Here is a 60,948-nt window from a genome sequence, read left to right on the forward strand (position 1 = left end):
TAGCCAATGATTATAGCTGTGATTCTGATCCAATCATTAATTCATTCCATGTTGTGCCCTGGCCTGAGAGGATGGAAGTTCAATATGTACAGTTGAAGTCGGAAGTTTACATACACTTAGGTTGGAGTCATTAAAACCCGTTTTTCAACCACTCCACAAATTTCTTGTTAACAAACTATAGTTTTGACAAGTCGGTTAGGACATCTACTTTGTGCATGGCACAAATAATTTTTCCAACAATTGTTTACAGATTATTTCACTTATAATTCACTGTATCACAATTCCATTGGGTCAGAAGTTTACATACACTAAGTTGACTGTGCCTTTAAACAGCTTGGAAAATTCCAGAAAATTATGTCATGGCTTTAGAAGCTTCTGATGGGCTAATTGACATAATTTGAGTCAATTGGAGATGTACCTGTGGATGTATTTCAAGGCCTACCTTCAAACTCAGTGCCTCTTTGATTGGCATCATAGGAAAATCAAAAGAAATCAGCCAAGACCTCAGAAAAATTATTGTAGACCTCCACAAGTCTGGTTCATCCATTGGAGCAATTTCCAAACGCCTGAAGGTACCACTTTCATCTGTACAAACAATAGTACGCAAGTATAAACACCATGTGACCACGCAGCCGTCATACCGCTCAGGAAGGAGACGTGTTTTGTCTCCTAGAAATGAACGTACTTTGATGCGAAAAGTGCAAATCAGTCCCAGAACATCAGCAAAGGACCTTGTGAAGATGCTGATACAAAACAGGTACAAAAGTATCTATATTCACAGTAAAACGAGTCCTATATCGACCTAACCTGAAAGGCCGGTCAGCAAGGAAGAAGCCACTGCTCCAAAACCGCCATAAAAAAAACACTACGGTTTGCAACTGCACATGGGGACAAAGATCGTACTTTTTGGAGAAATGTCCAAATCAAATCAAATGTATTTATATAGCCCTTCGTACATCAGCTGATATCTCAAAGTGCTGTACAGAAACCCAGCCTAAAACCCCAAACAGCAAGCAATGCAGGTGTAGAAGCACGGTGGCTAGGAAAAACTCCCTAGAAAGGCCAAAACCTAGGAAGAAACCTAGAGAGGAACCAGGCTATGAGGGGTGGCCAGTCCTCTTCTGGCTGTGCCGGGTGGAGATTATAACAGAACATGGCCAAGATGTTCAAATGTTCATAAATGACCAGCATGGTCAAATAATAATAATCACAGTAGTTGTCGAGGGTGCAGCAAGTCAGCACCTCAGGAGAAAATGTCAGTTTACTTTTCATAGCCGATCATTAAGAGTATCACTACCACTCCTGCGGTCTCTAGAGAGTTGAAAACAGCAGGTCTGGGACAGGTAGCACGTCCGGTGAACAGGTCAGGGTTCCATAGCCGCAGGCAGAACAGTTGAAACTGGAGCAGCAGCACGGCCAGGTGGACTGGGGACAGCAAGGAGTCATCATGCCAGGTAGTCCTGAGGCATGGTCCTAGGGCTCAGGTCCTCCGAGAGAAAGAGAGAATTAGAGAGAGCATACTTAAATTCACACAGGACACCGGATAAGACAGAAGAAGTACTCCAGATATAACAAACTGACCCTAGCCCCCCGACACATAAACTACTGCAGCATAAATACTGGAGGCTGAGACAGGAGGGGTCAGGAGACACTGTGGCCCCATCCGATGATACCCCCGTACAGGGCCAAACAGGAAGGATATAACCCCACCCACTTTGCCAAAGCACAGCCCCCACACCACTAGAGGGATATCTTCAACCACCAACTTACCATCCTGAGACAAGGCCGAGTATAGCCCACAAAGAGCTCCGCCACGGCACAACCAAAGGGGGGCGCCAACCCAGACAGGAAGATCACGTCAGTGACTCAACCCACTCAAGTGACGCACCCCTCCTAGGGACGGCATGAAAGAGCACCAGTAAGCCAGTGATTCAGCTCCTGTAATAGGTTTAGAGGCAGAGAATCCCAGTGTCCTCTGGTCTGATGAAACAAAAATAGAACTGTTTGGCCATAATGACCATCGTTATGTTTGGAGGAAAAAGAGGGAGGCTTGTGTCATGACGTTGGCAGTGGGGGTAGGTTTATGACAGTCATAAATACCTCTTTCCCCCTTTTTCTCTTCCCTACTGATGTGACATAAGAAAACCCCTTGGTTAACATAGAGATTCTGGGGACATCAGAAAGTGGGGGGGAATGAACTATATTCTGGTAATCCGACCAACTGAACATATGCGGTGGTACTTAAGATATATTATGTCAGTTCGGTTGCCCTCTGACACATTCTCATCAATGATAGAATGACATAAACTCTACTGTGGAAAGTCTAAACGTCAGAGGTATCGGATTCACATGGAATTGTTGTTTAATTCAAATGTTTGAATATGAAATTATTTGTGAAGAGATTAAATGTAATTTTAGCTTCCAAATGAGAGATTTGTGTTTTCATAAGTTTGGGCTTCTGCTCAACTAGGGGCCCGCCCCTGTGAAGAGACACGGGTAATAGACTTTTCAGACACACCCCTCTCCCTCCACTATAAAAGCCATTGACAAAAATATAACTTTCTGTTCCCGGGACGCTAGGATGACGATCCGATGTCAGAATGGTTCAGACAATAACTACAGAACTAAGCCAACATCAGCATGGACTTTGGTTGCAAATGGTATGAACTTTGAACTCGTATTCACTACAGAAGGGATACCTCCTAGCCGTTGAGTTAGCAACAGCGGCTACAAACGTAGGTTAGGAAGGACAGTCAGAGTATCCCGTCTACTACACACGACGTTACTCCAACGTATCCAGTGATCACCAGAGACATTCTTCAAAGGACAGAGGACTCGGGTTGGCGACACGGTCCATCTACCACCAACCTACTGAAGCGCAGCTCAGAGTAAATATTTATTGCATTTTCCTTCTTCAAATGGGCGGTAATTTAGAATGCATAAGATACTGTATTTACGATAGCACAGCTTCGCCTCTGTTCCAGTCTCCCGCTCTTTCACTAAAATCCCGCCCCTTTTCTTTGTGTAACAAGCTGTCATATCTATTCCGCCCGCTAGGGACGTTTTTCTGTATGACGGCACTTTGTAATCAAGTTATGATTTAATTGTATATGTGTGATTCTGTGTGATTAGTTAGGTATTTAGTAAATAAATAATTAAACCCAATTTTGTATTGCTGATTCAACTTGTTAGCCAGGATTCTTGCAGATAATCAAGGATTTACCACTTTCAGATGAGACTGAATAAAATGACGATTAAGGTGACTGCTATGGATGTAAACTATTACTAAATCTTTAAGAGTTTATTCGAAAGATAACAGCTCTATAAATATTCTTTCGTGGTGTCCCTCTCTAGTTAATTAATATTTACATGATTAGTTCAATCAGGTAATATTAATTACGGAGAAATTATTTTATAGAATAGCATGTCATAGCAATTAATCTGGCATAGTCAAAGACACGACACTTGCAAGCCAAAGACCACCATCCCGACGTGAAGCACGGGGGTGGCAGCATCATGTTGTGGGGGTGCTTTGCTGCAGGAGGGACTGGTGCACTTCACAAAATAGATGGCATCATGAGGCTGGAAAATTATGTGGATATATTGAAGCAACAAGTTAAAGCTTGGTCGCAAATGGGTCTTCCAAATGGACAATGACCCCAAGCACACTTCCAAAGTTGTGGCAAAATGGCTTAAGGACAACAAAGTCAAGGTATTGGAGCTGTCAGAACCTCTAGGATTACTGGGTGGAGGAGTCAAGCGCAGAGAACAGGTTAGTTCAGAACGTGGATTTTTATTCCTGACGACAGTGAAAACGGTCATGCCCAACACACAGGCGCATGAAAAATACCAGTCCAAACACACAGGACTAAACTGTCCGGAAAAATAGCATCCACCTAAATTCCAACACCAACGAACAGAAAAACAAGCCCGCACAAAAGCCGGTGGGCCTACTGCCCTTAAATAGCCTACCCACAAAACTAAACTCAAAACAGGTGTACACAATCAGCCCAAACTAACAGAAACAAAAAGAAGGGAATCGATGGCAGCTAGTAGGCCGGTGACAACGACCGCCGAGCGCCGCCCGAACAGGAAGAGGCACCATCTTCGACGGGATTCGTGACAGGAGTGGCCATCACAAAGCCCTGACTTCAATCCTATAGGAAATTTGTGGGCAGAACTGAAAAAGCATGTGCGAGCAAGGAGGCCTACAAACCTGACTCTGTTACACCAGCTCTGTCAGGAGGAATGGCCCAAAATTCACCCAACTTATTGTGGGAAGCTTGTGGAAGGCTACCCGAAACGTTGGACCCAAGTTAAACAATTTAAAGGGAATGCTACAAAATACTAATTGAGTGCATGTTGTTGAAATCGGCTAAACTTTGAACATTGAGATATTAAATAAATGATAGAAACGAATCCACTGTCGCAGCTAAACGAATCCACTGATAGAAATGCATTCCACCCGGTGTCTATTCCACAAATTATCACTGGCTAAATCTAGGACGTTAAGAAGCAGTGCGGCTTGTGTAACAGTAGAACCAGGGACCCTCTGCACACATCAACAGTCACCCACGAAGCGTCGTTACCCATCGCTCCACAAAAGCTGCGGCCCTTGCAGAGCAAGGGGAACCACTACTTCAAGGTCTCAAAGCGAGTGACGTAACCGATTGAAACGCTATTAGCGCGCACCACCGCTAACTAGCTAGCCATTTCACATCCGTTACACTCACCCCCCTTTCGACCTCCTCCTTTTCCGCAGCAACCAGTGATCCGGGTCAACAGCATCAATGTAACAGTATAACTTTAGACCGTCCCCTCGCCCCGACACGGGCGCGAACCAGGGACCCTCTGCACACATCAACAACAGTCACGCACGAAGCATCGTTACCCATCGCTTCACAAAAGCCGAGGCCCTTGCAGAGCAAGGGGAACCACTACTTCAAGGTCTCAAAGCGAGTGACGTAACCGATTGAAACGCTATTAGCGCGCACCACCGCTAACTAGCTAGCCATTTCACATCCGTTACACTTGGTTGGGTTGTGTTTCGGAGGACGCATGGCTTTCGACCTTCGTCTCTCCCGAGCCCGTACGGGAGTTGTAGCGATGAGACAAGATAGTAATTACTAGCAATTGGATACCACGAAAATTGGGGAGAAAAGGGGGTAAAATTTAAAATAAATAAATGCCTATTTACTCTGTTCCATCTGACTGTGCAATCCACTGTCTCATCAGCCCAGCCAGGCAATTGATTAACTTGATCTCCATGATAAAAAGCATCTAGACATGATCTCACATTTCTTTTAGACTATCATTACGTTTTCAACAGCGGAGATTTGTATAAACCTAGCTGTCTGTCTCTCCGACTTTTGCAACATTGTTTCAATATTCAAATTTAATCTCCAGCTGTCCCATAGTAATGCACATGTCGGGAGACGGGATGAGCAAACAGGCAGGCAGCTTTTCTCAGCCAGTCGAAATCATGAATCAGAATCATTTTAATGGATATATACAAAGAAATATCAATAGAAAACAGGTCAAAGAAACAAAGTGCAACTAGTTTGCTGTCTTTCCAGCGTCATCTTGAAGTCATCGCGTTAGCTGTGTTGTTGGCTAGCTCCTCTGAACAACAGTGTCCTGACTAGAGAGCACATTTTCTACACCAGGCGAAATCGCGCATCATTAGCTCATTGTTATGGATGTGTCAAAATAAATGTCACTAGAAAACAGCTTAAACAAAAGCAAATGGAGCTAATTTGCTGTTATTCTGGCTGCACTGTTTGACGTGACTGTAATTTATCCGTAGTTGGCTAGCTAGCAAGCAAGTGCATGAGGCACGACATTCGCCCTACGGAGCGTGTCCTTGAGTTGATGTCACCTGAGTCAGCTCTCCATACTCGTCCTGAGGTGCGTGCTAGCCGTCTGGTGAAGACTGTGCCAGCCCCACGCACCAGGCCTCCTGTGCGCCTCCCCAGCCCTGCACGTCTTGTGCCAGCTTGGCGCTCCAGACCTCCAGTGCGCTTCCACAGCCCGGTGAGTCCTGCGCCGGCTCTAGGCACAGTTTCCCCAGTTCGCCAGGAGAACCCAGTGCGGCCTGTTCCAGCTCCCTGCACGTGCCGGGCTAAGGGGTGCATGCAGCCAAGAGGAGCGGTGCAAGTGCTAAGCTCCAGTGCTCCCCCACAGCCCGATTCGAGCTGTGCCTGCGCTCTGGAGGTGCCGGGCTAGAGTGGGCTTTCAGCCTGGAGGAGTGGTGCCAAGGCTACGCACCAGATCTCCAGTGCTCCCCCACAGCCCAGTGTATCCGGTGCCTCGGCCAAGGAAGAGGCCTCCTGTATGTCTCCCCAGCCTGGTGAGTCCTGTGCCTGTTCCCAGAACCAGGTCTCCTGTGTGTTTCCCCAGCCTGGTGAGTCTAGCGTCGCCCTCCAGTCCGGAGCCTCCAGCGTCGCCCTCCAGTCCGGAGCCTCCAGCGTCGGCCTCCAGCCCGAAGCCTCCAGAGACGACCTTCAGTCCGGAGCTTCCAGAGGCGCCCTTCAGTCCGGAGCTTCCAGAGGCGCCCTTCAGTCCGGAGCTTCCAGAGGCGCCCTTCAGTCCGGAGCTTCCAGAGGCGCCCTTCAGTCCGGAGCTTCCAGAGGCGCCCTTCAGTCCGGAGCTTCCAGAGGCGCCCTTCAGTCCGGAGCTTCCAGAGGCGCCCTTCAGTCCGGAGCTTCCAGAGGCGCCCTTCAGTCCGGAGCTTCCAGAGGCGCCCTTCAGTCCGGAGCTTCCAGAGGCGCCCTCCAGTCCGGAGCCTGCTACGAGGGTCCCCAGTCCGGGGCCCGCTACGAGGTATCCAGCTGACCTGCAGAAGCACGCCTGTGTCAATGAATAACTGTCCTGGCAGCACATGGGAATACGTATGCATGGCTCCAAGATGTATTGGCTCAGGGTAGGTGATGCTACTACAAGATCGAATGTAGAGTTGTTTTCACATTGTACTTTGATGAAGAACTTTGGACTTCATTCAGTAAACCCGGATAGCAATATTGACTCAGTAGCTTAAGCATACCTTTTTCCTGTGGTCAAATAGTCATGCACCAAGTTGATTCAGGTAATAACTTGCTCCTGAGTGGCACAGAGGTCTAAGGCACTGCATCTCAGTGCAAGAGGTGTCCCTGAAGTCCCTAGTTCAAATCCAGGCTGCATCACATCTGGCTGTGATTGGGAGTCCCATAGGGCGGCGCACAATTGGCCCAGCGTTGTCCGGATTTGTCTGGGGTCATTGTAAATAAGAATTTGTTCTTAACTGACTTGCCTAGTTAAATAAAGGTTAAATTATAATGGTATTATTTTAAACAGGTAAATGCTTCCAGTTTTCGATGTTAGATGTGTGTGCGCAGCCAGTAGTTAGATTGCAGCGTACACATTGCCAAAGCAGGTGTGATTGAATGTGGCTCTTCGATTTTCACAGGTTAGAAAATTGACATCCCACTCTTCTTCTGCATTGCAACAAGCAATGTTATAAGCATTTGATACAGAGCTGTTTTGTATCTCAGTGTCCAAGTATCTTGTTATGTTAGATTTTGAGAGAGGAGGTTGTCTGATCTCATGCCTTCTCGTTTTTCATGGCATAATATCATGTTTCCAATCCAACACATTTGGGTTGTACATGACAAAAGGCTGTCTTTGTGTTTCAGCTGTTGATACCTAAGATCATGGGTGTGGAAGTCCCCAAGGACAAGATGGATAGAGCCCTGGAGGACCTGGAGGGCTGGTCGAGAAAATGGACGGCAGCAAGACGCAGGTCTTCAAGCCCAAGATCTTGAGATTGTTCTTCTGAATTCTCCAGTGACAGTCCAGTGGAATTCAAATGAAGCTGGTCCTCTGTGAAATAATCAAGCTTGATCTGTTATTCAGCCACTATGCACCATGTAACATTATAAAAGTGAAACATAATAACAAAATAAAACATTCTCTATGGAAATTCAGACACTCCCTGTTAGTACCACGCATTTATATCCATTCTTTATTATTCTAATGTTCTAAAAGTGTCACATTGTTCGTAATAATGATGGTCGGACCAAGGCACAGCGTACTTCGAGTTCCACATACTTTTAATGAATAAAGTGAAACTTAAGCAAATACAAAACAAATAAAGAATAAACGAACCGTGACGACAATGCAGTGCGAACAGGCAACTAAACATAAACAATATCCCATAACCCACAGGTGGAAAAAAATGCTACTTAAGTATGATCCCCAATTAGAGACAACGATAGCCAGCTGCCTCTAATTTGGAATCATACCAAAACCCCAACATAGAAAAAACAACCTAGAACCCCACATAGAAAATATAAACTAGACTAACCCCCTAGTCACGCCCTGACCTACTCTACCATAGAAAATAAAGGCTTTCTATGGTCAGGACGTGACAAAAAGCTGTTTTTACCAAAAGTTTGAACCTTTTACTGTTTTTGATTGAATGAATATTAATAAAAAATAATAGCAAACAATATAGCATCTGTTTCAAAGTTGACTGGGTGTATCACACCCTGATCTGTTTCACCTGTCTTGTGATTGTCTCCACCCCCTCCAGGTGTCGTTTATTATCCCTGATGTATATATATCTCTGTGTTTCCTGTCTCTCTGTGCCAGTTCGTCTTGTATGCTTTTCAAGTCAACCAGCGGTTTTCCCATACTCCTGCGTCTATTCTCATTTGCTAGTCCTCCCGGTTTTTGACCCTTGCCTGTTTTCTGGATTCCGTACACGCCTGTCTGACCATTCTGCCTGCCCTGACCTCGAGCCTGCCTGCCACTCTGTACCTCCTGGACTCTGAACTGGTTTTGACCTTTTGCCTGTCCACGACCATTCTCTTGCCTACCCCTTTTGGATTGTTGAATAAATATCAAGATTCAAACCATCTGCCTCCCGTGTCTGCATCTGGGTCTCACCTTGTGCCCTTATAGGGTGTGTCCATTCTTTGCTTTCTACATTCATATGGATCTGTCTGAAACTTCCTCACACTGGCTCTTCTCCCAGAATAATATAACATGACTAGAGAAGTCTGGAACGCAGCAGTCCTTTCCTAGCTAGCACGCAATATAGTGCTTTGTTAGCTATTGCATAACACTACCTTTCCCTCCCTGTGTGGAATGCAATCAAAGTTCATGTGGTTTCCTGTAAGTTATGGTGTGTGGGCGATTCTGAAAAGTTGGCAGGGATTATTTTGTATGTCATGGGAGAGAGGAAAGGAATCAACAGTTGGTATTTTTCTTCTCCCAACCTCATGAAGTCATACTTGTGCAGGCCAGTCAAGTTCTTCCACACCGATCTCAACAAACCATTTCATGTCCCCACACATTCAGAAATTGCATTTGCAACTCTCGCAGCACGGGAGAGTTCAGCATAGTTCAAAGTGTATCTGTTGCACTTTTCACCAAGTTGTAAAAGCAAGCAGAGCAGAAACTGGCTTCTCTTTAGTTGACTGATGTAGCTGGCAAGGTAACTGCTGTTTAACTTAACAGAAAAAATCTAAACTAGTGTTTATTCACAGAGCTGAGTTAGTAGTGTAACTGACATGTAACGTTAGCTAATGTTTCATCCCCTCTCTAATGTTTCATCCCATCTCAACTGAGGTGAATGAATAAGCTACGCTAGCTAGTAGCTACCACAGCCAGATCAGCTCTAGCCTCTAGTTATCTGTCAGATAGTAATAATAGCCACATCATATCACTAACTAACAGCTGTTATTTGTATGGAAATGTTTTGTAGCCTTGGTTTTGTCCCGTTTCAGAAGTAAATGAACTTCGCTAGCTTTCACGAGTTGATGTAACGTTAGAGAGCTGGCCAAAAGTTGGCTAATGTTAGCTATTCTTTTTGCCTCAATCACACTAGACCTGAATCAAACGATGAAACCATTGATAGTCTGACGTTTTTTCAGTGCAATGTGAGTTTTATTAGTCCGTATGGCAATGTTACGTTATTGATCTGTCAGTTTCCCTAGCTAATTCCCTACTTTTCACACTGACACAGTAATAAACAGTTCTAACTTTACACGATTTCTTCATCCTGCTCCAGCCTTCACCCGTTGACTTTCTGTCTGACTCCCACCCCTGGTTCCTAACCCAACCGCAATGTGATGCAGCTCACTTGCCAGCCATGGTTCCAGCAATTTTGCACCCTATAGGCAATATGCGCAAAATAATAAGAAATAGGTTCAATTACCAGAGATTCTCACATGGCCCTTATAGCCCAGTAATACAATATATCAGCCACTATACTAGATGTAGTTTGAAGAGAGCAGAGTTGGAGAGACTTGCACTTTCTCTTGAGCTATTTTTATAGCCAACCTTTTAGGAGTGGGAAGATTTTCAGACGGAGAAATATGGGTGATCAATATTTAGGCCTATTTCTGGGCAATGTAGTGAACTATAGCCTAATCATAGGCCTATTTAGGAAGTACATTTCCTAAAAGATAAAAGAAAGATAACTGCCCCGTGCTTCTCCGCTCATGCATAGGCTATAGCCTACTCTATTTAATTGAGACCACATGCGCACCTGATCTACAGGTATGGCTACTGAACTGGATGCAGCAAAAATGATGACAGCGACATTTGCTACATTTGGCATAGTCCTATAGGATATAGCCTACCTTTTAGGGGGGTGATTTGCATGCAGAGAAATAAATGGGTAATCAATATTTATTGAAAATGAAAAGGCACTACGCTCGCTCACCATACTAAGGGAAAGGGGGAAACCTAGTCAGTTGTACAACTGAATGCATTCAACTGAAATGTGTCTTCTGAATTTAACACAACCCTTCTGAATCAGTGGCCGTTGTGCGCGTTGTGCCTTGTCCTTTTCAATGATGATTACATTTTTTGATTGCACTTCGACTCACGTTAGTTGAGCACCTTCCGTTTCTTTGTTATTTACTACAGTATCTGTAAATAAATAATAGTCTATTGGTATTTAAGTTAATTTCATATTCAAGTTAACTGCCACTTGATTCTCCGCCCATAAAGGCAGCCTATTCTATTTCAATGAGACCACACATACTGTACTAGGCACACCTGAGCTCTCACTCTCAACTAGGAGAAGAAAGGTATTGAAGTTGAAGCAGCAAATTCTGAGTGTGTGAATGATGTGAAATGCAGCCCTCTAGTGCAGTCAGTACACAATACTATGCTCATAATGTCTTAGCAGGGTCAGATGGTGACAGGGAAGACCAGTCTACAGAGCTCATGTGAATTTTGCAGTAGGCCTATATTAATAATATCAGTAAATGATACAAAGTTCCATCTTGAGTTGATGGGTATACCTACAGTAGCTACAGTACAGCAGTTTAAAGATACAGTCTGGGATTTGGGAATAATGGTCATTTCAATTATTGAACCATTGATCATTATTTTTCATGCCTCATTTTAGGAGGATCACAGGGGTCTCAGCAGGGCCAGGCAGTCAGGGAAGAGCAGTCTGTGATGAAGGTGAGGTGAATTTTTGCAAATACACTGTATTCTCTCTGCAGCAAACACTGGACAAGCCAGATGCTATTTTAAGGCCTCCAAAGTTGATTTCTAAACTGTATCTATGGTTGATAGAGGCTTTTCCTGATGACACAAAACATGTAAAACAAAAATGATGTGAGGAAGACCTAGTAGAAGCTATTGATGATAAATGGACACTGATATGTTTGAATGTCCAGTGTCATGACTGTCCACGAGAATCCAAATAGGTCAGATCAGATTTGGAATGTATAACTTCAATCAGACTCCCTCTCACCCTAGAGGGGGGGGGGGGGGGGGACTATGGGGTTAACAACTCACGCCCTGTTGTAAATCAGGGAGAGAAGATTCAGGTCTCCCTCTCCAATATTCACCAAAAGAATGTCCTTTGTTTCACTACATTTTTCCCGCTGAAACTCTAACACGTTCAAAAGCGAATACTGGAACAATATTTCTAACATAGAATGTGGGGAATGGTCATAGGCGATCTATAGAACACTAATGTCATGTTTGTTATTTTGTGATAAAAATGTTATAAAGGAAATACTGTAACTTGGAAAGTATACCCACTACAGGTATGAAATTTCAATACAATGCATTGTGCATGTAATATGAACAATTATGAAGGTGTTTTTGTTTATTGACAGATGTGATTTGAGAAGCCATAAGAGAGAGTTTGGGGCACAGTAAGTAGTAAGTAGTCACCACCCCTGACTGAGGTCAGAGAGCATGTCATCCTGCCGGAACCACCCCTTTCCTGCAAACTGTATAAATGATGGGTTAAGAAATGAACATGCCAGACCAGAAAGACATGAAGCTGCAGCTGCACGTTTAAAGTGGTTTGAACTTGTGGTTTGAATCTCAACACGGGGTAGAGACAATAAACTCACCTCCCGGACAATTACTAGTACGGCTGATTAGCTGTCCTAAGTAAAGTATTTTCGAAAGCCAATTTAAAATGGACCATTCTGTTACTCTTCTCAAACCATCACATTACACTACTCTCATCACCCCACTGGGAAACCATCTATACGGCTGGCTAGCCTATCTTCAAAGAAGCATCTTCAAGAGCGAATGGAAGGAAAGTTAACTCTGTAGTTCTGTTCAGGACTACACGACAAGTCACCTAATAACGGACAACTACAGAGAAGGACAACAATAGAAGATTCGTCTGAACCATTTCGGACAATCAGAGCCTTACAAGCGTGCTGCGAAAAAAGGTCCAACTCCCTTTCCAAGGCTGCCCTGTTCATCGAGAAACTCTGGCTAACCCAGGCATTTCACGTAAATACATTCATAATTTCTTACTCAAAAGCGTGGGCGGCGGTTCGTGTGCAAAGTATATGGTTACTGTAAGTGAGAGTAGTTTCTGAATGTAACAATGTTAAGTATCTCTGTCCCTCTCTCTCTCCCTCTCCATCTCTTTAACAAGCAGCCATGTTGTTGTCATTCCACTAGGGACCTGTTTTAGCGTATTAAGTCTCTAGTCAATAACCGATGCAAAGTGTGTATTTTTATTTTTCCCCATTTAATTAGTTAGTAAATAAATAATTAAACCAATTTGTGTAGTACTGAATCATAAGGCTCTGGTTTTTGCAGAAGCAAGGAGGTTACTACTGTTCAGAATGATGATATGATACGAGGTTATGATTAATAAGTTGACTCTTTATGGATGTGATAGGTAAAGACCTTTTAGGATTTAATTCGGGAGATGGTAACTCTAGAACCACTTTCATGGTGCCCCAGATCCTAATGAGTTAATTGTTACATGATTAATTTAATCGGGTAACAACTAAACATAGTTAGGTAATTAGATAAATAACAGTCTTCAAATGAATCTTAAAGTAAAGCCACGACACCAGTCAGGTTCATATCATCTCAGAAATAAATCACTGTAGTTTAAGGCCATCCATAGAACATACTATATGTCAGTGAAACTGAATTACATGCACTCAGAAATGTCCTTCCTCTACTGGAGGTGTAAAACACAAAATGTAACATATTTGCATATATTAATGTTCTTGTGAAAGCTGGCTGAATTCTGGCAAAGAGTATGTTATTTAATCTCAGCATGTCTACAGATTCTCCCTTCTCCCTGTTTCTGTTTGCTTGGAAATGTTGATACTGGAGACTATTATCTGAAGAAACTGTGTAACCAATTATTTATAGCCGCTAAGAAATGCATTGCCATTAGTTGGAAGGTTGGTTTTCCTCCCACAATGTCAAGTTATTTATTACTAGATTTGATTTATTACAAGATTACATTTATACCAGGCAACTTTCATAGGGTCTGGTTGCCTTAAATGGAATAAAAAGTCAGTCTTGAAAACATGCCCTCATCGGGGGAGATACCTATGTAGGCAATCCCTAGTGGCTTGGCTGCTCATTCTTGGCCTTGGGGGTCTGCTGTCCTGTGGGTTGACACTCTGGCCTTGGCCTAACACACCCGAAACCAATATTGAATGTTTCACTAAGATCCTAAAGCTGAGTGAGGTGTGTTGGGTTGAGGTGCTACAGGGTGGTGGACCCCTAGGGACAGGATGGGGCGACCCAGCAATATTGTGTGCAATTAAAAATGGCTCTACAGTACTATTATGAGATGAATTATATGGAGAATTTGATGTTTCTTTGTGATAATGTATATTTTGGGTGTATGGGGGTTTTTGCTTATTCTTTTGTTTCCAAACCTTTCCCTTGGGAATTAAAAACATTTAAGGTGTAAACTGGGAAGGAAATTGTGTTGGGAGAGAGTTGAGTTATTGACTAGACTGGTGGGGGTCGGGTCTGCAGGCAGCTCGGGCTGGCTGGTCGGTCTGGCTGAAATTTGATCTTAATAAAGACATGCAAAAGTATTTATATTTTTTTCAAGAGTTGTTAATTTGTTAGGCTATTGGTTAAAGGTGCAACACAACACAGCAACACATATTATTGAATTACCTTTGATCTAGTTCAGTCTTATTAACCACTTAAACATATTTAATAATAATCTCCTACCTAGCTTGATGACTGTGGGCATTTTTGCTTACTTTTTTTTCTAAATGGAGATGGCATATTAGCCTGTGTAAAAAGGCTGGAAATTAGCTTTAGATGGCCCCAAAAATTCGGTAGGAGGACCCTCGCCAGGTTATGTGCCCCCCACTTCTGAAACCAAAGGGGCGCCCCTGCCTACCGCCACCAACAGTTTGGCAAAGGGTACCGAAGGTCGGACTTTTCCCAGAGAGGATTAAAAGAAACAAATGAAATATCTTTGCTTTTACCGCTCTGTGAACTTATTTGACATTTGCCATACTAGATGGTAGGTCTAAATATGAAAAATGATGCGTCAGCTCAAAGTAGCTTGTTTCATTATTGGGAAATAAAAAGGGAACCGCTTCAATCTAAACGTGTGCGGAAGACAGGGAAATTACAGTGGGGTTAAAGTTCGGTTAGTGCTATCCGCGATCCTTGGGACTTCCCGACACTAAACCCTTACTTTAACCTTAAGCCCTTACCCTAACCACAACCCTTACCTAACCCTTAGGCTACCTAACCATAACCCTCAACCATTTTACATTTCAACTTCACTGGGGGTCGGGACGTCCCAAGGATCCCGGGTAGCACGGACCGTGAAAGTTAAACTGCCTGTTGTTTTTTTTCGAAAACCCGTGACATACAGGGAAGATATCCTTAAAACGGTCGGGCTATCTCGTTTTTTTATGAGGATACAAAATAGCGTTTTTAATCCCTTTTTTCGGAGGCAGAAAACATGATGAAAACGATGGGATGTTGTGCGTCCATATGTCAATGTTTTTTCGAATATTCAACACCGAAAATTCTTGTAATTAGGAGCTTCAAGGTTGGAACCCTCAACAGAATCACGCAGGCTTTAGTGATTGCATATGTGATCGGGTAAGTGTCGCATAAAGACCACATGACATTCTAACAATTTCATATTGACTTATGTTTACTAATCAAACAAAGTGGTTTCGTCAGTACCCCTTCCTATACTGCCATCATAGCCACAGCTGTCACAAGATTTTTTGGGCAATATTTAACTTGTTTTCATATATATTATATAAAAAATATACAACGATATCTCTGTGATTCACCCTATGTGATACTTTTAAGCCACATGGACCTGGGAATAAAGGTAAGCCCATAATGCATTGACCACCTCTTTGCATCCCCCCTTGCACACCTATGCAGGTATGTCTGTGTGCTGAACAAAGGCTACCAGGACACGGATGCAGTCCTCAGCTCTGTCACGACCAAGGTGAAGGGCATCGCCCTGACCAACACTTCCGACCTGGGCCTGCGAATCTGGGATGTGGCAGACTATGTCATCCCACCACAGGTATCACCCAGACGTATAGAAGATGAAGTATAGGCCTGGTCTATTGTAATCACCACCACCAAATACAGGTACCCTTTACTTCCCCCAGTCACCTGATGCCAGGCTGACTGACACCCATCATGGTGGGTGTGACCTCAACTTCACTGGCACAGTGGAGTTTTATGGTTCCTGCTTGTTTCACTTTAGCTTCGTGCACATTTTGGCTTTTGGGTCAGTTGGGGTGACCTTGTACTAAAATAGAAAATCCATTGGGAGTGGTATACCGCTGCTCAGACTAAAACATGGAATGTGTGTCAGAGATGAAACAACTGTGTCCTACTAACTTTATTTCAATCAAAAGCCATGTGAATAGGTCAAACCCATTGATGATTGTATGTTTGAGAGAAGTAATTTGAGTTTTTTGATTTGTGGCAGGAGGAGAGCTCTTTCTTTGTGCTGACGAACCTGCTCATCACTCTGAACCAAACTCAGTCGCACTGTCCAGAGGTAAGACATTTTTTAAAATGTAACCTTTATTTAACTAGGCAAGTCAGTTAAGAACAAATTCTTATTTACAATGACGGCCTATCTAACATACTGAATATCCCATCCACCTGAAGATATGTTCATGGAAAAGGCTCTACTTTCTACATTTTGATCTAAAACTTCAATTTTATTACAACATCTAGGATAACTTCTTATGGCTGCAGAGGCAGTATTGAGTAGCTTGGATGAAAGGTGCACAGAGTTGCCCAGAGTAAACGGCCTGCTCCTCAGTCATAGTTGCTAATATATGCATATTATGCATGAAGTTTCTAAAACTGTTTGAATTATGTCTGTGAGTATAACAGAACTCATATGGCAGGCAAAAACCTGAGAAAAAATCCAAACAGGAAGTGGAAATTCTGAGGCTGGTAGATTTTCAACCAAGCTCCCATTGAAATCACAGCGAGATATGGATGAGTTTTCACTTATAACGGCTTCCACTAGATGTCAACAGTCTGTAGAACTTTGTCTGATGACTCTACTGTGAAGGGGGGCCGGATGAGAGGAGAATTAGTCAGGTCTGCCATGAGGTGACCATTCTTTGACCATGTGTGTTCACATGAGATGGAGCTCCCTTCCATCGCTCATCTGAAGTCAATGTAATTCTCCAGTTGGAACGTTATTCAAGATTTATGTTAAAAACATTCTAAATATTCAATACATCGTTTCACATGTTTCTACGGACTGTTACGGAACTTTTGGACATTTCGTCAGGTTTTAGTGAACTCGCTTCCCTGACGTTGGATTTGTATACCAAACACGCAACAAAAATAGCTATTTGGACATAAATGATGGACATTACTGAAAAAATGAACATTTCTTCTGGAAGTGGGAGTCCTGGGAGTGCATTCCGACGAAGATCAGCAAAGGTAAGTGAAGATTTATAATGCTTTTTATGAGTTTTGTTGACTGCACAATTTGGGCGGGTAACAGTATGGCTTGCTTTTGTGGCTGAACACTGTTTTCAGAATATTGAATATTGTGTTTTGCCGTTAAACTTTTTGAAATCTGACACAGCGGTTGCATTAAGAACAAGTGTATCTTTAATTCTATGTAAAACATGTATCTTTCATCAAAGTTTATAATGAGTATTTTTGTTATTTGACGTGGCTCTGCAATTTCTCAGGATATTTTGGAGGCATTTCTGAACATGGTGTAACGGATGTGAAATGGCTAGCTAGTTAGCGGGTACGCGCTAGTAGCGTTTCAATCAGTTACGTCACTTGCTCTGAAACCTAGAAGTAGTGTTGCCCCTTGCTCTGCAAGGGCCGTGGCCTTTGTGGAGCGATGGGTAACGATGCTTCGTGGGCGACCGTTGTTGATGTGTGCAGAGGGTCCCTGGTTCGCGCCCGTGTCGGGGCGAGGGGACGGTTTAAAGTTATACTGTAACATTGATGCTGTTGACCTGGATCACTGGTTGCTGCGGAAAAAGGAGGAGGTTGAAAGGGGGGTGAGTGTAACGGATGTGAAATGGCTAGCTAGTTAGCGGGTACGCGCTAGTAGCGTTTCAATCAGTTACGTCACTTGCTCTGAAACCTAGAAGTAGTGTTGCCCCTTGCTCTGCAAGGGCCGCGGCCTTTGTGGAGCGATGGGTAACGATGCTTCGTGGGCGACCGTTGTTGATGTGTGCAGAGGGTCCCTGGTTCGCGCCCGGGTCGGGGCGAGGGGACATACTAAAGTTATACTGTTACAATGGCGCCAATGTAAACGGAGGTTTTTGGATATAAATATTAACTTAATCGAACAAGACATATATGCATTGTGTAATATGAAGTCCTATGAGTGTCATCTGATGAAGATCATCAAAGGTTAGTGATTAATTTTATCTCTATTTGTGCTTTTTGTGACTTCTCTCTTTGGCTGGAAAAATGGCAGAATTTTTCTTTGAGTTGGTGGTGACCTAACATAATCGTTTGTGGTGCTTTCGCTGAAAAGCCTATTTGAAATCGGACACTTTGGTGGGATTAACAACAAGATTACCTTTAAAATGGTATGAGATACATGTATGTTTGAGGAATTTTAATTATGAGATTTCTGTTTGAATTTGGCGCCCTGCACTTTCACTGGCTGTTGTCATATCGATCCCGTTAACGGGATTGCAGCCATAAGAAGATAAGTTGTACAATGACTTTGGGGAAGTGAGAATGTCTGAGTGCTTGTGCCTGTGTGCAGCCAGAATGGATATTTTCAAAGACAATGGCTGAAGCCTAAATGTTTGTGTGTGACTTGGATAACCGAAGGACTCTATTTGGCTAACAGTATGCATTCCTAAAGGATTTTATTGCAACTAGTCATTGCTCACTATTGTTTTATTGTCTTGTAATAGAGCTCGACAGCTTGTAGTCCTAATTTATTTATTTTTGGTTGCATTTTCTACCTCAGGTTTGTTGGTCGTTCCTATGGGGGAAATGAATGTGGAAAGAATGGGTTTTGGGATAAACAGAGAAAATAAGGTCTGAGGTTAACACAGGCTTAGTAGATCTTATATGTTTTGTTCTATGAGATAATATCAGTCAGTTAACATGACCTTTATGAATTTTGAAGCCTTTATGTGCTTTGTACTTATTTTGATTAAACGCTTCGAAATAAGCACAAAAAGCGATGTTAGCTGATTAAGATCATTTCATAGAACAAAACATATATAAGCTCTCCTAGCATGTGTTTACCATAGACCTTATTTTCGGTGTCTATCCCCAAATCCTACAAAAACCCATTCATTTCCCAATAGACTGGTTGGTGGTTTAGCAACTAAACCGACACGTGCACAACTATGGGGCAAAGCAGACAGGGTTGGCTTAGATCTTCGACAACATGTAAACTATATTTCATGTCCAAATGTTTATTGAAAACCTAAATACATTTGTACAATGAGCACTTGTTGTCTCTCAAATACTTAATTACAGTTGTTGGTTAGCTAGCTAGCCAATTTTAGCCATATTAGCATAGACATGACGTCAGTCAAAACGCCTCAAAACAAGACATGGTATCAATAACAAGATACAATGAGCTGAAATGAGCCACCTACGATTCCCCACATGGCAGCTTCTTGTCATTGTTGCTAGCTATGTGACCGTTCAGAATCATTACAATGCACGCCTTCCGGCCACATCGATGCGTGCCATCATTATCATGATGTTGTCAGCCAACTCGTCTATATACTTTGGTCAACAAGCCATAGCGGAGTAAGCCTTCGTTAGTGCCTACAAAAAGACGCCATTACTATTGCTCTCTATTGGATGGAGTCCAACCCTCAAGTCATGTGCATGATAGAGAAGTTAAAGATGCGCTATAAGAATGTAGTTTCTAATTGACTTTGGGGATCTAGGATAAGTTGTACAATGACTTTGGGGAAGTGAGAATGTCTGAGTGCTTGTGCCTGTGTGCAGCCAGAATGGATATTTTCAAGGACAATGGCTAAAGCCAAATTTTTTATGTGTTACTGTCACGCCCTGGCCATAGAGAGGTTTTTATTCTCTATTTTGGTTTGGTCAGGGTGTGACTAGGGTGGGCATTCTAGTTTCCTTATTTCTATGTTAGTGTGGTTCCCAATCAGAGGCAGCTGTCTATCGTTGTCTCTGATTGGGGAGCATATATAAGTTGTCATTTTCCGTTTGGGTTTTGTGGGATGTTGTTTTCTGTATAGTGTTTTTTTCCTGACAGAACTGTGCGCTTTCGTTTTCACCTTTTGTCATTTTGTTTGAGAGTTTTTTTTTTTTAACATTAAATCATGAACACTTTCCACGCTGCGCTTTGGTCTCATTCCAACGACAGCCGTTACAGTTACGGCTCTCATTTGTAGAAGGAAGAGTGGACCAAGGCGCAGCGTGGTAGGCGTACATAGTCTTTTTATTGATGACACCAAAACAAAATAACAAAGACAAAAAAACGAAAGCAAACAGTTCTGTCAGGCACAGACACTAAACAGAAAACAAGATCCCACAAAACCCACAAGGAAAATGACAACTGATATATGATCCCCAATCAGAGACAACGATAGACAGCTGCCTCTGATTGGGAACCACACTCGGCCAAAAACAAAGAAATAGAAAACATAGACTTTCCCACCTGAGTCACACCCTGACCTAACCAAACATAGACAATAATAAGGATCTCTACGGTCAGGGCGTGACAGTAACCCCCCCCAAAGGTGCGGACTCCGGCCGCAAACCTGAACCTATAGGGGAGGGTCCGGGTGGGCATCTACTCTTGGTGGAGGCTCTGGTGTGAGACGCAGACCCCGCTCCGCTTGAGGCTCCCCCCACTTCGGTGGCGCCTCTGGTGCAGGGATCGTCGCCGGGACCTCCGGACCGTAGATCGTCGTCGGGGACTCCAGGCTAGGAACCCCCCCTGTAAGCTCCGGACTGGAGACCATCGCTGCAGGCTCCGGACTGGGAACCTTCGCTGCAGGCTCCGGACTGGGGACCATCGCTGGAGGCTCCGGACTGGAGATCGTCGCTGAAGGCTCCGGACCGGGGACCGTCGCTGAAGGCTCCGGACCGGGGACCGTCGCTGAAGGCTCCGGACCGGGGACCGTCGCTGCAGGCTCCATGCCATGGGTCATTGCTACAGGCTCCGGGCCATGGATCATCACTGGAGGCTTCGTGCCATGGATTAACCCTACAGGCTCCGGGCCATGGATCATCACTGGAGGCGCCGGGCCATGGATTATCACTGGAGGCTTCGTGCCGTGGATCATCACTACAGGCTCCGGGCCATGGATCATCACTGGAGGCTTCGTACGTGGAGCCGGAACAGGTCTCACCGGACTGAGGAGACGTACTGGCAGCCTGGTGCGTGGAGCTGCCACAGGGCTTACCAGGCTGGGGAGACACACTGGAGGCCTGGTACGTGGAGCCGGAACAGGTCTCACCGGACTGGGGAGATGCACTGGAAGCCTGGTGCGTTGAGGTGGCACCGGATACACTGGGCCGTGGAGGCGCACTGGAGGTCTCGAGCGTAGAGCTGGCACAACCCGTCCTGGCTGGATGCTTACTTTCGCCCGGCAAATGCGGGGCGCTGGCACAGGACACACTGGGCTGTGAAGGCGCACCAGAGACACAGTGCACAGAGCCGGCGCAGGATATCCTGGGCCGAAGAGACGCACCGGAGACCAGGAGCGCCGAGCCGGCACAATCCGTCCCGGCTGAATGCCCACTCTAGCACGGCAAATGCGGGGCGCTGGCACAGAGAGCACCGGGCTGTGAATGCGCACTGGAGACACAGTGCGCATCACCGCATAACACGGTGCCTGACCGGTCACACGCTCCCCACGGTAAGCACGGGGAGTTGGCTCAGGTCTAAACCCTGACTCCGCCAATCTCCCCGTGTGCTCCCCCCAAAACAATTGGGGGCTGCCTCTCGTGCTTCCTTCGAGGTTGCGAACCCCGGTGTCGACGTTGTTCCTCCCTCGCTGCCTCCGTCTGCTCCCATGGAAGGCGATCCATTCCGGCCTGGATCTCCTCCCACGTCCAGGATCCTTTCCCGTCTAAGATGTCCTCCCATGTCCAGTCCTCCTGGCCACGCTGCTTGGTCCGTTTTTGGTGGGATCTTCTGTTACGGCTCTCGTTTGTAGAATGAAGAGTGGACCAAGGCGCAGCATGGTAGGCGGACATTGTCTTTTTATTGATGACACCAAAACAAAATAACAAAGACAAAAAAACGAAAGCGAACAGCTCTGTCAGGCACAGACACTAAACAGAAAACGAGATCCCACAAAACCCACAAGGAAAATGACAACTTATATATGATCCCCAATCAGAAACAACGATAGACAGCTGCCTCTGATTGGGAACCACACTCGGCCAAAAACAAAGAAATAGAAAACAGACTTTCCCACCCAAGTCACACCCTGACCTAACCAAACATAGAGAATAATAAGGATCTCTACGGTCAGGGCGTGACATTATGTGTGACTTGGATAACAGAAAGCCTCTATTTGGCTAACAGTATGCATTCCTAAAGGTTTTCATAGCAGCTAGTCATTACTCAATATTGTTTTATTGTCTTGTAATTTAGCTGGACAGCTTTTAGTCCTAGAAAACTGATTTTTTTTCATTTTCTACCTCTGGTTCGTTGGCCATTCTTATGGGAGAAATTAATGGGACAAGGTAGCATGTCCGGTTAACAGGTCAGGGTTCTATAGCCGCTGGCAGAACCGTTGAAACTGGAGCAGCAGCACGACCAGGTGGACTGGGCACAGCCAGGAGTCATCAGGCCATGTATTCCTGATGCGGCTGGCTTCCAGGTTAAGCGAGCAATGTGTCAAGAAGCAGTGCGGCTTGGCAGGGTCGTGTTTCGGAGGATGCATGGCTCTCGACTTTTGCCTCTCCCGAGTCCGTAAGGAAGTTGCAGTGATGGGACAAGACTGTAACTACCAATTGGATATCACAAAATTAGAGAGAAAAACAACAAAATATAAGGAAAGACTTAAAGGTCAAGACAGAGTCTGCGTCTCTCACATGCATCTCTCACATGGATAGGCAGACCATTCCATGAAAATTTAGCTATATAGGAGAAAGCCCTGCCTCCAGCTGTTTGCTTAGAAGTTCTAGGGACAATAAGGAGGCCTGCGTCTTGTGACAGTAGTCTAGACACCTTTAGGTATGTATGGCAGGACCAAATTGGAGAGATAGGTACTGTAGGCACAAGCCCATGTAATGCTTTGTAAGTTAGCAGTAAAACCTTGAAATCAGCCCTAGCCTTAACAGGAAGCCAGTGTAGAGAGGCTAGCACTGGAGTAATATGATCACATTTTTTGGACCTAGTCAAGATTCTAGCATCTGTGTTTAGCACTAACTGAAGTTTATTTAGTGCTTTATCCGGGTAACCGGACAGTAAGGCATATGATCATAAAAAGAGAGAGGTCCAAAGTAACGCCAAGGTTCTTCACAGTTTTTTTTATTTATCTGAGATGACTGTACAACCATCAAGATTCTTTTTCAGATCCGACAGCAGATATTTTTGTTTCTTGTGACCTAGAAATAGCATCTCTGTTTTGTCCGAGTTTAAAAGTAAAATATTTGCCGCCATCCACTTCTTTATGTCTGAAACACAGGCTTCCAGGGTAGGCAATTTTGGGGCTTCACCATGTTTCATCGAAATGTACAGCTGTGTCCTCCGCATAGCAGTGAAAGTTGACATTGTGTTTCTGAATGACATCACCAAGAGGTAGAATATATTATAAAAACAATAGTGGTTCTAAAACAGAACCTTGAGGAACACCGAAACTTACAATCAGGTTGTCAAAGTACAAACCATCCACAGTGACGAACTGACATCTTTCCTGACAGATAAGATCTAAGGATGGCTATTTGAAGAATCTCAAATGTATATTTTGATTTGTTTAACACTTTTTTTGGTTACTACATGATGTAGTATGTAGTATGTAGTAAATAATATATGTGTTATTTCATAGTTTTTATGTCTTCACTATTATTCTACAATGTAGAAAATAGTAAAAATAAAGAAATTCCCTTGAATGAGTAGGTGTTCTAAAACTTTTGACCTGTAGTGTAGGTCCGGAGACATGTTGGACAAAACCCACTGAGTCGATGATGGCCAAGACGTGCGCCAACAGAAAGACGCATCAATCTCAGTTAAAGCACCAAGTGATCAAAACAGCGCCTCTCTGTCTTGTTATGTGTAGAACATGTATCTGATGCTGTCTGGAACAAAAGAGTATGGCATGTCATACTATTTCTGTCCAGACAGCATCAGATTCATGGGCTAAATATAGGGGCCGCTGTTTCACTCGCTCTGATGCTTTCTCCAGTAATATAGTCTCAGCAGAGAGGAAGTGGCGAAGTGAGAGGGCTCACTCGTGCCAAAATCTGTCCTTTATAAGCTTAATGGGTTTCTATGGAAATAATATGCAGACCTAAGCTTGTCGCCTGCCTTCCCTCCTTTGGCACAAATGCCGGTGACATGAGCTTGTCATCATTATATACAGATCTCTGGTTTCAGCCTCTAGAAAAGAAAGTTGGCAGGTGCACAGTTAGGATGCTGGATTGCCCTGATGTAAAGTGATGTTTCACCAAACATATATAATTACTCTTGTCTAAGTAAAATCATTCAAAATACTTCACCAGGAAGCATGACTTAGCCACATTCTTTAAAAAAAGAAATAGCTGTGGATCATTTCAAATCACAAGTGTGTTTAGGAAGCCTCTATTTGGGGAATGCGCTTGGCAATAGGTCTAGCTGAATAGGTCTAGCTGATTTGAGTTGTGGCTGTTAGTGAAAAGCGTGTGAAGATAACGTGTCTTGAGAATAATTTAAAATATTACATCAAGAAGAAGAAGGGGGGGGGGGGGGGGGGGTGGCGAAGACATGGTGAGTCTCCAGAATGCATTGTATATGTAGGAATGTGCCCATCTTATTTCTCATTGTCTTAACTCACCACATACACCACACATTTTTTCTTCGCCTCACACAAGTCAACAAAGTCTGGTTTTTAACATCCATTGTGAATGATACTGTAGTTCATCAGTATTTAAAAAATCACCAAGCCTCAGTGTGAAAGAGCAAAATATCATTATCTGATGATCCCATATATCCAGTGGAAACGTCATTAAAAAAAAACATTTCTGTCCGGATCTCACTGGCACAGGAAACTTTGAGAGCCCGGAATAGGCTAGTGATATGTTGCAAGTTTGTTAGCGACACCTTCGGGCCAGACCTTGTAATAATTTGATACAATGTTGAACTTCACTAGCAATAGTTCAAGACAGATAGAAAAGGTGGCAGACAGGCAGAGAAGAGAGATGAATGTGATTGAAAGAACCAGAATTTTTGCCAGGATATTTTCTACTCTTTTATTTGTAGGCTTTAGGTCTATGTATTTTACTTAGTTCATGTTGGAAGTTATAGGCCTACTGTTGCATTAGCCTATAGGCTATCTTTTTAGTTCTATGCTCTCATTTCTTTAGCTGCCAATGGATCACAGTGTATCAATGTGTCCAGTGCACTCGTCAGTTTAATTTGAGATTTTTATAATTTTACTTCAGATTTTTATGATTAACCACGTGACAATGATTTTGAGAGAACTTTTTTTTTTTAATTGAAATTAAACTGTTCCACGGAAATATATAAATGCACATATAAATAGTCATAACTGGCACGCAGTGTGACTAGGGTGGGCATTCTAGTTTCTTTATTTCTATCTTTTCTTTGTGTTTGGCCGGGTGTGGTTCTCAACCAGAGGCAGCTGTCTATCGTTGTCTCTGATTGAGAAACATACTTAGGTAGCTATTTTTTCCACCCGTGTTTGTGGGAAGTTGACTTTGTTTAGGGCACATAGCCTTTGAGCTTCACGGTTTGTTTTTGGTAGTGTTTATTGTTTTGTTTGGCGTCATTTTGATTAATAAAGAAAATGTACGCTTACCACGCTGCACCGTGGTCCTCTTTTGTCGACAGCCGTGACACGCAGGTCGGTAGAAATGGTAGGATAAATTGTAAGCTTCCCCAAACTTGAAACCAATAAGCTTCTTCGAACTACCAAAAAATAAATAAATAAAAAGTCAAACAACTTTTCTGTTAAAAATAAATAAAACAGATCTGGTCCCTACACAGGCTCAAGGGGAACCTGGGAGGGTGGGTCTTCTGGCGCCAGTACCCATTGCAAGTCTTCCAATGTAAAATCCCTGAGTCCCAAAAACTTTTCTGCTGCAGCCACAATAATGTCTAGTTTTTTCGACTTCTTTGAGACTTGTGCTGTACAGTTTATAACTGTGGCAATGAACGCAACAAAATCCACCTTTTTAACACACAGGGTATCTTTTGTCTGGCAGCAAACATTTACTACAGGCTGTGGTGTATCCACTACCATCTCTTCACTGGCATCTCTTGTTTCCTTAATTATTTTGCCACCTCAATTTCCTTCACCCTTACAAGGCACTCCAGGAACTCAGGATGATGATCCCCACCACAATTGCAACACTGTCGTCCTTCTGCACACCGCTCTTCAGTATACTCTGTTCGTCTGCACACACTTCAAACATGGCCAAATCCTTTACGATACTTACGCCGTAAGAGCTTTTGTCCCCAAGCCACTGCAGTGTATCTTACATAACCAAGCTTCACATGCATAGGTATTTTCTCTTCATCAAAAAACAACAGGACCGACAGACTTCTTTTTCTCCATTCACCCAGCAGGTCAGACGCCGAGCACCAACCACGCCAGGAATTCTCTTCAGGTATTCAACCTGAACATTGTCGTGGAAATTTTAATCAATAATGAGGAGAGACAAGATCAATCCCAATCAGGATATTACTTTATTCAAAACGTATTAATAACATCGATTAATTATTGCAATAATGAAGCTGGTCGACGAATCACCCCTAGATGATTCGTTGAGAGCCCAATGAGTGGATTTGAGCCACAGCATTTTATAGCAAAGTACATCTTCCTGAATGTTCATGACAAACATCAGATGTATGGAATGGGTCACAAGGTTAGGATTTGTATGAAAGATACTAATAATTCACAGCAGACTGTAAAGACTGTTCTCATTGTGTAGAAACCAGGGTCTGGCCCCCAAAACAAAGTTCCTCTCATCAAATCAAATCTTATTTGTCACATGCGCCGAATACAACATTATTATCCATACCGGAGCCATCTCCACCCTGGTACCTCCCGGCACACAAACACTAACTCATTCTATGGAATGCGGGTTCTGAGAGAGGACAAGACAATCATAAATCAGTTGCTAGAGTTAAATCTCAGAAGCTCCTCTCAGTTCACACAGACACAGAGTTCTAAGAACCCTATTTTGTTGCATAAAACAACCATTTGATGCAATAACAGTATTATTAACATAATCTTGTAATTTCTCCACGATAACATCCGTCGTCATCCCTGAGATGAGTCCTTTGACGGGTGCTCTACTCCAAAGTTCAAAACACAAAACTTCTGTTGTCCGGATTCTTTTGAGACCCACTGCAATCTTCCTCTGCTCGTCAGAAATACAATGAATCAAAATAAGACCAATCCTGGTTACTCTAACAGACTCCACGTTTCCAAGCACATACTTCACCATTTATGACACCTCAAATGGGTTTCCCACATATGCATCCTTACTCAACAACCGCATCCCAACAAGAAGCGATTCATTATAATTTACACACTGTGGCAGACCAGGGGGCTTGGTCAAAACGTTTACACAGATCAGACACGGACAGAGTAGGATTAGCTCGGTTTCAAGGGTGTGTCACGCCCTGATCTTAGAGAGCCTTTTTATGTCTCTATTTGGTTTGGTCAGGGTGTGATTTGGGGTGGGCATTATATGTTTTTGTTTTCTATGATTTTGTATTTCTAGGTTTTGGCCGGGTATGGTTCTCAATCAGGGACAGCTGTCTATTGTTGTCTCTGATTGGGAACCATACTTAGCTAGACCTTTTCCCTCCTTTCAGTGGGGGAAGTTAACTTCGTTTGTGGCACATAGCCCTTAAGCTTCACGGTTGTTTTGTATTGTTAATTTTTGCCGGCGTCATTTCTAATAAAAATACGCTGACCACGCTGCGCTTTGGTCTAGTTCTTTCAACGGCCGTGACAGGGTGTTTATTTGAATAACAAACCAAAAGAAAAGAGTAGGTCTCCCCTATGAGACCCTCTCCGGGATACCGTCTTCTGGGCTCCGAGTCTTGCTGTATCCTGTGGAGAACAAAAACTGAGCTCTCTACTTTTATCTCTCGTACCGTCCCCAACTATACGTGAGTAACCTTTCTTCCCCCAGTCCCTTCTCCCGTGTGCTGCCCTTCTGGCAGCTTTATGGGACCCGTCCAGCTGGTGAGCAATCAGCCCTTGATTACTCACAAACCACAATCAGCCCCAATTAGTCCTGGCCGGAGAGCCCGTCGAGACCTGGCACGTCCAGCAGAGGGAGCCATCGCCTCGTGATGTAGACTCCGTCTGTCACCAGGCCTCGACGAATCTCTCCCTGGTGGCTGACCTGCTGTACGCCACCCCCCCTTAGCTCTGTCGGGGAGGGGGCTGTCATCAGTGTGACGTATGTCTCCCTTCTCAATAGGGCATTCACGTTTCCATGCTTCGCCCCTAACCTGTGCACAACAGAAAAAGAGAAGCGTTGAAGGGACAAGAACCACCTGGTGACCCGATCGTTTGTGCCCCTTCCCCTGGTCAGTAACCAGGGTGACGTGGGTACCTAGCAGGTAATACTTGAGGGTGTCTAGCGCTCACTTCACCGCTAGACACTCTTTCTCAACAATAGAGTACTTTTTCTCTCTGGGTATCAGCTTTCGGCTTATGTACATGAGGGTGTGCTCCTCCGCATCGTGTATCTGAATTGGATGGGAGCACAGCGCTTCCTTCAGGCGCCTGAACGCCGCTTCTGTCTCGCCCGTCCATTTCACTGTTTTCGGGAGGCGGGCCCCGGTTAGATCAGTGAGGGGGCAGGCTATAGCCACAAAGTTGGGGATAAACCGGCTATAGTATCCTGCCAGTCCCAGGAAGGACTTGACCTGTGACTTGGTGCGTGGAACGGGCCAGTCAAGTACTGCGTGAACCTTCCTCTCCTGGTGCTTCCCCCATCCGATCAAATACCCAAGGTACTCCACCTCCTCGAACCCTAGTTTGCATTTCTTGGGGTTCGCTGTCAACCCGGCTAGCCTGAGCGTGTCCAGCACCGCCTGGAGGCGTGTCAGGTGCTCTTCCCAACCTTGGCTGTGGATGATGACATCATCCAAATAGGCCACTGCTGGTGGGGTCGAAGTACTTTGTCCATCAGGCGCTGGAATGTGGGCGGGGCTCCGTGGAGACCGAACGGGAGCACCCAGTACTGATATAATCCGTCTGGTGTCAAACGCCGTCTTCTCCCGGGAGGAGGCTGCCAATGGTACCTGACAATATCCTTTGGTCAGGTCAAGGGTGCTGATGTACCAGGCCTTTCCCAATCGTTCGATGAGCTCGTCCACCCTAGGCATGGGGTAGGCGTCGAACAAGCTGATTTCGTTCACACCCCGGAAATCATGACAGAAGCGCAGGCTACCGTCCAGTTTGGGCAACAACACCATGGGGCTGTACCATGCACTGTGGGACTCTTCAACGACCCCCATCCTCAGCATAGCCTCCACTTCCTGCTTCACGGCCTTCCTTCGGGCCTCAGGAATCCGATATGGCCTCTTCCGTGTCGTTTCGCCGGGCCGGGTACCGATGTGGTGTTCATTGAGGGTCGTGCGGCCTGGCTTCTCAGAGAACACCACCGTGTTCCGATCGACGAGCTCCCTGAGCGCCTGCTTCTGGGCCGGGGTCCTTATTGCTCGGGACCACCACTGGTACCAATGGCGTCCTAGGTCCCTACCATAACACGGCCAAGGCTGTCCTCTCGTACCACTTCTTCAACAGGTTCACGTGGTAAAGCTGTTGGGGTTTCTGTCTCCCCGGCTGCCGTACGTGGTAATTGACGGGTCCCAGCTTCTCTATCACCTCGTATGGCCCGTGCCATGTTGCCAGGAACTTACTTTCGGCCGTGGGGATTAAGGCCAACACCTTGTCTCCCACCTGGAATTCTCGGGGCTGGGTTCCCCGATTGTAGACCTGGGCTTGGGCGCGTTGGGCCTTCTCCATATGTTCCCTTACCACTGGCCATATGGCTGTCATCCGCTCCCTCATCATCTCCTCGTGCTCTACCACGCTGCGTAAGGGGGTCGGTTGGGCTTCCCACACCACCTTGGCGAGGTCCAGTAGGCCGCGTGGCCTCCTCCCGTAGAGGAGTTCGATAGGGGGAAAACCAGTGGAGGACTGAGGTACTTCTCGGATTGAGAACATTAGGTAGGGTAGTAGCTGGTCCCAGTTCTTCCCGTCCTGCTCAATGACCTTCCACAGCATTTGTTTGAGCGTTTTATTGAACCGCTCGACGAGCCCATCCGTCTGTGGGTGAAAGACGGAGGTCTGGATCTGCCTGATCTGCAGGAGAGTACATACATCTTTCATTAGGCAGGATATAAACTCAGTACCTTGGTCTGTCAGGATCTCGTTCGGGATGCCCACCCGGCTAAAGAGGTAGAACAGTTCCCGGGCGATTCCCTTGGATACCTCCACCCGTAGGGGAATGGCCTCGGGATACCGGGTGGCATAATCTAGTATTATCAGGATGTACCGGTGATCTCGTGCTGTTTTTACCAGGGGTCCCACTATGTCCATGGTGAGGTGTTACAAAGGGCACCCCGATGATCGGTAGGGGGACCAGCGGGTTTCGGAAGTGTGCTTTTGGGGCAGTGATTTGACACTCCGGTGCGACAATAGTCTCCCATGGCCTTCCTCATCCCGGGCCAGTGGAACCGGGCGGCGGTCCGTTCCCGGGTCTTCTCCATTCCCAGGTGCGCCCCCAACAGTTGGGTGAGGGCCAGCTGAAGAACGGTTCCCACGTAGCGTCAGGGCAGCAACAATACCTCTCGAAGTTCCCCCTGTTGGTGCGACACCTGATACAAAAGGTTATTCTTGATTTGGAAATGGGGGTATCGCCAGTCACTCACCCCCAGAAGTAGCTGTCCATCGACCGCTATCACTTGGTTGCGGCGGCTTTCAAGTTCGGATCCTCTGAACCTCCGAATTGTCCCCTCAGTTGGCCCCCAGTGGCTGTCTCGACTGGCTCCTCGAAATCAAGGAGGAGGAGGCTGGGCTCCTTCTCCAGTGGTTCCCCAGGGGGTTCGGGTTCCGGCGTCCCGCCGACTCTGGACCCGTAGATACAGGTTAATGAAACATTTGCTTTCGGGCCGGACAGGCGATGATGGGTCGTCCTCGCTCTCGTCTTCGGATGGCTCTGACCTTTTTCCTCAGCTCGTGCCTCCACAGGGCCGCGAACAGCGGACAATCTCGTCCCACTAGGAGGAGAGGTACCGGCAACTCTGGTACTGCACCCACTATCATCTGGCAGTTCCCTTGTGGCGTCATGATATTGGCCCATACGGTTGAATACCGCTTTGTGTCACCGTGAACACAGGAAATAGACATCTCCATACCACGTTCGGTCCCCTGGTTCAGCAGGCTCATGGTTACGAGCGTAACCATACTTCCGGAGTCTAATAGAGCTTCTGTGTTGTGTCCGTCAACCTTCACCGGTACCATGGGTGCAGTTGATTCGTGGTGCGCCCAACAGGAGGTGACGTAGTTCACTGCGTGACCCACCTCGCGTCCGGGGCTTGCTGATGGCATCGACTTCTCTCAAGCCGGGCAATTCCAGGCAATGTGCCCCCAGGCGCCACACTCAAAACACCTCCTTTGGTCTCCATCTACCTGGGGTCGTCGGTGGCGGGTCGGCCCTGCCCCAGCCGTCTCTCCACGGGTTTGCGGTCATTTGGCCCTGCCGACTGTCGGTTCGGGGGACACAGCGGGGGGGCTGTCCTTCCGTACCCGACTCGGCCCAGCTCCCACTCAGCAGGGCCTGAGTGTTCTGATGCATCTCTACTGCTTCCAGGATGCCCTCCAAGGTCTGGGGCGCGCATAGACTCGTTGCCCTCTTCATGTCGTGGGGTAGCGCCTGTAAGAAGCGATCCAGGACCACTTTGTCTAGGATGGAGAGGGTGGATACCTCGGTTAAGAGCCATGCCCTGGTGACGCGCAGTAGGTCACTCATCTGGGCTCGGGAGGATGCGTCGGCTACGAACCTCCAGTTGTGGAACAGTTGAGCCCGATGGGCCAGGCTGTACCCGTAGAGGCTGAGTATCTCCCATTTGAGTCCGTCGTAGTTAGGTCCCAATACTGTTCGTCGTTCAGGTCCCAATACGCCTTTTGGGCATTCCCAGAGAGGAACGGGGCCAGCAGACTTGCCCACTTCGGCCTTGGCCATCCTTCCCATAGTGCTGTCCGTTCAAATGTACAGAGGTATGTTTCAATGTCGTCGTCTTCCGTTAGCTTGATTAAAAACTGCTTTGGATGTGATTCAGTAGACACTCCTTGTAGCTTCCTGATTTCCTCAACGAGGCGGACATTTTGTAGCCGCTGTTCCGCCTGTTGGGCCCGGACGAACTGAGCTATCAACTCGTCCATGCTGATGCTGCGTAAACGTCAACCCTGATCTGACCACGTTATCAGAATGCCCGCATTCTCCACCACTTGTGGCAGACCTGGGGGTTTGGTCAAAACGTTTACACAGATCAGACATGGACAGAGTAGGATTAGCTCGGTTTCAAGGGTGTTTATTTGAATAACAAACCAAAATAAAATAATAGGTCTCCCCTATAAGACCCTCTCCGGGATACCGTCTTCTGGGCTCCGGGTCTTGCTGTATCCTGTGGGGAACAAAAACTGAGCTCCCTACTTTTATCTCTCGTACCGTCCCCAACTATACGGGAGTAACCTTTCTTCCCCCAGTCCCTTCTCCCGTGTGCTGCCCTTCTGGCAGCTTTATGGGGCTCATCCAGCTGGTGAGCAATCAGCCCTTGATTACTCACAAACCACAATCAGCCCCAATTAGTCCTGGCCGGAGAGCCCATCGAGACCTGGCACGTCCAGCAGAGGGAGCCATCGCCTCGTGATGTAGACTCCGTCTGTCACCAGGCCTCGACAAGTCTCTCCCTGGTGGCTGACCTGCTGTACGCCACAACACGTATCCTCCACTGCAATTTTAGACAATTAACTTTTTGTTCCAGTTTCCGACACTACTGTTGTCCATTCAGAACATTCGTCTTCACCAAATTTACTCAACACGCTGCTTAATTCGAACTCATCAACCACTTCCACCATCTACCCAAAACTCATGAGCTGCCTACGGGCTTTACTATAACACTCATGAGCTGCCTACGGGCTTTACTATAACACTCATGAGCTGCCTACAGGCTTTACTATAACACTCATAAGCTGCCTATGGGCTTTACTACAACACTCATGTAAAAAGTGTGTGCACACATAGGAGGTCCCGTGAAATGGAAACGGGCCCGCCTTTGGAAATCAAATGCCTGTCCAACTGATTTTGTTCTGACACCGGGTCTAGACATAAATCAAAACACCTCAAAACAACACATGGTATTAATAACAAGATACCCACGAGCTGAAACGAGCCACCTACGATTCCCCAGCTTCTTGTCATTGTTGTTCGCTATCTGACCGGTCAGAATCTATAGGTTTTGGCCAATGAGTAAGCCTCCATTAGTGCCTACAAAAAGACACCATTACTAATGCTTTCTATTGGATGAAGTCCAGCCCTCGAGTCATGTGCATGATAGAAAAGTTAAAGATGCACTATTAGAATGTATTTGCAAATGTTTTACGTCAAATTTTTCTTAGAAAATTGGCTGTATGATTTATATACATAAGCAATGTATTATTAGCTTTATATTGTCTCTCATTAAATCACACATCCTGTTTTAGGAAAACATGCTTCTGTTCTTGGGTGTAGGGAGGTGTACCCCTTTCTGTCCATTGAGGTCATTTCTGGACAACATTTTTAGGGGACCCGTTTTTGGTACTCATAGAGGTTCAAGTTCTGTATAGCGTCTAAGTCTAAGATATATTTTTAAGCTTTAAAAAATTACACTCATGCTGTCATGCGTTCAGGTCCCAAAAACTGGTTTTGACTGCACCTCAGACAGGGACTGCAAGGCTGGCTCACGTGATACCCGAGGCAATGGTAAGGATATTAAGATTTTGACATTGGGGAAATCGTCATTGATCCATTTCTATATCTGAGTTATCATATATTATGATCTAATCCTTGTTCTATGTTTGAGATGTAGATTATAAGGCTTTCTGTAAAAGAAAAAGGCCTTGTATTGTCACTAGATGGTAGCATTACATTTTACATTTTACATTTTAGTCATTTAGCAGACGCTCTTATCCAGAGCGACTTACAGTAGTGACTGCATACATTTTCATACTTTTTTCATACTGGTCCCGTGGGAATCGAACCCACAACCCTGGCATTGCAAGTGCCATGATCTACCAACTGAGCATTACCATTCAATAATCATTACAGTACCATGTCATATGTTGAGAGCTTGGCACTACAGTGCCTTCAGAAAGTATTCATACCCCTTGACTTATTCCACATTTTGTTGTGTTACAGCTTGAATTCAAAATGGATTAAATAACTTTAAAAATCACCCATCTACACACAATACCCCATAATGACAAAGTGAGAACATATTTTAGTCGTTTTTGCAAATGTATAGAAAATTAAATACAGAAATATCTCATTTACATAAGTATTCACACCCCTGAGTCAATAAATGTTAGAATCACCTTTGGCAGTGATTACAACTGTAAGTCTTCCTGGGTAAGTCTCTCTAAGAGCTTTGCACACATTCTTTAAGCTCTGTCAAGTTGGCTGTTGATCATTGCTCGACAGCCAGTTTCAAGTATTGTCATACATTTTCAAGCTGATTTAAGTCAACACTGTAACTAGGCCACACATTCAATGTAGTCTTGGTAAGCAACTCCAGTGTACAGTTGGCCTTGTGTTTTAGGGCTACAACAAAACTGTGTACTGTTGGGGGTACTCGAGGACCATTGTTGGGGAAACACTGTTTTAGGTTATTGTCCTGCTGAAATGAATTTGTCTCCCAGTGTCTGTTAGAAAGCAGACAGAACCAGGTTTTCCTCTAGGATTTAGCCTGTGCTTAGTAAAACTCCCTCGTCCTTGCCCATGACAAGCATACCCATAACATGATGCATCCACCACCATACTTGAAAATATGAAGAGTGGTACTCATTGATGTGTTGTGTTAGATTTGTCCCAAACATAATGCTTTCTTTTCAGAACATAAAGTTAATTTCTTTGCCACATTTTTTTGCAGTTTTACCTTAGTGCCAGTTTTCTTCTATCACAGCCATAAAACTCTGTAACTGTTAGGAAGGACGCCTGTATCTTTGTAGTGATTGGATGTATTGATACACCTTACAAAGGGTAATTAATACCTTCACCATGCTCAAAGGGATATTCAATGTATGCTTTTTTTTTTACCCGCCAATATGTGCCCTTCTTTGCGAGGCATTGGAAAACCTCCCTGGTCTTTGTGGTTGAATCTGTGTTTGAAATTCGCTGCTCGACTGAGGGACCTTACAGATAATTGTATGTGTGGGGTACCGAGATGAGATAGTCATTCAAAAATCATTATTAAACACTATTATTGCACACAGAGTCCATGCAAATTATTCTGTGACTTTTTAAGCAAATTTTTCTCTTGAACTTATTTAGACTTGCCATAACAAAGGGGTTGAATACTTTTTGACTCAATATATTTCAGCTTTTCATTTTTAATTACATTTCTAAAAACATAATTCCACTTTGCCAGTATGGGGTATTGTGTGTAGGCCAGTGACACCAAATCTCAATTTAATCCATTTTAAATTCAGTCTATCACAACAAAATGTGGAAAAAGTAAAGGGGTGTGAATACCTTCTGAAGGCACTGTATAAGGTTCTATCTGCATTTTAATAAAAACAATTTTGGGGGGACCTAGCCTTGTTCTGTTCAATGTTCTCTACCTACAGTTAAAGTCGGAAGTTTACATACACTTAGGTTGGAGTCATTAAAACTCGTTTTTCAACCACTCCACAAATTTCTTGTTAACAAACTATAGTTGGCAAGTTGGTTAGGACATCTACTTTGTGCATGACACAAGTCATTTTTCCAAAAGTTGTTACCAGACAGATTATTTCACTTATAATTTACTGTATCACAGTTCCAGTGGGTCAGAAATGTACATACACTAAGTTGACTGTGCCTTTAAACAGCTTGGAAAATTCCAGAAAATTATGTCATGGCTTTAGAAGCTTCTGATAGGCTAATTGACATCATTTTGAGTCAATTGGAGGTGTACCTGTGGATGTATTTCAAGGCCTACCTTCAAACATATGTGGATATATTGAAGCAACATCTCAAGACATCAGTCAGGAAGTTAAAGCTTGGTCGCAAATAGGTCTTCCAAATGGACAATGACCCCAAGCATACTTCCAAAGGCAAAATGGCCTAAGGAAAACAAAGTCAAGGCATTGGAGTGACCTTCACAAAGCCCTGACCTCAATCCCATAGAAAATTTGTGGGTAGAACTGAAAAGCGTGTGCAAGCAAGGAGGCCTACAAACCTGACTCAAATGAAACACAATACCATGCTCTTGTTAAAGCTTTTGGAATTGATTTGTTTTAAGATTTGTTTTAAAACAAATCAATTCTAAAAGCTTTAACAAGAGCAAGGTATTGTGTTTCATTTGAAAACAGCATCACATTTTGTAAAAGCAGAATATTTCAGGTCATCCCACCCACCTGTCAGGAGGAATGGGCCAAAATTCACCCAACTTACTGTGGGAAGCTTGTGGAAGGCTACCCGAAACGCTTGACCCAAGTTAAATAATTTAAAGGCAATGCTACCAAATACTAATTGAGTGTATGTAAACTTCTGACCCACTGGGAATGTGATGAAAGAAATAAAAGCTGAAATAAATCATTCTCTCTACTATTATTCTGACATTTCACATTCTTAAAATAAAGTGGTGATCCTAACTGACCTAAGACAGGGAGTTTTTACTAGGATTGAATGTCAGGAATTGTGAAAAACTGAATTTAAATGTATTTGGCTAACGTGTATGTAAACTTCCGACTTCAACTGTATATAGTACTCTAAATACCCCAATTCATGTTAAGTTCAAAAGAATACATTATACAAATTGCTGACAACATTGGAAATGTAAAGCCAATTATCTCAGAGTCATATTTTTGCAGATAGAACCTTATAGTCCCAAGCTCTCAATGTGTCAATTAGATTTAAAGACAGTCTACCACTTACTTGTAGAATGAGAGTCACATTATTGTTTTTCACTGACGTTCTCCTTTAAAGTGACTATCTCCCCTCAGGTGTTCAGACTGGGAAATGTGTGAAGTACTCAGCTGTGGATAAGACATGTGAGGTTCTGGCTTGGTGCCCGCTGGAGTTAGATAAGGAACCGCCCAAGTAAGAACTATTGAGTACCAAGGTGGAAAAGGTTGTATTTGCTTTTATTTTACATAATCCATCTAGAATGTTTTAATAATTTCACAATATAATTGTCTTTAGTCCTCCAATGTTGGCAGATGCAGAGAACTTCACAGTGCTTATAAAGAACAGCATCCGGTACCCCAAATTCAACTTCAATAAGTAAGTCAAGTTTTTACATTTTTGTGACTTGATAAATATGTTACGAGCTAAATTCCATTTAAGATTTGGGTCACACTTTATTTGCACAGTCTGGATAAGCAACTGCTTGCTAAGGTTATGGTTCGGTTTAGAATACGTGTGAGGGTTAAAGTTAGGATAAGGGTTAAGTTTAGGGTAAGGATAAGTAGATGCACTACATGACCAAAGGTATGTGGACACCTGCTCGTCAAACATCTCATTCCAAAATCCTGGGCATGAATATGGAGTTGGTCCCCCAGACGTTCCAATTCACCCCAAAGGTTTTTAATGGGGTTGAGGCCAGGGCTCTGTGCAGGCCAGTCAAGTTCTTCCACACCAATCTTGACAAATCACTTCTGTATGGACCTCGCTATGTGCATGCTGAAACAGGAAAGGGCCTTCCCCGTACTGTTGCCACAAAGTAGGAACACAGAATCGTCAAGAATGTCATTGTATGCTGTAGCGTTAAGAATTCCCTTCACTGGAACAAAGGGGCCGAGCCTGAACCATGAAAAAAAAAAAACAGACCATCATTCCTCCTCCACCCAACTGTACAGTTGCCACTATGCATTGGGGCAGGTAGCGTTCTCCTGGCATCCGCCACACCCAGATTCGTCTGTCGGACTGCCAGATGGTTTGCAATGCGCCAGAGTCCAATGGTGGCGAGCTTTACGTCACTCCAGCTGATGCTTGGCATTGCGCTTGTGTGCGGCTGTTCGGCCATGGAAGCCCACTTCATGAAGCTCCCTACGAACAGTTCTTCCTGACGCAGTTTGGTAGAGAGTGTTGCAATCGAGGACAGACTATTTTAACGCACTGCGTGCTTCAGCACTCGGCGGTCCCGTTCTGTGAGCTTGTGTAGCCTACCACATCACGGCTGAGTCCTTGTTGCTCCTAGACATTTCCACTTCACAATAACAGCACTTACAGCTCTAGCAGGGCAGAAATTTGCCGAACTGACTTGTTGGAAAGGTGGCATCCTATGACTGTGCCACATTGAAAGTCACTGAGCTCTTCAGTAAGGCCATTCTACTGCCAACGGAGATTGTATGGCTGTGCACTCGATTTTATACACCTGTCATCAAAGAGTGTGGCTGAAATAGCCGAATCCACTAATTTGAAGGGGTGTGCACATAATTTTGTATATATAGTGTAGTTGAAATGTTACTGATAGTCCATCTGTAGATCCTCTACAGACTATCCAAATAAAGCGATACCAAGATTTGTTGCATTGGACACAGTGATAAACAATGTGGAATTGCAGTCAGGGCAACTGCATGCAACACTATAACTATGATATTTTTGTCTGTTCTGCAGAAGGAATATCTTGCCCTATGTCAACAAGACCTACTTGGAACAATGTGTATTCAATCGCATCACTGATCCAGACTGCCCGATCTTCAGACTCAAAGACATGGTCACAGAGGCCAATGAGGACTTTCAGACCATGGCTGTCCATGTAAGTGCCTGCTTCTTTTTAAAAACTCCCAAGTTATTTAACATTTGGTAAGATGGGGATATACACTGAGTATACAAAACTTTAAGAACATTGTTACTTACTGTCTTTCAGCCTAAAAAACGGCTTCCCATAACATGTACAATACAAGTGTTTGCTTACGCCCACACCTATCAGGTCATACATAGATTTAGACACTGATATGTCATGACCTTATTCTCTTGATGGGATGAGGGTTAACCACATTGGCAACTTTGACAAATATTGTTCACCAGAATATTTTTCTGCAAACTACCCTAAAGGCATGGTCTACACTGAGTGTACAAAACATTATGAACACCTGCTCTTTCCATGACATAGACTGACCAGGTGAATCCAGGTGAAAGCTATGATCCCTTATTGATGTCACTTGTTATATCCGCTTCAATCGGTGTAGATGAAGAGGAGACAGGTTAAAGAAAGGTTTTTAAGCCTTGAGACAATTGAAGGAGGATTGTGTATGTGTGCCATTCATAGGATGAATGGACAAGACAAAATATTGAAGTGCCTTTGAATGGGGTATGGTAGTAGGTGCCTGGCGCACCGGCTTGTATAAAAAAAACTGCAACCGTGCTGGGTTTTTCACACTCAACAGTTTCCCGTGTGTATCAAGAATGGTCCACCACCCAAAGGACATCAAGCCAACTTGGCACAACTGTGGGAAGCATTGGAGTCAACACGGGCCAACATCCCTGCGGAATGCTTTCGACATGCTTTTTGTAGAGTCCATGCCCCGACGAATTGAGGCTATGTTGAGGGAAAAAAGGGGGGTTGCAAATCAGTATTAGGAAGGTGTACCTAATGTTTGGTATACTCCCTGTATATTAGTCAAAATGTCATGATATATCTTATGGCATTTTGATTCATGTCGAGTAATCTAACATGCAGCATAGCATCTTTTATGTCTCAGCTGGTTTTCATTTGTAAAATCCATGTAAACTGCATCCTTATCTACGTTGATTGTCTTTGTCTAGGGTGGGGTTATGGGTGTCCAGATCCGTTGGGAATGTGATCTGGACATGCCAAGCAGCTGGTGTGTGCCTAGGTACACCTTCCGTCGCCTGGACAACAAGGACCCAGTGAACAATGTGGCGCCTGGATACAACTTCAGGTATAGGCCTGATGACAGGCCTGATGGAAACGGAAAATGTTTTTGTAAACGTTACAAATGTTGCCAAAACAAAATACGCTAGACAAAGTGGGATCTTTTTGTGTCTGTAAAATTAATTATGCGAGAAACATCTGTGAAAACGCCTTAATGCTCAAATATTTATATAATAACCATCATATAAAAGTGAACTTGGAGTCACACGATTACATGTTGTGTGGCCCTCCCACTACGACTCATTGGGAAAGCATGCAGTTTATTAGGCTACAGATGAAATAAGTTATGTTGAACTTTTGTTTTTAGACTACAACCACATCGATAGATAGATTTATCAGATTTATCTCTGACCCCAAATTATTACAACCATAGGTAGTGTAAATATAAAATATTGATGTCCTTTTGTTTTTTTAAGACGATTTTTGGCAACACTCTTTGTGCTTTTCTTTTCCCACAGATTTGCCAAATATTACAAAAATGGTAACAATGAAGAGACAAGGACATTAATCAAAGGATTCGGAATACGTTTCGATGTCATGGTTTTTGGTCAGGTGAGCTTTCACAGAAACAATCTAAGCCATTTTAACTTTGATATGATTATTTTAATGTCATAAAATAATGAATGAAATGGCGTTGTAGTTATAAAATCCTGGTGTTCTAGTTAAACTGGTTAAATGTCTCTGCTTCAGGCTGGAAAATTTAACATAGTGCCAACACTGCTGAATGTTGGTGCTGGTCTTGCCCTCCTTGGCTTGGTAAATATAGTACTTCTATCACATGCTGTATGTGTTGTCGTTATGGAAACTGTATACATATATTAAATGGGTAAAATCTTATCCTTTATAAAGGGTTTATAGATGGTATCACTAGAACATGGTCCGTTGCATACGATTGTTTATTTATATTAATTGCAAGTTTCTACTCTTTGAAGGTGACTGTTGTTTGTGATTGGATTGTGCTGACATGCATGACGAAAAAAAACATCTATAACGAACAGAAATATTCTTATGTTGATGACTTTCAATTGGTGAGTAATAGTTTTTCTAATTTAAGAATGACCTGTTCAATACTGATAATGCAAAGAATTGTACCTATTAAGCCCTTTTGGCCAAAAGTGATCATACTTGATTTTAGTCCTGTTTTTTCAATCCCCTTATAATAGACATTTTCTGTTTTAAAGCTTTCAAATGAAACACCATAAAGCCACAACAAATCATGTCGAGCAGAAACAACTGTGTATACAGCATATCAAGATGGAAATGTGAAACTGCATTTTTCTGGATTGAATCCCAGCACTCTTTTCATGATCCACATACTACAATCTTCCACAGGCTTGCAGCTTGCTAACGATCCTGAAAATGTCTTGTTTCGGCTAACCATTCAGAGCTGTAGGGACGGAACATTTGGTGTGTCATTCTATTTTATTAAATCAACTCGGATTAGAGCCGAGAATCATTCACATTCACTCATTAACTAGGTCTCCATCCAACCTTTTTAAGCATAAATTACATGTTTGAAAAAAAACATAATGACAGGCCTGATGGAAACGGAAAATGTTTTTGTAAACGTTACAAATGTCGCCAAAACAAAATACGCTAGACAAAGTGGGATCTTTTTGTGTCTGTAAAATTAATTATGCGAGAAACATCTGTGAAAACGCCTTAATGCTCAAATATTTATATAATAACCATCATATAAAAGTAAACTTGGAGTCACACGATTACATGTTGTGTGGTCCTCCCACTACGACTCATTGGGAAAGCATGCAGTTTATTAGGCTACAGATGAAATAAGTTATGATGAACTTTACAAGGTGGTGAAAGTACAAGGTGATGAGCTTGATGTTTCTTTCCAATAAATATCAAGGGTATTTTTCTGGTGACATGATCATCGATGCTTGGCTGCCATTTGAAAAATATATTTTTTTGCTCTTTTGTCCATAATAATGTCATCATGTAGGCTAAATGTGAGCTCTAGCCAACAGCGTGCATATGGTGGACACACTCTCTATATAAGGCCAAAATGTTTGTGAGAAAACCATCAGTAGAGTTGAAAATGTGATGGAAACCCATTTAACTTATTTTTTTATTCGGTACATGGAAATATATCCACAAAAGGTATTATGTGTACTCCGTTATCACACACAGCCTTTTATCTGCAACAAGTCCATTTGATGAAAACACCTCCGGTGGGAAAATGCGCATATTGTTTTTGTGGATTTTAGAATTTTCGCATAAATCTGTCGCCAATTGGATGGAAACCTAGCTAATGAGAAATGTTTCACTGCTTGCTGTGAAGGCCCAGTGCTAATAACAATCCTCTTTATTTGAGGACATTCAGGTTCACCTGTGTTGTACTTTAATAAACATTGTAAATTTTTCTATAACTCTTGTTTCTGTCTTGGTGTAGCCTATAGTATTCTTTCAGTCATTGAGTGGTTATGTGTTATACAGTGCCTTCGGAAAGTATTCAGACCCCTTGACTTTTCACACATTTTGTTACGTTACAGCCTTGTGTGTCTACAGAATCTACACACAATACCGTATAATGACGAGGCGAAAACAGGTTTTTAGAAATGTTTGCACATTTATTTAACAAAAACATATACCTTATTTATATAACTATTCAGACCTTTTGCTATGAGACTGGAAATTGAACTAAAGTCTATCCTGTTTTCATTGATCATCCTTGAGATGTTTCTACAACTTCATTGGAGTCCACCTGTGGTAAATTCAATTGATTGGACATGATTTGGAAAGGCACACACCTGTCTATACAAGGTCCCACAATTGACAGTGCAAAAACCAAGCCATGAGGTCGAAGGAATTGTCCGTAGAGCTCCGAGACAGGATTGTGTCGAGGCACAGATCTGGGGAAGATCTGGGGAAAGCCACCCCTCAGTAAAAGGCACATGACAGCCCGCTTGGAGTTTGCCAAAAGGCACCTAAAGCCTCTCAGACAATGAGAAACAAGATTCTCTTGTCTGATGAAACCAAGATTGAACTCTTTGGCCTGAATGCCAAGCGTCCATCCCTACGGTGAAGCATGGTGGTGGCAGCATCATCATGCTGTGGGATGTTTTTCAGTGGCAGTGACTGGGAAACTAGTCAGGATCAAGGCAAAGATGTACAGAGATCCTTGATGAAAACCTTATCCAGAGCGCTCAGGACCTCAGACTAGGGCGAAGGTTCACCTTTCAACAGGACAACGACCCTAAGCACACAGCCAAGACAATGCAGGAGTGGCTTCAGGACAGGTCTCTGAATGTCCTTAAGTGGCCCAGCCAGAGCCTGGAATAGAAACCTGACCGAACATCTCTGGAGAGACCTGAAAATAGCTGTGCAGCAACGCTCCCCATCCAACCTGACAGAGCTTGAGAGGATCTACAGATAGGAATGGGAGAAACTCCCCAAATACAGGTGTGCCAAGCTTGTAGCGTCATACTCAAGAAGACTCAATGCTGTAATCACTGCCAAAGGTGCTTCAACATAGTACTGAATAAAGGGTCTGAATACTTATGTAAATGTCATATTTCAGTTTTTAATTTTTAATAAATTAGCAAACATTTCTCAAAACCAGTTTTTGCTTGTCATTATGGGCTATTGTGTAGATTGATGAGGGGAAAAAACAACTTAATCCATTTTAGAATAAGGCTGTAACGTAACAAAATGTGGAAAAAGTCAAGGGATCTGAATACTTTCCGAAGGCACTGTATGTGTAAATGCATTTCACCCCAATATCTTATTTCCTGGCAAAGCCCACCCATCTACTGTTTTGTGTGGTTAGAGCCTCATAACCACTAAGTAACTTCCTGCATGTTATAAATTCATGTTTAAAAAAAAAAAAAAAAAAAATCACAGGAACGCGCTTATTGACGTCACTACTGTTATAGAGTACTTAAGGAAAAAGCAAGTGGAAAACCACGATGGGTTACTTAAAGGGCTTAGTTGGTGGGTTACTTTTTATAGATTCCCTCCAGAGGGGAAAGTTGACATGGTTGTTGTGATCAATATGAGTCACTTCATTGTGACGGTCTTCCAACCATAACATGTACAATACAAGTGTTTGCTTACGCCCACACCTATCAGGTCATACATAGATTTAGACACTGATATGTCATGACCTTATTCTGTTGATGGGATGAGGGTTAACCACATTGGCAACTTTAACAAATATTGTTCACCAGAAATGTTTTCCACTTACAACCCTGAAGGCATGGTCTACACTGAGTGTACAAAACATTAAGAACACCTGCTCTTTCCATGACATAGACTGACCAGGTGAAAGCTATGATCCCTTATTGATTTCACTTGTTGAATCCACTTCAATCAGTGTAGATGAAGGGGAGGAGACAGGTTAAAGAAGGATTTTTAAGCCTTGAGACAATTGAGACATGGATTGTGTATGTATACCATTCAGGGGGTGATTGGGCAAGATAAAATATTTAAGTGTCTTTGAACGGGGGATGGTAGTAGGTGCCAGGCACACTGATTTGTGTGAAGAACAGCAACACTGCTGGGTTTTTCACGCTGAACAGTTTCCTGTGTGTATCAACAATGGTCCACCACCCAAAGGACATCAAGCCAACTTAGATGTGGGAAGCATTGGAGTCAACCAGGGGCATAGGCCTGGGTGGACACAGACCCTGCCAGGCCCACCCAATCAGATTGAGCAAGACCAAAAAATAATACATTATTATTAAAAAAATACTAGTTAGCCCCCCCCATGCATTTGACATGATCACACTTGCAACACGCCCCCCTCATGCGTCAGTTCTCTCTCTTACTGGAATCCCCAACACAGAATAGGAAATCCTATAGCAGCTTAAAGTCAGAGACCTGATCACAACTGGTTCATTTCCAGTCACATCAACAGTTCTGCAAGAGCCTGGCTGGAGGGGATGGCACATGACACTTGTCTCACAGGCTTTCGACTTGCCGGGGTTGTCCTTGCAGCATTGATTGTCAATGCAGCGTGTTTGATCTGGATTTATTCTGCTAAGGTAAATGATATGCTGAGTAATGCTGTACAGACCATATACTTCCAGCATGGAACGGATATTTATTTGAATTCATTTTCAATTAGAGGACAGTGGGTTATAAATCTTACAGTATCTACTCTATGTAGTTACTTCTCTAGTGCTGGATAGTTTACTGTTTTTGCTCAGTCTGAAAAGAAAATAGCTTTGTTACTGCATGTCTTAAGCCTGACTGGGCTTTGAGATGAGAACAATTTTTAACATCTCAAAGCGCAGAGTCAGACTCAAGACATACAAAGCTGCATTTGAGCACAGATCTGTTAAAACGATTAGGGTTCTATACAGCCTATTTGCCAAAACACAGCAAAATCAAAAGATTAGTTTGATTCAAACTTTACACTTAAAATAAATAATGGAAAACATTGAGAATTGTTGGTGCAATATATTCCATCAACATGTTTTCCTATTTCGGTTATAATTGTTATATTATTTGAGGTGTAACAGTACATGAGAGGATGTTAAATTGGTTCTCCTGTTCTTAATTTTAGCCGGTTGAATCACCGTCAGGAGCTGGTGGAGGTCTAATTCATGGTAAGCTTCATTCTGTGGATGGAAATGAAAGTTAGACATATATCCAGCCATTTAAAAAGACAACCATCATTTTGTTTGAAGGCACAGATATTTTCTTGTTAAAATAATGCTACAGCATTCCTCTCTTGACACTTAACATTTATTACTGAGCCTGGAGTTACAGGAAACTGCACCCCCACACTAAGGCAGGAAGTGCTTGTGTGTGCGTGCTTGCGTATATTTACATCATACTGTGGGGGTGTGACAATTGATGACTGTGTGAGATTTTGTGAATGCACCTGTTTGCAGTATTCAAGTTTAGGGAATGACCCATACTTTGGAAGCTTGATGAAGCCTCATTGGCATTAGAAGAACAATATATTTTGAGTGAGCATGTTTGTGTCTTTTGTTGTTGTGAAAAATGTAAACAAAAACCGTCTTCCATGTCCCACAGACTTGGGGAAATTTCTCAGAAGTCCCTCCTCCAATTCCAGTTTGTTCCTTAAAGGTGACCCAGCCATTACTTTGCATTGTTGATAGGCCTACTGCGTCAGTTCATAAGTAACTAAAAAAGGAAAATATAAATAGAGATTTTCTTTACTTACCTTTTTCTATTTACCTTGGATGTTGTTGTTTGACCCAGACCGTTTGATTGTTTTAGTGTTTTTTTAACTTCCGTTTGTTGACCTTGCTGTCTCTATTGTTTGGTTCCCAACAGCCTCTCACCCCACCAAACAGACCAAACAGATCTTTGGTGAGCTGGAGTGGGAGGAGGAGGGGAAGGAGATGGGCAGCATGTTCCTGACCAAGAACAGGACCCACATCCAGGTGACCGTGGCAGGCTGGTATGTGGTCTTTGTCCAAGCCACCTTTAAGCTGCCAGCAGGGAATGACACCAGGGACCTAAGGCTACAGCTGGATTTCACCTACCAGGAGCGTACGGACCAGTTTGCCAGTGCCTTCGACACGCGGCAGTTGCTGGAAGAGGAGCAAGACGCCCCATTGAGTTTCTCTGTCCTTGTGCGGATGGAGCCGGAGAATAGACTGTCTGTGATGGCAAGCCACAGGCAGCGGGTTGATTATGAGAGAAAACCAGTCTCTACCTTCATTACTATCATTAGATGCTCTGACTAGCCAAACTGGAGCCTGAGGAGAGGGCCAATGTCTAATACCTTTTGAGTTAGTGTCTGTATGCCACACGTATCCATTAAGGTGGTATGTACAGGTAACTGCCAAAATAAAGGAAACGCCAACATAAAGTGTCTTATTTGGGGTGTTGGGCCAGAACAGTTTCAATGCACCTTGGCATATATTCTACACGTGTCTGGACCTATTGGAGAGATGCCATATGAAATTCCATAATTTGTTTTTTTGTTGATGGTGGTGGAAAACGCTATCTCACGCAACGCTCCAGAATCTCTCAAGTGTTAAATTGGGTTGAGATTTGGTACATGAGATGGCCATTGCATATGGTTTACATCGTTTTCATGGTCATCAAACCATTTAGTGACCACTTGTGCCCCGTGGATGGGGGGCATTGTCATCCTATTGGGGCTTAGACATAGTAGCCAAAATAATGGACAAATTATGTCCTGCCCAGCATTTTTATACATGACCCTAAACATGATGCGATGTTAATTGCTTATTTAACTCTGGAACCACACCTGTGTGGAAGCACCTGCTTTCAAAATGCTTTGTATCCCTCATTTACTCAAGTGTTTCCTTTATTTTTGGCAATTACCTGTATGAAACCAGAGACCTAGGGAAGGTCTCCATTGTATACTCCTCAGGTCCCCTGCTCAAAACTAATTGGATGAGAAAACAGAGGTCCCTACCCTCTGACCTCCAATGGGTTTTGAGAAAGAGACGAGGAGAGAGGACGTGACGTGTATCCTTCCATAAGAGATTAGAGAATCTTAAAACAACAAACCCTGTGATTTTATGAGCTGTCTGCACATCACTGCTGGCTTGTTTATATGCCTTTGTAGGAGACGGAGAAACTGTAGGTAGGCTCAGTGGTGACAGTCATGGACATGGTTACTGACAAGAGAAGAGGGCAAGCAGGATGTACACCAGCCAATTACCTAATTTCATCTTCTTAATTTGGCTGACTATTTTGTCTTCACAATATCTGAATGTCTGGATTGAAGACAAAAGAGTTATACTGTTAAGGGTTCTAGCATGGTGGATCTCAATAGCAGGACTACAGTTAAAAAAAAAAAAAAAAGCATTTTATTTGGCCTAAAAAATCTGACTACGCCTTTTATATATTATATCAGGTAACGTTTTTATATACTCAACAAATTAATGTTGCAGAAAAAATGTGACTGACCACACTACACAACTTCTGTTGACACCCATCTTTTACCAATTTTTATAATGTTGTGTAGTAGTGATTGACATATAATAAATGTGAGAGAGAGAGTGCTATGGGCTCTGGCTGGGCCACTCCTGCGTTGTCTTGGCTGTGTGCTTATGGTCGTTGTCCTGTTGGAAGGTGAACCACCCAACCCCAGTCTGAGGTCCTAAGCGCTCTGGATCAGGTTTTCATCAAGGATCTCTCTGTACTTTGCTTCGTTCATCTTTCCCTCGATCCTGACTAGTCTCCCAGTCCCTGCCGCTGATTAACCTCCCCACAGCATGATGCTGCCACCACCATGCTTCACCGTAGGGATGGTGCCAGGTTTCCTTCAGATGTGACACTTGGCATTCAGGCCAAAGAGTTCAATCTTGGTTTCATCAAACCAGAGAATCTTGTTTCTCATGATCTGAGAGTCTTTAGGTGCCTTTTGGCAAACTCCATACGGGTTGTCGTGCCTTTTACTGAGGAGTGGCTTCCGTCTGGCCACTTACTGTACCATAAAGGCCTGATTGATGGAGTGGTGTAGAGATGGTTTTCCTTCTGGAAGGTTCTCCATCAGGTTCTTGGTCACCTCCCTGACCAAGGCCTGCCTTCTCCGATTGCTCAGTTTGGCCGGGCGGCCAGCTCTAGGAAGGGTCTTGGTGGTTCCAAACTTCTTTGTTCAGTGTGTATATACACTACCGTTCAAAAGTTTGGGGTCACTTAGAAATGTCCTTGTTTTTGAAAGAAAAGCACAATTTGTGTCCATTAAAATAACATCAATTTGATCAGAAATACAGTGTAGTCATTGTTAATGTTGTAAATGACTATTGTAGCTGGAAACGGCTGATTTTTAATTGAATATCTACATGAGCCTGTAATCGAACCCACAAATGCTGATGCTCCAGATACTCAACTAGTCTAAAGAAGGCCAGTTTTATTGCTTCTTTAATCAGAACCACAGTTTTCAGCTGTGCTAACATGATTGCAGAAGGGTTTTCTAATGATCAATTAGCCTTTTAAAATGATAAACTTGGATTAGCTGACACAACGTGCCATTGGAACACAGGAGTGATGGTTGCTGATAATGTGCCTCTGTACGCCTATGTAGATATTCCATTAAAAATCAGCCGTTTCCAGCTACAATAGTAATTTACAACATTAACAATGTCTGTACACTGTATTTCTGATCAATTTGATGTTATTTTAATGGGCAATTTCTTTTGCTTTTCTTTCAAAAACAAGGACATTTCTAAGTGACCCCAAACTTAGTGTAGTGTATATATATTTGCATGTATTAAAACGTATCATACACCCTATATGATGGGTTGAGTTGGAAATGTTGCCAGGACACCCTTTTTGCAACAAGTGCCATGGATCTGACCACAGAACGTCATCATAGCACCATCATAGCACCTTCACAGGTTATGCTGCTTTTTGACTGTAACACCAGTTTTACACTTAAGCAATAAGGTCCGAGGGGGTGTGGTATATGGCCAATATACCGCCGCTAAGTGCTGTTCTTACCATGGTATATTGGCCATATACCACAAGCCCCCGAGGTGCCTTGTTACTATTATAAACTGGTTACCAACTTAATTAGAGCAGTAAAAATACATGTTTTGTCATACCTGTGGTATACTTAAGCAATAAGGCCCGAGGGGGTGTGGTATATGGCAAATATACCACGGCTAAGGGCTGTATCCAGGCACTCCGCGTTGCGTTGTGCATAAGAACAGCCCTTAGCCATGGTATATTGGCCATATATCACACCCCCTCGGGCCTTATTGCTTAATATATCACGGCTGTCAGCCAATCAGCATTCACGGCTCAAACCACCCAGGTTATAATAGTGTATATGTAATAGAGTAAGAAAATATATCCTGTTTTATTTGTGAATTTTGCCAAAATTTGTTTCATCAGCATTGAATTCATGTTATTGAGTTCAGATTTCAATGTCTTTGACAGGTTTCATTTATGGTACTTGACTGACATCGTCTGGTTGGTTGATGGTATTGCATTCTAGCTGTTTTATTTTTGCACACCATTATCAAATCAAATTTTATTAGTCACATGCCCCGAATACAGTGAAATGCTTACTTATGAGCCCCTAACCAACAGTGCAGTTTCAAAAAATAAGAATAAGAGATAAGAGTAACACGTAATTAAAAAGCAGCAGTAAAAAATAACAATATATACAGGGGGGTGCCGGTACAGAGTCAATGTGTGGGGGCACCGGTTAGTTGAGGTAGTTTGTACATGTAGGTAGAGTTAATTAAAGTGACTATGCATAGATGACAAAAGAGAGTGGCAGTGGTGTGGAGAGGGGAGGGGTGGTCAGTGCAAATAGTCTGGGTAGCCATTTGACTAGATGTTCAGGAGTCTTATTGCTTGGGTGTACACGCTGTTTAGTGGCCTCTTGGACCTAGACTTGGCGCTCTGGTACCGCTTAGTGTGTGGTAGCAGAGGGAACAGTCTATGACTAGGTTGGCTGGAGTCTTTGACAATTTTTAGGGCCTTCCTCTGACACCGCCTGGTATAAAGGTCCTGGATGGCAGGAAGCTTGGCCCCAGTGATGTACTGGGCCGTTTGCACTATCCTCTGTAGTGCCTTGTGGTCAGAGGCCGAGCAGTTGCCATACCAGGCAGTGATACAACCAGTCAGGATGCTCTCGATGGTGCAGCTGTAGAACCTTTTGAGGATCTGAGGACCCATGCCAAATCTTTTCAGTCTCCTGAGGGGGAATAGGTTTTGTTGTGCCCGCTTCACAACTGTCATTGTGGGCTTGGACCATGTTAGTTTGTTAGTGATGTGAACACCAAGGAACTTGAAGCTCTCAACCTGCTCCACTGCAGCCCCGTCGAGGAGAATGGGGGCGTGCTCGGTCCTCTTTTTCCTGTAGTCCACAATCATCTCCTTTGTCTTGATCACGTTGAGGGAGAGGTTGTTGGCCTGGCACCACACGGCCAGGTCTCTGACCTCTTCCCTATAGGCTGTCTCGTTGTTGTCGGTGATCAGATTTACCACTGTTGGTGTTTAGTCCCAGGGTCCTTAGCTTATTGATGAGCTTTGGGGGCACTATGGTGTTGAACGCTGAGCTGTAGTCAATGAATAGCATTCTCACATAGGTGTTCCTTTTGTCCAGGTGGGGAAGGGCAGTGTGGAGTACAATAGAGACTTCATCATCTGTGGATCTGTTGGGGCGGTATGGAAATTGGAGTGGGTCTCGGGTTTCTGGGATGATGGTGTTGAAGTGAGCCATGACCAGCCTTTCAAAGCACTTCATGGCTACAGACGTGAGTGCTACGGGTCGGTAGTCATTTAGGCAGGTTACCTTAGTGTTCTTTGGCACAGGCACTATGATGGTCTGCTTAAAACATGTTGGTATTACAGACTCAGACAGGGAGAGGTTGAAAATGTCAGTGAAGACACTTGCTAGTTGGTCAGCGCTTGCTTGCAGTACACGTCCTGGTAATCCATCTGGACCTGCGGCCTTGTGAATGTTGACCTGTCTGAAGGTCTTACTCACATCGTCTGCGGAGAGCGTGATCACACAGTCTTCCGGTGTAGCTGGTGCTCTCATGCATGTTTCAGTGTTATTTGCCTCGAAGCGAGCATAGAAGTAGTTTAGATCGTCTGGTAGCCTCGCGTCACTGGGCAGCTCTCGGCTGTGCTTCCCTTTATAGTCTGTAATGGTTTGCAAGCCCTGCCACATCCGACGAGCATTGGCTCCGGTGTAGTATGATTCAATATTAGTCCTGTATTGACGCTTTGCCTGTTTGATTGTTCCGTCGGAGGGCATAGCGGGATTTCTTATAAGCTTCCGGGTTAGAGTCCTGCTCCTTGAAAGCGGTGGCTCTAGCCTTTAGTTCAGTGCGGATACTGCCTGTAATCCATGGCTTCTGGTTGGGGCATGTACGTACGGTCACTGTGGGGATGACATCATCGATGCACTTATTGATGAAGCCAATGACAGATGTGGCGTACTCCTCAATACCATCAGAGGAATCCCGGAACATATTCCAGTCTGTGCTAGCAAAACAGTCCTGTAGCTTAGCATCTGCTTCATCTGACCACTTTTTTATTGATCGAGTCACTGGTGCTTCCTGCTTTAATTTTTGTAAGCAGGAATCAGGAGGATGGAATTATGGTCAGATTTGCCAAATGGAGGGCTAGGGAGAGCTTTGTATGCATCTCTGTGTGTGGAGTATAGGTGGTCCAGAGTTATTTTCTCTCTGGTTGCACATTTAACATGCTGATAGAAATTTGGTAAAACTGATTTAAGTTTCCCTGCATTAAAGTCGATGGCTACTAGGAAGTCTGGTGAGTGTTTTCGTGTTTGCTTATGGTGGAATACAGGTCATTCAATGCTATCTTAGTGCCAGCCTCTGACTGGTGGTATGTAAACAGCTGTAAGGAATATAGATGAAAACTCTCTAGGTAGGTAGTGTGGTCTGCAGCTTATCATGAGAAACTCTACCTCAGGCGAGCAATAGCTCGAGACTTCCTTAGATATCGTGCACCAGCAGTTGTTTACAAAAATACATAGACTGCCGCCCCGTGTCTTACCAAACATCGCTATTCTATCCTGCCGGTACATCGTATAACCAGCCAGCTGTATGTTGATATTGTCGTCGTTCAGCCACGACTCCGTGAATCATAATGTGTTACAGTTGTTAATGTCCCGTTGGTAGTTTAATCTTCCCAGTAACTGGTCCATTTTATTGTCCAAAGATTGCATGTTTGCGAGCAGAATTGAGGAAAGTGGGGGTTTATTTGATCGCCTCCGACTCCTCAGAAGGCAGCCCGCACTCCAGCCTCTCTTTCTCCGCCTCCTCTTCACGCAGATCACTGGGGTCAGGGCCTGTTCCCGAGGGAGCTGTATATCCTCCACCTCGGGCTCGTTAGAGTCGTGAAAGAAGAAAAAGGATTCTGCTAGTCCGTGGTGAGTAATCACAGTCCTGATGTCTAGGAAGTTATTTTCGTTCATAAGAGACGGTAGCGGCAACATTATGTACAAAAAGAGTAAAAAAATAAGTTACAAACAACGCAGATAAACGGAGAAAAAAACACAATCGGTTGGGGGCACGTCTGCCTTCTGCTCTGGCGCCATCTTTTCCTCTTACATTTTAATGCTGATGGAATTTATGGTTGTTGCTTCTCCACTCCTTTCCCAGTTAAAGGCACTTTCTTTTCATATAATTACGTCCAAACTGTCACAAAGCTGTTGTCTGAACAATGTACAATGTAATGACATGTAGTTTGTCATAATGTGAAGTATATTTTGGTTATTTTAACTGGGTTTATGCTAACTTGTTAGCTATGCTAGCTCTCTTCCTGTTATGTACACTGCTAGCTAGTTTATTATCAAAATGTACGCACCATCCAAACCTAAAAGGTTCAACATTTTTGTAGGTTTTTAAAAATCCTTTTATGTTGTAGTTGTGTGAAAGAAGCCATAAGTCAACTAACACAGCGGTGTGTGTTATTGTCTGTCCCATGTATGTGAATGAATGTGTTTTCTATGGATAATTTGTATTTGTTCTATTTAATTGTTATTGTACATTTGTATTTGCTAATTTTATATGGAGCTGGTATGCATTATGAAAGAAAAAATACTATACGATCCAAACAAGAATAATATAACAGGCTGTTTCTTGCTGATTGAATGAATAGTGTGAGAGAAGCCATAAGTCAACTAAAACTGTGGTGTGTGCAATTGTCTGTCCAAGAAAAATAAAAATAAATGTAAGATTGCATGAGCTCCAGTACGATATGTCCATGCCTGCTGATTGTTTGCCTTGGAGAGGAGTTGAACTCGCTGATGCGTGGGACCGGTACAGGTGGCACCGGGCTGATGACACACACCTCAGGGCGAGTGCGGGGAAGAGGCACAGGACGTACTGGACTGTGGAGGTGCACTGGAGGCCTGATGCGTGAAACAGGTGCACATGACACCGGACTGGTGTCACGCTCCTCAGCACGCCCGCTCTGCAGCGCTCTCAACGCAAGAACCTCTCTCCGGAATCTTGCGTTGAGCTCCTCACTCGACTCCCTGACTGGCTCTGGTTCACCCTTCGGCTCCGCCAACCACTCTGTGTGCCCCCCCCCCCAAAAAAAAATTGGGGGACTGCCTCTCGGGCCTCCGTCGTGTTTGCGACTCCCAGAGTCGTCGTTGATCCTCCTTCGCTGCCTCCGCCACAATGATAAACAGCTGTCTCTGGGATAGGAGCTGTGCTCTCTCAGCGCTCGGGCACGCCACCGAAGCTCCGCCCCTGTGCTTTCTTCTCGAAGAAGCTCAGCCCGGCGGAGCGGAACTATGATGTGGGGGACCGGGAACTGTTGGCTGTGGTTAAGGCTTTGAAGGTGTGGAGACATTGGCTTGAGGGGGCTAAACACCCTTTCCTCATCTGGACTGACCACCGCAACCTGGAGTACATCCGGGCAGCTAGGAGACTGAGTCCTCGTCAGGCAAGGTGGGCCATGTTCTTTACCCGTGTTGTGTTTACCCTGTCCTACAGACCAGGTTCCCAGAATGTGAAGGCAGACGCACTGTCCCGGCTGTATGACACAGAGGAGCGGCCCATGGATCAGACTCCCATTCTCCCGGCCTCCTGCCTGGTAGCGCCGGTCGTGTGGGAGCTGGACGCGGACATTGAGCAGGCATTACGTACAGAGCCCGCTTCACTCTAGTGTCCCGTCGGGCATCGGTACGTTCCGTCTGCTGTCCGTGACCAGTTGATCTATTGGGCCCACACATCACCCTCCTCTGGTCATCCGGGGATCGGTCGGACGGTGCGCTGTCTGACTGGGAAGTACTGGTGGCCCACCTTGGCTAAGGACGTAAGGGTTTATGTTTCCTCCTGCTCGGTGTGCGCCCAGTGTAAGGCTCCTAGACACCTGCCTAGAGGTAAGCTACATCCCTTACCCGTTCCACAACGGCCTTGGTCACACCTGTCGGTAGATTTTCTGACGGATCTTCCTCTCTCACAGGGCAACACCACGATCCTGGTCGTTGTGGATCGTTACTCTAAGTCCTGTCGTCTCCTCCCTCTGCCCGGTCTCCCTACTGCCCTACAAACTGCGGAGGCCCTGTTTACACACGTCTTCCAGCATTACGGGATGCCTGAGGATATAGTGTCTGATCGAGGTCCCCAGTTCACTTCGAGAGTCTGGAAGGCGTTCATGGAACGTCTGGGGGTCTCGATCAGCCTCACCTCAGGTTTCCACCCCGAGAGTAATGGGCAGGTAGAAAGAGTGAACCAGGATGTGGGCAGGTTTCTGCGGTCCTATTGCCAGGACCGGCCGGGGGAGTGGGCGGCGTTCGTGCCCTGGGCAGAGATGGCGCAGAACTCGCTCCGCCACTCCTCCGCTAACCTCTCCCCCTTTCATTGTGTATTGGGGTACCAGCCGGTTCTGGCACCGTGGCATCAGAGTCAGACCGAGGCTCCTGCGGTGGACGATTGGTTCAGGCGCGCGGAGGAGACATGGGAAGCTGCCCATGGACACCTCCAGCAGGCCGCGCTGCGCCAAAAGACCAGCGCGGACCGTCACCGCAGTGAGGCCCCGGTGTTTGCACCGGGAGACCGGGTCTGGCTCTCGACCCGAAACCTGCCCCTCCGCCTGCCCTGCCGGAAGCTGGGCCCGCGGTTTGTGGGGCCATTTAAAGTCCCGAGGAGAGTGAACGAGGTATGTTACAGGTTACAGCTTCCCCCCGATTACCATATTAACCCCTCGTTCCATGTGTCTCTCCTCAGGCCGGTGGTGGCTGGCCCGCTCCAGGAGTCATCGAGGGGGCCCCGGCGTACTCCGTCCATTCCATCCGTTCCATTCCATCCTCTCCTTGTTCGGGCGGCGTTCAGCGGTCGACGTCACCAGCTATCTAGCCATCGCCGCTCCATTTTTCATTTATCCATTTGTTTTGTCTTGTTCCCTGCACACCTGGTTTTCATTCCCCAATCACACTACATGTATTTATTCCTCTGTTCCCCCTCATGTCTTTGTGTGAGATTGTTTTGTGTTACGTGTCTATGTTGAGGCGCTTTACTGGTATGCGTTTATTCCGTGTTTTATTTTCATGAGGTATGTTATTGTGTTTATACAATATTATTGTGACTGTTTGCGCGTTTGCACTTTTGCATTGGCTGGAGGTTTCGACGCAGTGGCGTCCGTCTGTTGGTTTCTCCTGACCCATTTGCGACCAAGCTTTAAGACTGATGTCTTGAGATGTTGCTTCAATATATCCACATAATTTTCCTGCCTCATGATGCCATCTATTTTGTGAAGTGCACCAGTCCCTCCTGCAGCAAAGCACCCCCACAACATGATGCTGCCACCCCCGTGCTTCACGGTTGGGATGGTGTTCTTCGGCTTGCAAGCCTCCCCCTTTTTCCTCCAAACATAACAATGGTCATTATGGCCAAACAGTTCTATTTTTGTTTCATCAAACCAGAGGAAATTTCTCCAAAGAGTACGATCTTTGTCCCCATGTGCAGTTGCAAACCGTAGTCTGACTTTTTATGGCGGTTTTGGGGCAGTGGTTTCTTCCTTGCTGAGCGGCCTTTCAGGTTATGTCGATATAGGACTCGTTTTACTGTGGATATAGATACTTTTGTACCCATTTCCTCCAGCATCTTCACAAGGTCCTTTGCTGTTGTTCTGGGATTGATTTGGACTTTTCGCACCAAAGTACGTTCATCTCTGGGAGACAGAACGCGTCTCCTTCCTGAGCGGTATGACGGCTGCGTGGTCCCATGGTGTTTATACTTGCGTATGATTGTTTGTACAGATGAACGTGGTACCTTCAGGCGTTTGGAAATTGCTCCCAAGGATGAACCAGACTTGTGGAGGTCTACAAATGTTTTTCTGAGGTCTTCTTGATTTCTTCTGATTTTCCCATGATGTCAAGCAAAGAGGCACTGAGTTTGAAGGTAGGCCTTGAAATACATCCACAGGTACACCTCCAATTGACTCAAAGGATGTCAATTAGCCTATCAGAAGCTTCTAAAGCCATGACATCATTTTCTGGAATTTGGTTCACTTTCATAGCACCCACATTGTATTCCTTCTCACATCTATGCGCTCTCCTCTCACATTTTCCCTTCGCTTGTGGACATCAATGCACAACAGCTGTATGTGACCAGGCAAAAATAACTTTCCAAACCATATCATAACCGCTACACAGCCTACATCGTTGTCACAATATTAGCTAAAGTAACGTCAAAGTAATCATAGCTAATAGAACTAACGCATTAGTAAACCCGCTACAATCATGCAGCAACGTTACAGTGTACAGTCAGTAAGCAGTTTAGCACTTACACCGGCAGGCCCCGGTGGCAATAAATTCGTAAAACCAAAAGCTTACCTTGACTTGGAAGAGTTCCAGTTTGTGTTGGATAGTCATACCAGCTAGCTAACATAGCATCCCTCTGAGTAGGCTAAATTAGCTAGCTGAATTTGCTAGCTAAGTAAGTGAAAAAAAAGAAAAAAGACCAAATATCTCTCTCGCTCTTGCTTCTCCTTAATTTTTGAAGAAATTAATTTGTTCAAAACTGTTCAACTATTGTCTTTCTCTCTCTTTGAGTCAACTACTCACCACATTTTATGCACTGCGGTGCTAGCTAGCTAGCAGCTTAGGATTTCAGTACTAGATTCAGTCTCTGATCCTTTTTTTGGGGTGGACAACATGTCAGATCATGCTACAAGAGCTCTGATAGGTTGGAGGACGTCCTCCAGAAGTTGTCATAATTACTGTGTAAGTCTATGGAAAGGGGTGAGAACCATGAGCCTCCTAGGTTTTTTATTGAAGTCAATGTACCCAGGGGAGGACAGAAGCTAGCTGTCGAACCATGGACATTTGTCTTGTTAGCTTGATGTTGCTAGCTAATTTGTCCAGGAATATAAACATTGGATTGTTATTTTACCTGAAATGCACAAGGTCCTCTACTCCGACAATTAATCCACAGATAAAAGGGTAAACCGAGTTAGTTTCTAGTAATCTCTCCTCCTTCAGTCTTCTTCTTCAGACTTTATATGGCGGCTGTCAACCAACTTTAAGGTGCATTACCACCACCAATAGGACTGGAATGTAGACCTCAGTTCAGCTTTCAATCACCCATATGGGTATATGCTCCTAAAAACCAATGAGGAGATGTGGCTGCAAGTTCCGCCTCTCCCATCAAGCGTCAAAAATAGAACCAAGTTATATTTTAGTGCTTGGCTACGCATATGCTTGTTGACGCGCGTGAGCAGTTTAGATTAAATGATTGAATAGTATGTGTAAATTTATTTTGCAAAGCGAGCGGTGTGGTCAGCATGTTAGGCCAATGGTGACGTTAAAACAGTTAGAGTTTAATGGCTGTGATAGGAGAAAACTGAGGATGGATCAACAACATTACAGTTACTCCACAATACTAACCCAAATGACAGAGTGAAAAGGAAGCATGTACAGAATAAAAATATTCTAAAACATGCTTACTGTTTGCAATAAGGCACTAAAATAAAATTTCTAAAAATGTGGCAAAGAAATTAACTTTAAGTCCTTAATACAAAGCGTTATGTTTGTGGCAAAACCAACACATCACTGAGTACTAGTCTTCATATTTTCAAGCATGGTGGTGGCTGCATCATGTTATGGGTATGCTTGTCATCAGCAAGGACTAGGGAGTTTGTTAGGATAAAAATAAATGGACTATTGCTATGGACAGGCAAAATCCTAGAGGAAAACCTGGTTGTCTGGTTGTCTGCTTTTCAACAGACACTGGGAGGTAAATTCACTTTTCAGCAGGACAATAACCTAAAACACAAGGCCACATAACAATAATACATTACCAAACATAAGCTCTTTAATCCCAACCCTCAGCCATTCTCAGCCCATCCCACCGATCACCATAGACCACCCTCATTTGGTTTCCATGTGCCATATATTTTTCAATTGTGCTGTGATGTTTTACATAATTTTTTTACCTTTCTAATCGTATAGTATCCACAGGTTGTGAGCTAAAGATGAAAACCTTTCCTACGAGTATTATTATATAATTTATTGACTATGGCTTTCCAAATTGCCCAACACTGCTATTTGTAAGGTTCATTTTAAGTGCATGTTGTGATTATTTTACCATTCCTGAACCTGTGACCAGAAACAAAGTACCTAGGGGCAATACCAGAATAAATGGTCTATTGATTCTGTCTCTCCACAGCAAAATCTACAGAGCTGAGATTGTTGTATGCCCATATATACACTGCTCAAAAAAATAAAGGGAACACTTAAACAACACAATGTAACTCCAAGTCAATCACACTTCTGTGAAATCAAACTGTCCACTTAGGAAGCAACACTGATTGACAATAAATTTCACATGCTGTTGTGCAAATGGAATAGACAAAAGGTGGAAATTATAGGAAATTAGCAAGACACCCCCAATAAAGGAGTGATTCTGCAGGTGGTGACCACAGACCACTTCTCAGTTCCTATGCTTCCTGGCTGATGTTTTGGTCACTTTTGAATGCTGGCGGTGCTTTCACTCTAGTGGTAGCATGAGACGGAGTCTACAACCCACACAAGTGGCTCAGGTAGTACAGCTCATCCAGGATGGCACATCAATGCGAGCTGTCGCAAGAAGGTTTGCTGTGTCTGTCAGCGTAGTGTCCAGAGCATGGAGGCGCTACCAGGAGACAGGCCAGTACATCAGGAGACGTGGAGGAGGCCGTAGGAGGGCAACAACCCAGCAGCAGGACCGCTACCTCCGCCTTTGTGCAAGGAGGAGCACTGCCAGAGCCCTGCAAAATGCTCTCCAGCAGGCCACAAATGTGCATGTGTCTGCTCAAACGGTCAGAAACAGACTCCATGAGGGTGGTATGAGGGCCCGACGTCCACAGGTGGGGGTTGTGCTTACAGCCCAACACCGTGCAGGACGTTTGGCATTTGCCAGAGAACACCAAGATTGGCAAATTCGCCACTGGCGCCCTGTGCTCTTCACAGATGAAAGCAGGTTCACACTGAGCACATGAGCACATGTGACAGACGTGACAGAGTCTGGAGACGCCGTGGAGAACGTTCTGCTGCCTGCAACATCCTCCAGCACGACCGGTTTGGCGGTGGGTCAGTCATGGTGTGGGGTGGCATTTCTTTGTGGGGCCGCACAGCCCTCCATGTGCTCGCCAGAGGTAGCCTGACTGCCATTAGGTACCGAGATGAGTTCCTCAGAGCCCTTGTGAGACCATATGCTGACACATGCACATTTGTGGCCTGCTGGAGGTCATTTTGCAGGGCTCTGGCAGTGCTCCTCCTTGCACAAAGGCGGAGGTAGCGGTCCTGTTGCCCTCCTACGGCCTCCTCCACGTCTCCTGATGTACTGGCTTGTCTCCTGGTAGCGCCTCCATGCTCTGGACACTACGCTGACAGACACAGCAAACCTTCTTGCCACAGCTCGCATTGATGTGCCATCCTGGATGAGCTGCACTACCTGAGCCACTTGTGTGGGTTGTAGACTCCGTCTCATGCTACCACTAGAGTGAGAGCACCGCCAGCATTCAAAAGTGACCAAAACATCAGCCAGGAAGCATAGGAACTGAGAAGTGGTCTGTGGTCACCACCTGTAGAATCACTCCTTTATTGGGGGTGTCTTGCTAATTGCCTATAATTTCCACCTTTTGTCTATTCCATTTGCACAACAGCATGTGAAATTTATTGTCAGTGTTGCTTCCTAAGTGGACAGTTTGATTTCACAGAAGTGTGATTGACTTGGAGTTACATTGTGTTGTTTAAGTGTTCCCTTTATTTTTTTGAGCAGTGTATATAGCATTCTGTTGGTGGCAAGCATTGTATATAATAATTTAAATTGAAAAACTAAGTGTTGAATCAAGTGTTGTTTTTTGTACCAGTTCATAAACCATGTGCCATGGAATCGGCACATTGAAAATCTCTTCATTTTTGTCCTCAAATAAAACTGGTATATTCCTTTCAGCCATTTTGTATCTTAAATATATGGCAGGCAAACAAGTTCCCTAACTTCTCCCTTTTC

General features: G+C 44.3%; 2 protein-coding genes and 1 pseudogene across 3 annotated transcripts; all 3 read left to right on the forward strand.

Annotated features, from left to right (window-relative positions):
• Positions 1-6,132: 6,132 nt before the first annotated feature.
• Positions 6,133-7,799, forward strand: LOC120026245 (annotated as a pseudogene).
• Positions 7,800-14,664: 6,865 nt separating this feature from the next.
• p2rx4a (purinergic receptor P2X, ligand-gated ion channel, 4a) lies at positions 14,665-42,423 on the forward strand. 2 transcript variants are annotated; one of them, XM_038970206.1, is made up of 13 exons: positions 14,665-14,773; positions 15,304-15,366; positions 15,664-15,811; positions 16,226-16,297; positions 33,846-33,918; positions 37,140-37,236; positions 37,339-37,419; positions 38,755-38,896; positions 39,907-40,043; positions 40,495-40,588; positions 40,727-40,792; positions 40,969-41,064; positions 41,218-41,807. In XM_038970206.1, exons 1-13 carry the CDS (start codon positions 14,715-14,717, stop codon positions 41,236-41,238), a joined length of 1,149 nt encoding a protein of 382 aa, XP_038826134.1. In that variant the 5' UTR covers positions 14,665-14,714; the 3' UTR covers positions 41,239-41,807. The 2 variants fall into 2 exon arrangements, with proteins under 2 accessions (XP_038826134.1, XP_038826133.1); XM_038970205.1 differs by lacking the exon at positions 14,665-14,773 and having other exon boundaries at positions 14,842-15,366; positions 41,218-42,423.
• Positions 42,424-44,550: 2,127 nt separating this feature from the next.
• On the forward strand, positions 44,551-48,011 carry si:dkey-220k22.3 (uncharacterized protein LOC796870 homolog). The gene is made up of 4 exons (XM_038971181.1): positions 44,551-45,039; positions 45,564-45,606; positions 46,040-46,093; positions 46,304-48,011. The coding sequence occupies exons 1-4, from the start codon at positions 44,938-44,940 to the stop codon at positions 46,717-46,719; spliced, it is 615 nt and encodes a 204-aa protein (XP_038827109.1). The 5' UTR covers positions 44,551-44,937; the 3' UTR covers positions 46,720-48,011.
• Positions 48,012-60,948: the final 12,937 nt, after the last annotated feature.

Source organism: Salvelinus namaycush, chromosome 31 (assembly GCF_016432855.1).
Source record: "Salvelinus namaycush isolate Seneca chromosome 31, SaNama_1.0, whole genome shotgun sequence".
Taxonomy (NCBI): domain Eukaryota; kingdom Metazoa; phylum Chordata; class Actinopteri; order Salmoniformes; family Salmonidae; genus Salvelinus; species Salvelinus namaycush.

What these genes read in the sequence shown, in the direction of transcription:
- p2rx4a (XM_038970205.1), top strand. Translation starts at nt 15,224, where the DNA reads ATGATGAAAACGATGGGATGTTGTGCGTCCATATGTCAATGTTTTTTC. An exon ending in ACGTGATACCCGAGGCAATG is followed by an intron (nt 33,919 to 37,139) that starts GTAAGGATATTA and finishes ATCTCCCCTCAG; the next exon opens with GTGTTCAGACTGGGAAATGT. An exon ending in TTCAGACCATGGCTGTCCAT is followed by an intron (nt 38,897 to 39,906) that starts GTAAGTGCCTGC and finishes GTCTTTGTCTAG; the next exon opens with GGTGGGGTTATGGGTGTCCA.
- si:dkey-220k22.3 (XM_038971181.1), top strand. Translation starts at nt 44,938, where the DNA reads ATGGCACATGACACTTGTCTCACAGGCTTTCGACTTGCCGGGGTTGTC. An exon ending in TCTGGATTTATTCTGCTAAG is followed by an intron (nt 45,040 to 45,563) that starts GTAAATGATATG and finishes TCTTAATTTTAG; the next exon opens with CCGGTTGAATCACCGTCAGG. An exon ending in TGGTGGAGGTCTAATTCATG is followed by an intron (nt 45,607 to 46,039) that starts GTAAGCTTCATT and finishes CATGTCCCACAG; the next exon opens with ACTTGGGGAAATTTCTCAGA.